Source organism: Netta rufina, assembly GCF_964035555.1.
Source record: "Netta rufina genome assembly, chromosome: 15".
In the NCBI taxonomy this organism is placed as follows: domain Eukaryota; kingdom Metazoa; phylum Chordata; class Aves; order Anseriformes; family Anatidae; genus Netta; species Netta rufina.
Window position 1 is genome coordinate 4,695,123 of NC_140138.1, and position 72,089 is coordinate 4,767,211.

Genomic DNA, 72,089 nt, shown 5'->3' on the forward strand with positions numbered 1-72,089 from the left:
CAGTATTACTGATATGCAAAGGAAATGAACGATATTTGTTTGTCTTGAAATGAATGGTAGCAAGGTTTGCTGTTTACTTCCAAATATTGGGGGGGATATTTGCATGAAACTGTCACAGACATATTTTTCCTCTCATATTTACAGTACTAGAGAATGTTTCAAAGATCCATCCTCTTAAAGAAGCATAATCCTATCAGTTAGATGAAGAAGGGTAAATTTGAAGAGACAGTTTATTTAATTTTGTTCCAATAGAATTGCAAGCATTTCATTTTGTCCTACTATTTCAAGTGTTGGGCTGCAAAATTCAGTCCAGCTTCCAGTACTGGTACTTAGAGGCTGTAAAGAGAAGAAAACGTATGTGTTCATTTCCAAACAGCAAGGAAGATGGCTTTTAAAATGGATAAAAGTTTCCTGAAAACAGCTAATTTCAGTCTTTGTTACTGGCAATCAAGCTTTAGCATGGAGAGATGTTCGTAATTCCTCTCAAAAAAGGTAGCTTGTGTTGAGATTTTCAGAATTTCTCGTTTTTCTCCTGATTCCCCCCTCCCCCATTAGATTATGCAGCTGATGGGGCTCTTTGGCTATAAAATAAGACATTAAAGCAGAGAGCCTGTGTTTGTCCTACTTTCTTCACTTTTCTACATTCAATTCCACACTTGATAGCAGGGAAGACAAAAGGAGACATTTTCAATACTCATACCCTAATAACATCCCCCTGGGATTACCTGCAGCTCAATACATCATTCAAAAGCAAAGATTAAAAGTAATAGTCACGTTAATATTATTTCACAATCCACAAACATAAATCCTCATTTGTTATTCATGAGCTTATCACACGCACCTCTTAGGAGCAAAATACTGCAGCATGTGCAGAAAATGGTAACACAAAGCAAACAGTGAAGGAGATGTAGACAACTTTATAGCTTATTTAAGGTAAAGATATTGCAGGTATGTTTGCTAACAGAGAAGTGCTCCTGCTTGGCTGTGATGATGCATCACGCAGTACTATTCATTATCTCCCTAGTCATTACTTAGCCAGATCCCAGTCCTTAAGTGCTCCCATCATAAATGTGTTGCTTTTTTTGTGATGGGTGCTTGCAGAAATTTCTTTGAAAGGAGTCTGAGGTGCTGGAGGGCACCTTGAAATCCCCCTTCATTTGGGATGACAGACCAAAATCATGCAATGAATGAGATGATAGACCTCATTTCTCAAGGAAGCGCAGAGCTACACTCTTTTTGGCCTAGCATCTATCAGGATGTTTCTGCTTTCTACGTAGAAATAAGCTGCTGACCTTGAGCAATATAGGATTCCTGGGTTCATACCATGCTGCTTTCTGCACACCAAGCTGTGCACAGAAACCTTGGAATAAGGCCAGAGAAACACCAAGAGGCCAGTGTGAATTCAGAACCACTTCTTATTTCACAAGCAATCTCCTCCAGATGCTAAGTCATCACTTTACTGCCCTAAATCTGACCACTCTGAGCTCTGAAACAAAAGCAAAGCAAGCAACACTCCATATGTGACGTCCACAGAGTGCTTTGGTGCTGCAGCCATGTGGGTTTGAACCTAAATGTGAACCCCAGCTAAGCAACTGTGTACAGCCCTCCCTATGGTGGTTACTGTAGAAACAGAAAGGAAACTTTTACCAATGTTTCTGTCTTATTTCCCAATAAATAGCAGCATCTCCCCTAGAAACTATATTGATCTGGAGTGGTCAGATAACTACTATTATAGAAGTAGATGAACTCTCCTCTGATAGACCTGTCAGACTCCCTGCTGATGAGAAGACTTCCATGCAATCCATATCCACAATTGCTTTGGAAGTAGAGGACTGGTTTTCCCTCCCTTTTCCCCCTCCAGCTATATCCCTATAGTTTTTTGCTTTCCTACGTCTATTCTTTTTTAAGCTGATACTTGTTTTCAGAAACTGCTCAAGTTGTGACAGAAACTTCTGAGCTATCCCAGTAATTGGCCTGCCTATGAGGGAGGGAGAGGTTGAGAATGACAGTGCAAGGAAGAGAGCCTTGAAAAAAATCATGTCTGGGGAAGTTTCTGTCATAAATAGCATCACATTTTGTGAGTTTTTCATGCATGTGCAGTGCTCTGCATGAGTATTTCCTCTCAACTCAAAATCTTCTCATGTACTCATAGATACAGGGTTTGATTTTATATATTAACCCTATTACATAGTTCTTTTGTGTATCTGTATCTATTGCAAACCATTTTCTCCATCTAAGTGGAGAAGGCATAAAATACACAGCTCATTTCATTGGAGTGTTAATAGTTTGCTGATGCAGACTCAGACACTGAGGAGTTAATCTAAGCAATCAGAATATCAGCACTTCACTGGAACTGCCAATGTACCTAATGTTCATCATGTACTGAAGTGTTTTATTGTATAATGATTTAAACAAAAAATGGTGTAGGCCAGATCCTCAGCTGTTACAATCCCACACGGTTGCATTGATTTCACTGGAACAACATGGCTTTATGGAGCACAGACTCCGGCCTGCAGTGTAGCTGTCCTGAGCGCAGACAATTTGACCCTTGCGTACCTCCTCAAAATCACTAATTGGAAGCTGTTTCATAACTTTCTTGACAGATGGGCAGCACAGTCCACTGCCTGATTTCCTGATGCTCAAGGAATGACCTGACTGAGCCAGCAAAGTTCTTAATATTTCACCACCTTGACATCCAGGGAGAGATGCAGGAATCTAGTTTGTACATGTGTTTTTCTTTCTTAACTGTTTAATGAACAAGATGGAAAAAGTGGTGCTTATGCTCTCCTTTTGTTGTAGTGGTAGGGATGAAGGAGCAGGCCTGATAGCACGTGGTTTGAACACTGCTTACAGAGCTGTCAGCCTTCCCAACCTCTTGTTCTGCCCACCTCCAAGTGACCTGAGGCTATGCAGGAGGACAGAGCGACCTGCCAGGCTGCACTGCAGCCGTCACCACACCAAGTGATCACCTGAACCTTCCTGCAGCAACAGCCAGAATTGGGGGGATGGGGAACAGGGATGTCACCTGTGTGTACAGGGAACAAAAGGCATACAAACCTGGATGCTGTTAGCTCTTTAGTTGTTCTCAACTGGTTTGGGAAGCTGGGTGAGTAGTGGAAATTTATTAGATTGCAAGGGAGCTAGATACACTGACCCTTCAGTTTCAAGCTTTGTAATATGGAGTTGGTCAAGGGGGAGGTTATAACCATGTTTTGACAAAAAGGCTTTGAAAGTCTTCATGTGCTAACCATCTGCTAAGCTCCCTGCTTAAACTCTTAAACTGTTAGCAGTGTTTCTGGCATTGGTGTTTCTCTATTCACCTTCTAGATAATTTCATTCCCTGCCAGAGTGAGGTGCAAAGAAGGAGCTATGTGAAGGTTTCTCATATCTAGACACATCCCAGTTTGAAGCTGAGTATTCCAGGAGTAAACCCAAGTGCTCACTTCCATCTTCTTTTCCTGCAATATAATAAACCTCCCTTTTCCACATTTGTGTCTTTCAATATAAAAAAAAAAAAATATTGGTAGCGGTCAGATATTGGAGCCCATCCCTCTCTAAGAAAGAGAATTTTTAGAATAGAAATTAGCACTTTCAGACACCAGTAAGAACCAGCAGATACCTCTCTGAGTTTTTTGGTCTTGTTTAAAGTGACATCTGCCTGAAAATTTTCAGGTGCCTGGAAAACTAAAATAGCTCTGCTGGGAATGAATTCATAGCCCACAGACATGTGAGTCAAAGCTAAATTTTAAAGCAAATACATCACCTAGCACTGCAGTTCATCATACGGGTTCCCATATGTGCAATAAACCTCTCCCATCTGCACCTGTCGATACAGCCCTTCAACTTTCTCCAAGGAGGGAACTCACAATTAAGATTGACCGTGGTGCAAACACTTTGGTATTATAAAGTACTTAATCCATTCAGAAGGAAAACTGCTGATTCTGTCTCTCAAATGTAGAATGCACAGGCTAGTATTAATCTTTTTAGGAACTAATTACTCCAGAAAGTAAGAACTTCTTAGCCTGTGGGTGGCAATGCACTTTATTTTTTCTTTCATCTGGAAGATGCTTTGTCTCTGTGTTTGGTACTTGATTGCTTTTAAGGGAAGATTGAAAGATGCAGTGTTTATACTGGATGTGCTGAAGGATGGAGGGGAGTGTTACTAATGCAGTCTGACTCGGCAGCTGTTCATGAAGTGTTGGGAGAACTGTATTTAACTTCAGAGAGATAAAGCTAGTGGTCTTGTTCACAAGCTTGGAAGGAGGGCTTGGGATCATACTTATGCCACCAGCCTAGCTGGGAATCCAGCCATCAGATTCATTCAGTCGACTCAGAGCTGAGCTGCGTGACAACACAGAGCAATAGGAGATACAGAGAAAAGACAGCATTGTTCACTTCTATTGTTAAATACATCAGTTACTGAGCTAGAATCATGCTGAGATTACATTTCTATCCCCCAGCACTCACAGCTGCCCCAGGGCTGGAGGGACCCCAGTACTGATGGAGTGAATGTTGCTTCCCCTGGAAGCGAGTGCATGGCTCCATCTGGCAGGGAGGGATGCAGTCCTGTTGGGATGCTCCCAACAGGAGCCTCACAGGTGTTACAGGGAGCAAGACGCGAAGGTGATAGGGCTCAGGAGGTGCAAAGCTAAAGAGAAAGAACATGAATAGAGATGGGGAGCAAGCTCTGAAAACAGAAGAGCTGCAGGGGATAAGAAGAGAGAAACTGCCTCTGGAAAGACCCGAATTAATAAACACTGATGGTGGCTACAACAGAATAGCTAGGCAATCATGTTATAACCTGCCCAATTCTAATTTCGTAGGGTTTTCAATATTCTGACATTCCTTTCATAATGCCAGGTCTTGTCCTAACTGTTTGAGATACCTGGATGAGCAATTTGGAAGTCTGCAGACACTGATGTCAGGGTAGTGCCCTCCACAGAAAGCACAAGGAAGCACAACTTAGCTTGCCTCGTTCAGTCTGAGCACACAGGCAGGCAAATGAAAGGTATTTTTCCTGAAGGATGCTCAGTGCACCCATCCCCAGACAAATAAAGTTCTTATGCACTCGCTCAACATTAACTCCAATGAGTCTATTCACATGCTTAAATTTAAGTCTGTACATAAGCATTTTTCTAGACTGAACACTGTAGTGCACATCCCATGTCAAATCAATTTTTACTACACAATTTGCCCCTCCATTTTGTGCATATTAAAAAAAAAAAAAAAAAAAAAAAAAAAACTTCAATTCTCATGTCTTTTTATGTTTTTCTATATCTACCCTGTAAGATGCTCTGAGATCCCCATATAAAATGTTTCGTATGAGTGAGATTTCAGCCTGGTGGTCAAATTCTTTACTCAATCCTTGCCTGTATCAGCAGTCACCCTTACCAGCCAACCATCAGCCTCCTGTGCTGCTGCTTTCTCCAGGGAGCAATGTCTTGCGGGCACGTATGGCATCTCCCCAAAGGGCAGGAGCTGCCAGCAGACACCAACAAGTCAGCGAGGAGCTTCCTGCCCACTGGCAGCGCTGGGGGCTGCTGTGTGGGCAGAATCCAGCAGAACTGTGCTGTTAGGCCAACCAGCTCTTACAATTTTTCACAGACGTTTGATGATTACACAGGAAGGCACGTTGCTATCTAGGACCATGTTTGCCTGATGTTTGATTAGATCACAGAAGGTCTGCAATTCTGTTTCATGAGCAGCAGCAATAAACCAAGGTTTGATTCCAGTCACAATTAACACCCCGAGCTTCAAGCTTCTTGACTGAAACCCCGGGTGACAGCCTAGCTGGCTGCATCAGACCTCAAACCCTAGTGTCAGGGAGCAGCAAGAGCAGGGCAGCTCTGTGAGAGAAGCAGCCAGGAAGGCGAGGCAGCGCAGCTCTGCCTGAGCGCAACTGGGAGAACCAAGGGCTGGTAGCAGGGCCCGCAAGCAGTCCCTGGCCAGGTGAGGGGCTGAGCCAGGCCTTGAGTCCATCTGGGGAGTCAGGAGCAGCAGCCCACAGGAGCTGGTGCCCTACAGCATAGCTCAGGCCCTGACTGGGCTCTAGGGCCCAAGCTTCAGCGGGTTCTGCACCCCATGGGTGTGGGTGGAGGCTGCTGCTGAGGTGCTTCAGGGCCTTTGAGGGTTGCTGGCACCCGCAGGACCTGGACATCTGGGCGTCTGAGGAGCCACAAATGGTTAAAACAAGGTCTTCAGGCTCTTACTTATCAGGCATGTTGCCATGAAGCAGAGCTGCTGAGGTGTCAGGAATCAGGGGAAGGATTTAAAAGTGTGGCCTTTATTTTGGAAAATCAGGTTATTTTTCAAGCACTGTTTAAATTTTCTTGAATTGGTAATGGCCACAGAAAATCCTTATTTTATCCCTTTTTCTCTTTCCAACCAGCTTTATCTATGGTCCAAAGGAGGCAAGTGTTACGAGAATCAATATTTATTCTTATCACTTCCCTCTTTACAGACATTGGGATAGAGACTGAATGAGGAGTAGAACCCAGGGCTCCTGTATCCTCCTGCTCATGTCACTCAGTCCCTGCTTACACCCACGTTTCCACAAGTAAGGATCGTGTAATGCTATATTTCAGGCAGCAGTTACCTACTGTTGGTTGTTTTCTGAAACTATTACTAGGCTAGAGGTAGCCTTGGATTTTGGGTAAATGTTTGTGTTATTCAGAGTATCATGTTGTCACCCAAACTGAGCTTTTGCTGACTTGTTATCTGATGTGCTCCACGGTGGGACTGACTGCTGCCTGGTAAACATCTTTGGAGGTGTGATTTTGGTAAAGGACCTATAGGCTAAAGAAAGAAATAAAAAGTTCCTGGTTTGTTTTAGTTTTCAAATGTTTTTATTAATTGATGATTCTTTGAAATAGATGAGAATTACTGAATTTTATATGGGAATTTCAGTGCAAATAAGGGACAGGTAGAGATAGTGATTTTTGGTAAATTCAGTTTGGCACCCAGCTTTGTAATTTATTTGATGATGGCCATCACATATGTTATGCATAACTGAGTGCACTTGTGTGTGCATGTGTATATAATACATAACTTTTTAGTTTGACAATATTGATTGAAATCCTTTCAGTTTGATGAATGAGTGCATTATGCAGTGAACAGTGAAACTAGCCTTGATGAGTCATTGGCAGGATTTTCCCAACTTTTTGAAGGCATCCTCTCCCATGGGCAAGAAGTCAGAAATGTCCTCCCAGCATGTCTGCTCGAGCTGAGTTTTTGACTGTGACAAGACAAGCCCAGATATTACTTCAAGCCTGTCAATTCCTCCCACCTCTTCAAATCCCTCTACACATAGCCTAATATACACATGGAGGATCAAGGGATGGAAAGTCTCTCAGGGTTCATTTGGATTTGCAATGCAGCTCTTTCATGTTAATTTTCCTTTTCCTTTTTCTTCACCTCAATTCACTCTGACGTCTTGCCACAATATTGTCAGTCTCAGAGAAAACAACAAGCCAAAGCAGATGTGCTGAACACATGGTCACCAACAGGAGCAGTTCCCAAGCAAAGTTAGCATGTGAAATCGTTCCAAAACAGGGATGTCTTATCCAAAAAATAATCTGCATCTGCTCCTGTTGTTTGGTGGATTGAAGGAAAAAAAAACTCCATGTCTAAGCTTAGAGTTTGATTTTTTTCCAGCCTTCTGAAGTTAGAAGGGTCATGACAAGCCCTCTGATACCTGTGTAATGAATTTCTCTTTTGTTGAATAACAGGGACATAACAACTTTTCTAGTGTTTTTTATAAAGAGTAGAACATTGCAAAGACCCTTTATGTTTTGGTGTTAGAGGTGTTATGATGGGCAACTCCACATTTCTGCAGGTACTCTTAAGAATAAGAAATCAGGCAAAATACTCTAAGAAAGATGTGGTTTTAGCATTTAAAAAAAAAAAATGCTACTTTGCTTGTAATGTTTTTCTGTTCATCTTCTCTGTCGTATAGAATTTAGCTGAAGCTTGTACTCAGCTGTGAACTCATCCAAAGGCTGAAGTAGGTAGAATAGCAATTAAACATTTTTGTTATTTCTGTTTCTTTTGAGAGCTGTACTTATTAAAATAGGAGAATGTGAAGGAATTCCTCTGAAGACTGAGACGCATCTGGCAAGCTCTAAAAATAACCTCAGCTTTCCAAGGAGACAGCACAAAAAGTCTTGGATCTGCTGAAGAAAGATGAGCAGGCATCTTTCTAGCTGAATCCTAGCTGAATTTTTAGCTGAAGTTTTGTATCGGATGAGACCATTAGCTGTTCTCTTTGATAGAGGCTGTCAATTCCTGCTCTTGCTGTTTCTGTAGCAGCAACTTCAGTGTTGAAGACTGTTTCTGGAGATTGTTGAGGTCTGCAATATAAATTAAGTAGGCACCGCAAAGCAAAGCCAGAACAGTTAAAGGAATGTGATAACGAAATCCATGCGTGTGCTTGGGAGCAGGAGTGGCCAGGAGGCTCAGGTACTCAAAATGTTCAGCCTCTGAATTTATGAGGACTTGTCCAACTTTAGCACCCAGAGGGACTCCCCTGTTGCTATGATTTGATTGCCCATACATTCAGATTGAGTATACACCACCTGTTAACATACAGAACAAAACACTTCCACCAAGAGCATTTGGTAAATAAATGACTTGGAAAATATTATTAAGCTCAAAACCAACATTTTACCATGTTTGATTTGCCACCAGATGCTTTGGGACCTGAAGAGATAGGAGAAAAAGAAAAAAAGAAAAAAAAAAAGTCAAACACTGGCAATGAGAACAAAATAGAGGGAAAAGGCAAATTTTGTTGTGAGATTATAGACAAACAGACGCAAGGCTTTTATTCTACCCTGGACTATGTTACATACAGTAAACCCAGCCTGTTCAATCACTGAGTTAGTGCCTCTGCCAGTCTTTGCCACGTACCTTATAAAGAATATCATGCCTCATTCAAATAGCAAAGAATATATTAAAGTGAAACTGTTCATTGTAGCGCACTGCCCCACATGCTGGGACAAGGTGATGTACAGATAAGAGGCAGTCTCTCCTTTTGAAGACAGCTAATAAGCCCTCAAAGATTGTTTCTTGCTGGGATGACGGATGCCATAAGAGCAGCTGATGTAATGAAGCAGGTGAGACTTTCATCTTTTTGCCCCATTTCTCAAGTTGAGGAGGAGGGACTGTTAGTGTAAACAAGCAGGAACATTCCTCCTAGATAGCTTGAGTTTAGCAAATGTATGGCACTTTCAGTCTTCAGACTTCCTTTATTTAACTGATGAACATTTGCAGGTTCCTTTTGATAGTAACAGGTGTGTGGGGAAAGTTGAGTAAAAAAGGTCAGTAATGTGCCAAAGACCATGGTTAGAAGTGAGCAATGACCACTGAAAAGAGACAGGAAGATATTTTTTTGAAGCCAGCTGTCTTCCCAGATCACACTGGCACATTTTCACCTCAAACTGAGTTCCCAGTGGACTTGAAAATGCCATCTCAGGCCAGAGAAGACCTTGGGGAAGGCCATCATACATGGTCCAACCGTTCTCCTGGAGGCTGGAAAGAGAGGGGGTGCTCTGTAACCTCTACACTTCTAGCACAAGGGCACTCTGCCTTCTCCTGGGAAGTGGTGTTACTTTTTAAGCTGATAGTTCTCTTACTGCTGTCCTCAGTGCTGTCACCTGGTGATACTGGACAAGTGGGCCAAAGAAGTCTGCCCAGCGGCACGTGTTTCATAGCCAGCTCAGCTGGCTGGGGACACCAGCACTAGTTAAGCTGACATTTTATTCTCTTGTGATATTTTTCTTCTCTTTTTATTACATTTGAACTGAGCTTTATTCCAAATCAAACTGGTGAGTAGATAAGACCTCCTGCAAACACATGACAGCAAAGTGAATGTGGTAAACAAACCCATGCTACACTGAAACACAGAACGTGCCTGGGGTCCCTGCTGTTTTCCAAGTCATAGTGTACCACACTCAGCGTCGTGGTCCCCAAGACAGATGATGCTAAGAAAGCCAATTTCTTCAGGTACACAAGTTTTAAAGTTATCTAGTGACTTGGGAAGGAGAGATTTTTTTTTTTTCCTTTTTGCTTTAAAGTGAGTGCACTATGAGGTTATATGACTAGTTGGAATCAATGCAGGTTCTTAATGATGCATGAAATGAAATATTGCTGTCCGGTGCACAGTGACTGTTCGGTGTTCTGCTTTATGATAGATACATCCCGCGCTGATCTGACAGGGGAGGAACGCCCCACACAGCAGCTGCAAGCTCTGCCCCGCACCCCGCTCCGCGCTTGGTGTCAGATGGGTTGCTGTCGTTGGCCGCTGCACACTCTTCTCTAGGCTAATGGAGCTGGCAGCCAGTGAAGTTGCTTTAGCCAAGAGGCAAATAGAAAGCATTTTCCATGTCATGGTTCTTGCTTTGGGGGGAAAAAAAATCATCGACCTTATGGAATTTCTTAATAGCTACATATTTTATCTGGGACCTGTGCAGCCTGGGCCTGGATTATTTGTACATGGAACTACAGCTTTTTGCCCTTTAATACCTGCAGAAACATTACTAGTTGAAGCTGAATGCAGACGGATTAAAGCACTGCTCGGTCGGGGCCAGTGCATTTGTAGTTCAAATGCTTGCTGAGTTTCTGAAAGTTTTTTCTGTCAGAAGGAAGCAGCAGCATGGAAGGGGTTGAGTTACTACTTATAGAAGATGGAAGGCACATACTTACTTATGAGAGACATATCCTGGAGCAAAGAGCAGGGAAACAGCCTCTGAGTGAATACAAGCTGTCTGTAGGTTTCTGTTGTTTTAAAAACATGTGATGCTCTGTTTGAAATAGTTCCTTCCCTTTCACAAACTGCCAAAAAGGTAACCTGCTGCAGGGCTTCTTACCCAAGCAAAATGACCAGCAAAGGTAAAGTAAAGAGGAATAGGACTGTAGAGCAATAGTGACTACATAGCTGCCTTTCCAAAGGGAAAATGTCCTTCTGGAATTGTGCCCACAAGAGGCATTACACTGAACAGTTTGTTCTGCTTTAGTTGTGCTTGTTTTCTTATGCAGACAAGTGGCATCATCTTTATCACTCTTGCGGAGGTGACATTGGTATGAGAGAGAGAAGAATTAGGGAAAAAAGGGGTATAGGCTTCCCTTCAGTAGAGCCCATCTCCAGTGTATTTTACCCCTCCTTAAAGGGGGGACACAAGGGACAGGGAGACAAGGTTTTAGAGAACCAGTACCAAAACCAGCCCTCTGTTTGATACAGGCTGCTGCCACATTTTAGGTTTGTAACCTAAGAAGCCACATGGCTCTGAAACACAGCAGGCAAATTCTAAAATGAAGGTCAGTTCAGACAGAGAAGTGATTGCCCTTTTACCTGTGGCATAATGGGGCAGACTGGGGTCACTGCAGCAGATATCTCTAGCCCGTCCGTTTTCACACTGATGTCAGAGGCACCAGCTGATTTACAACACCTGCAGCCAGGCAGGATCGGTTCAGTTCTGGAATGAGTACACGTGGGAAAAGCAGTGGTGTGGGGCACTGGCAGCTGCTGCCTTCTACATCGTCTTTCCCAGCTTGGACTGCTTCATCTTATAAACCCTTTGAACAGTACGTAATGCAGCAGCATGTATTTGTGGTGCCTTTCATATTCAATAGTATACACACATTTCCATATTTCTTCTCTTTCTGTTGATAAATAATCTGGATGCTCCTTATCCAGGTACAAAGGACAGAGTGAGTTCCATGCTGTGCCTCAGCTTTTCCCCACAACAGCTCTGTCCAAAATAAAAATTTAGCCACAGAAACGACACCAAGAGCTGCTTGTCCAGTATTCCCTCTGTGATTACGCTGAGGAGGAGAAAAGGAGGGGCAGCCAAAACAAGCAGTATGAAAACATGACTAAATAATAGGAGAGAATAAACCTTTTTACCCCAGGACAAGTGGAGAAAGTCAGAAGAGTAGCTGTTAGTGAACTGCAATTTGTTCTTTCCTATCCTTGGCCCAGGGAAGACTGTAGTTTTACCATGGTACTCTCCAATGTTTCAGCCTCTGCACTAATTCTCCATGCCTTTCTCCCTCCCCCCATCAACTTCTCCTACACACCAGACGTAAGCTTTATCTTCATCTTTTAAAGCAGCTTGAATTGCCATTTCAGACCCTCCAGATTTATGGTTAAAATTAAAGTTTTGGCAAGCTTCTGTCACCACATTGCCCATTACTGTGGTACAATATAATGTAATTAATGTTTTTATGTTTAAGGAAGAAGAGGCACATATGTTCCTCAGCTGCTGATGAACAGATTTATAGGTAACACATCTGAGTCAGTGCCCATGTTTAGACATTACTCTGACAGATCACTAATCATTTTCTAAAAGCTGTGCACCACTGCCCCGCTTCCCTAGATTTGTAAGCAGGACTGCACTGGGATACCGTAGTGAGATGATAGATTTCAGGTGACACAAGGGGAGGAAGCAAAACATCAGTAAATGTTTCAGCATATCTATCTCTTCATAAGCAGATGTTCTAGCTTAACACGTACCATTAACCCGGAGTACAGTGTGTGCTTTCTTAAAGAGAAATCCAGCCTGCTCAGGGTAGGCAGCTTGGAAAGGCTCCCTTGCCAGCCTGCGTTCTGTCCCCAGAAACTTGAGCCAGAAACTTATTCAAGCAAAACCCTCTCCATGAAAGAGTGGAAGCTGTCTTGCCCTCAGCTTCTAAGGAAGTGTCAGCTTATGGCTTACATGGCCCTGATCCATCTCTTCCTCCCAGTCCTGTTTTGATTACACAAAAGAACAGAGGACGTACCCATCCCTCCTGCTGCCTCAGGAGGTCGTTCCAGGTGTCTGCCAGAGCACTGTCCCGTATCTTTGCTATGAGACAGAGGTGTGCGTGTCTGTCACAGCTTCCCGAGCATCCCTGCACACCTGTGCTGAGTTGGCCACGATGCAGCCCGGGGCTGGGTGGCCATGGCCAGCTGCTGGCCCCCTCCCGGCTGGGCTCTCCCTTGCCTCTCAGCAGGACAGGGAAGAGAGTAAGGTGGAGATGCTGGTCAGGATAAAGGCAGGAAGGTCACTTACAAATTACCATCAGAAGCAACAAGGACTCAAGAAATTAAAAAATTAATTTATTGTCAGTTAAAAACAAAGCAGAAACAACAACTAAAACACGTTTCCTCTAACCCTCCTTCTCCCCAGGCTCAGCCTCATGCCTTCCCTCCTGACCTTACCTCCCCCTGCCCGAGCAGGGCTGGGCATGGGGCTGTGCCTGCACCTCCCGGCTGCTCCTTGCCCTGCTCCCCCATGGGCCTGCTCAGCCTGCAGGGGAATCTCTGTGCCTGGAGCCCCTCCTGCCCTGCCCTGGCTGACATCTGTGTCCCCTTGGCACCGAGGGGCTCCGCTGTGCCCTGCGGGGCCTGGAGCAGGCTGGGACCAGCAGCGGGCAGCCTCGGGCTTCTCCTCACACAGGCCCCGCCGCGGGCACTGCACCCCAGGGCACACGGTAGGACCAGTACAATGCTGCATTGCTAATGTGAAACAGGCTTGCAACTAAATCCCGATGGATGATTGCAACTGCAGAGTGCAGCTAAGAAATAAGCTCTGGGTACCATTGAAGCTATGGCTTGTGTGCACCTTCTGCTGTCTTACCAGGTCATAGTCTGTGAGGAACTTACTAGAAATATACTGATGGCTTTCCTGGTCAGTGAACTAAATATGTAAGATAAATGTTTCAGGAAAATAAATAAATAATAATTATATATATATATATATATATATATATAAAGACATTTAAGTGAGAGAAGCAAAGCTCTTGCAGCACAGAAAGATCCGGGGCTTGTCTCCTTTGTACCTCAGTCAAGTTTCCCTTTGTTGCCTTTTATTATTGTGGTTTTTATGTGTGGTGTTGTTTCTGTGGACTCCAAAAAGGGAAATCAGTGACGTGGGAACTTTCTTTCCTTTGCAACACTCTCTTCAGGTCTTTTAGCCTAAAGCCTTTAGCTCTCTCACCATTCCATGATTCTATGGTGGGGAAGCATGCTGTGGTAAAAGGGCATCAGCCCGCTGTCTTTCAGAGCACACCACACCTCTTCATTCAAGAGGTGCAAGTCCTAGGTCTGTTTGAGGGATTTAAGTAGCTTAAAAACATCAGTAAGTCTTCTACACATACAGCTAGGGGCTGCTTATGCATTTTGGTGAGTCAGCCTCTACTTCCAAACACAGGCTGCCTTTCAGAGCCCAATGCATTCAATCTTCTGACTACTGACTTAATGGCATTAAGGAAAAATAACACAGTTCAAGAAAATCTTTGCACAGAGCAGATTTGTTAACCTATACTAAAGCCCATTCTGGGCACTCTCATTCAGAACTAAAGTGGCTTTAATTCAAGTTGGTGTTTGAGTTAAATCTAAATTAAATTTGAATTTAAATCATTAAATCTGTGCAGGGATTTAGTGTGGTTTACATAATCAATTTTAAGTTCATACCCTTCATTAATTTGGATGACTATCATTCAGTCTTTGCTTACTTAAAAATAGTTCTAATGCATTTATTAATATTATAATAGTCAAACTGGGTTATTCGTGAAGGAACAAGGAGTTTGAGCTTTCTTTGAAGTTTCACAAAATGAGAGCATATTGCTTAAGAAATTAATTTTGTTCTCATGTATGTTAAGGGCAGAGAGGGCTTTTAATTCCACTTAAGGAGCTTCTGTGTCATGGCAGCCAGTGAAGCCCGAGGAGCACCCACATGGCCACACAGTCGCCCTTCCTGAAGAGGGGCAGCATCTGCTCTGGTTCAGGGCTATGTCCTGCCTGCACTCTGTTCACTCTTGCCCTCTCCCTGCTTTAGTCCTGGAAGTGTCCCCAAGCTGGCGTTGTGTCATGAAGACTGTGTTCAGTAGGCGGTGGTAGGTCTGCAAAGCCTCCTCAGCAAATGTGCTCCCTCAGCCCTACGCAGGCAGGCATAAGCACGGCTCCAGCCCATCTGCTAACCCACCTCTGTGTTATCCCCTTCTGGAGGCAGGGACCAAACTCAGTGGTGTACAGCAAGGCTGGGGCAAGCGACACAACTCCTACCTCCTGAAGCGAAGTGCTAGACTCCAGGAAGGGGACTATGTGGGCCCTTTGGATCCCTCTCTGCCTCGGAGATGGAAGAGCTTTTGAAAAACACAGCCTTTGGTGTAGAAGTCCCTACTTTCTTCCCTTCTCCATGAAATGCCAAACATGTTTGATTTAAATCCCACCTGTCACTAGATTTGAGAGGAATGCGTAGTGGATTCATTTTACAATATCAGAACCAGCTGCTCACAAAAAATAGCTTTCACTCTCCCAAGGTCTACTAATCATTTCAGGAGACAAGCATAGAAGAGGATATCTCAGCTGACACTGGAGAGCACAAATGTTGACACAAATATGAATCTGAATTTTCTGACAGTAGTTGATTGTGTTGCTTTAGAAGGTTTAACAGACATGCCACTCAGCCGACAAGACCCTGTTTAATGCTTCACTTTAAGTATTTGTATGATCTTTGGGGTTGTCAGTTCTGGGAATTACAGTTCTTTGAGAGCAGTTTCAGCAATCTCCGTGTATGTTACACAGGGAAGAGTACAATATCTGTTTCTTTTTCAGGCTGGCCTGCTGGTAATCTGCAATCCCATGGCATCTGCTTTCAAGGGCAGTCAGTAAATCTTTTTAATTCTTTTCCCTGCTTTATAATAATGGCTAGTTTTTGTTGGTACCAAGTGCTCATTACACCAACCAGGTGTGTGCAAAAGCAGCAGTTGTGTTACATGTGGATGTGTCCCATCTGTGTGCTCTGGAACTGCATCTCTGATTGCTCGCTCTTACTTCAGAGCCTCAGACCGAAAATCCCATATTAACCTGTTTTGTACATATTTTAATTTTTAGTGGATCAGGGAAATCCAGTTTCAAACAGTTCAAACAACATTTGAATATTTTTCAATATAGTCTTTTCTCTTTTGTTCAACAAAAGATATTTGGCATGAATTCATAGTCATAGGACTCCTGGAAGCATATTTTGGGGCAAACAATATTCAGATGAAGGACTAGCTTGTTTCTAACAGAAGTAAACTGCTATGTTACACTTGTTAGGATGCATTTGTATGCTGTTTGCTTCTGGGGATCTCAAATTTCATGGGAATGCAGTGAGAATGATTAAAAATTAAACTTTGTAACTGCTTTATATGTTTGGCATTAATATCATCTTTCATTGTTTTCTAATAGTGATAATTAGGTGTTGCATTACTCTAGGGTAAGCCTTGTAGCACCCCTGGGAAGGCTTTTATGCACAATATAAATACTACTGTACACATAAAACTAAATTTTGTTGAGATACATCCTCCGTTGGCTTTGCTTTTTTAATGTTTGCTTTCACCCTTTTCCTCCAGACCCAGAAGATTCTTTTAGAATTTCCCTTCATCAGCTTCTTTTTATTCCTTCTCCACCTGAGCTGCCATTTATCTCAGACCTTTCATTCTGCACCAGTGTCATCCTCACCACATGGGTGGACTTAACCAAGCAGTTAATGCTATTACAGTGCTGGATCCTCCTGTACTGGGCTGTTAGTGCACATCAGCATCAGCAGGGACGGGAGTCTGACAAGCACGTGGGAACTGTCACATAGGGACCGATGTCTGTTGGTCTGTAACTGATATGCTCTCAGTGTCCTGTTAGAATAAATGACTGTAGAGGCAATCTCTCCCCACAGTAAATCTAACGGCAGACATTTGAAGTGCCTAATGGTAAGAACTACGAAAACTGCATTCAGCCTGATTCAGGGGCAGGCTGGGCCATCTCTGCATTGACCAGCACCTTCCTCCCTGAGGAGTCCTCATGGTCACTGGTGCTCTTTAGCGGGGACAAAGAAATAGCAGTCTGGCTGTATGTAATAATAATAAAAGTAATCATAATAAAAGTAGTCATAATAATATAACAATAATAAAAGGTAGGCCGGTATTAATGGAGGTAGGCACATTTTCAGCATTTCTGGGCATCAAGATTTTCTCAACCTAACTTCCAGTTTCCAGTTTAAAATTCCTGGCTGCTCCGTGATAATCTGATTTCTTCACAGGTATCTACACAGAGACAGTCTATAAAATGTCCCAAAGTAAGTGAATATTCAGTTCTTCCCCTGACTAGAGTTATAGACATCGGAAAGTTAAATAGATAAGTTAAATACTTAGTGAAGCTGGGAGAAATTCAGTAAGAATAGTGCTGTCATATATGCCTATTTTAGCAATTCTTAGTCATGATTCCTGAATGTTTTAAAGTAGGCCGTGCCTTCCTACTTTCAGGGCTTACAAGACTAAAAAATTCTCTCTAGACAAAACTTGGTGCAGTAGTGATGTACAATAAAGAGGCACCCTGGAGCTCCAGGTATGTAGCTGATCTAAAGGCCTTGACAACAGGGATACTAATTCTAACTTTCTACAATAGGAAAATAGAGAAAGTGATAATAAATTTAAAGCTACAGGTAGTAACTGTCTGAAAATGGATTGTAAAAGTGAGTCCTCAGTATTAAAAACCCTCTTAAAAAAAAAAAAAAAAAAAGGAAAGAAAAGAAAAAAAATAGATTGCTGAATGTTATTTGTTTAGTATTATTATTGTAGCTGTTATTGTGGTGATCGGCATGAAAGCCTGGAGATGAGTGACCACCTGCTGCTTGTGTTGCTGTTCAATTTGCAAACAGTCAAGTACCATTTGGTTTGTGCCAGCTTGCTGCATTACTTAGCCATAAAAGATATTGTGTAACCTAACAGCAGCTTTTTAACTAAAAATAGGTGTTCTGCTTACATCCAGTAGAAAAGTGGTATTTAGTGATTACAATACAAGGTATTCAGATTCTTTCAGCTGCTTCAAGCTGAAAGAACAGCTTCCTCAGCTACAACAACTGGAGCAAAGCTCCTTAGAGAAAAATTTAGTAACACTAGCAAGCTTGGAGACAAGACAATCGGAGAGATTTACTGCTGCCGTAACACTGAAGGTGGCCTGTGTGACTGTGGGCAAGCCTTTGGATGGGGTTTTGGAAAGGCTGAGCACTTAAAACTCCCCCTGAAGTTCCTGCAGGCCCAGGGTCTGTGTGCTTAGGAAAATCTGGCCCTTAATCTTCAGCATTTCTCTTTGAAACCAGATGAGGGTAAAAGAATCTTTTGTATTGACCTCAGAGAGTCAGACCAGGCCCTCACTTACAGGGTCCAGTATGAATTCATAGGATTTTATTTCTTCTGTCATGACAGGTCACCTGTCATTGAGAGAGGACTGTGAGTGCACCTACCTGTACAAGGAAGAGTTGTCTTGTGTTTAGAGAAACTGAGTCAGAGTTCTTGGGAGCTGCTGTTGTATCACACTGTGACTTCTGGCAGGAAAATTCACCTTAGTTTTTCAGTTAACCTGCCTGTAATACTTCTACCACACAAGCATGGTGATAGTTAATTGTTATTTATAAAGTGCTTAGGGATTGCTGGAGATAAAACCCTCCAGAAATTAAAACCACAATCATTTGCAGCAGCCAGATAGCAGAAAAAATCAGTAGCTGGGCAGACAGACTAGCTGTTCAGATCCCTGTTGCCGCTGCTTGGGCACGGAATGTGTTAAACTGCAGCATGCAGAGATGTTTCTTATTCATTAACACCCTTATTGCATGATGAAAGGGAAGGCAAACTCTGCGACCATTTTGCTGATGTTAAGGATTTCATACACATAATAAATTATACGTGAACATCGTTGCCATGCATCCATCCCAGAATTCAGCCCCTCAGGGACTCAATCATGCTGTTCTCCTGTAGCTAGGAATATCAATGCACCGAAACAATGAGCTAAATCTACATGTATCTCATCAGTGGATGTTATGAAGATAACATAAAAGGGGAGTGAAGGAATGTGGACCTCGCTCCCTACCTGATCGGGGGAGAAGGTTACTGACCTCATCATCTAATGTAATAAACACCATCCAGGTAGGGAGCTATCACAGAGCCCCGAGCAATATGAAGCCCCACGGAATGAGATACAGCACAGTACATGCAACTTTCATAAAGATTTCTGTGTGGGTAGCTTTTGTTTTTGATAGGAAGAAAGGAGGAGGCTGTGTGCCCACTGATGAAATATAGGCCAGCGGCACCGAGCCTTTTCTCACAGCACCCTCGTGTGCTCTCAGCAGAAAATGCTCCATGTCACTGGGGGAATGCTGTGTCTTTCTGCAACACTGTAACTTGTTGAAAGAACTCATTTAAATTAAATAGGACAGCCAGTACATATTAATTAAGTATCAATTGATTCTTTAAAGAGTACTTATTGAGGGTTCTCAAGTTGGGAAGGGATAAATCTGGCTGTCATGTAATTAATTCAGAATGACACAGGCAGCAAATGCATATTACATGTTTTTCCTCCGAATATTAACTTGTAAAGAATGTTTACATATCCAATTAACATTTAACAAGATAACCTTATATTACGTTAATTAGCTATCTGCTAATTAAAAACGTACCAAAATTAATATAGACATTAGGCAAGTCAGCTGTATAACTGCTTACGCACAAGGGAAAATCAACACAAAATATTTGGAAAAGCTCTTTGAGGCAAAATATGGGAGGGTCTCTCCCCGTTATCTCCCTGACACTGTTTCAGGGTACCGGTATCTAGCCAAAGTAAACAAGAATCAGTGGGGTTTACTTTTTCTTACATACACGTATAATGATTTGCTCTCTGGGGCCACATCTCATCCCAGTATTGTTGGTCTCCACGGTTTGGGAGCCTTACAGAATTAGATTGGATGCTTTTCTTTGGTTTTGGTCTTAAATGTGGTGGATCAGAAAAGAAAAAAAAAAAAAAAAAAAGCGGGGGGGGGAGGGGACAGAGGGATTTAGAGAGCTATCTGACCATGTGAAAGATACCCTCCTTGCAGACTAATAAAATTACCGCTTGGTGCACAGTGAGAGGAGATTTTGGGTGGTTGTCTCTGTCCCTGTGTTTTAAAAGGACAGAAACATTATTGCCTATTCAAATAAGACATTAAACAGCACAAGTGCAGTTTCCAGCCAGCACGTGGATGTGAATATTTGTCTTTGTGGACAATTCAATGTACTGTAAACATCTAGGAAAGCGTCTTGCTCCCATGAGTTTAACAGTTCACTCAATTATGTCTGCCTCATGTGTTTTATTTCTGAGTGTATGTGCATATGGATCTGTGTGTATGTACATATATACACACATGCACCTGTGAGTCTTGTTAAATGATTACTCTTCTTCCCAACTGTAGTACTGATTAAAGTACTTTAAGATAAAGTTGATCTTTTTGATACCATTGCCAAGGCATTTACATTGAAGCATTACAATATTCAGTTTTCATATGAGTTTAATCATAATACACAAAATATGGATATAATTTAATCACTTTAAGATTTTTAAGACCTATGTAGTTCAAAACCTGATAAGCAATAATAAAAGTAAAGAAGAGCTAAAGTGAAACACAGTGAGCATTAAAATTATAGAAGGAAAAAAATAAGAAAGATAAAATAAACAGCGAGATGTAACAGTGAAGGGGAGTGGAGGAGGATGCCACAGAAAGTGCGTAGGAAAGAGACTGGTGTGGGAACAGGGAAGGAGGTGGAAGGTATGTGCTAAATTACTGGAAAAAGCTGAAAATAGGAAGTGATTTTGTGGGGGTTAGGAGCAATCAGCAGGAAGGCAAGGAGGGCATGGGAGGGAAAGACACGTCATGTTCTTGTAGTGGAACTGACTGTGCTAATACCCCTTCTAAGCCTTGCAGCCCACCCCTTGTAAATGAGATGTTTTCAGAAGCCTGAGAAGAATCAGGCTGAGATGACAGCCTATGTGGTCAAAAAAAAAGGCTGGATATAGTCTGTGTCCCCTCTCTGCCTCCTGTGGCTCTCTGAATCTCCCAAGAAGGCACAGTCCTCTCAAGCTTTTTCAGTGTACCTAGATATAGGAACTATGAAAAACTTCAAGAGAGGAGAAGAAAATGCAGAAGGGAAGTCTCTGAAAGAAGCACAGGCTGGCCTGTGTGCACATGGTGACCTTTGAGCAAATAGTTCTCTTAATAGCAAGACAGTTTGCTCTGAAAAACACGGGACCCTCTCCACTATGTGGAATGCAGTACATGGAAATAAAACTGACAGAAACTGTCTAATCTCAGCTACAGCAGCGATATAGTGAGCTTAAGAGGAAGCAAATGTCTGGAGAGAACAAGAGGACTACAGACTGGGGGGGGAGGAGGGCATAAGAAGCACTGAGTTTCCAGAGAAATAAAACAATGCAAGCATGGAAGCAGTTGAAGCAAGTATTGATTCTGTGTGCACAGCTGAACATGACATATACAGATAAAAAAGCAAATATATATTTACAGGGACAAGACGGAAGATGCTGATGTCAGGAGTTCTTCCTGAAAAACTGTGGAAGCTGTTCCAACCAGCTGTGAGTCAGCAAAGAAAGGGACCGTCATGATAAGGTGTTTGGTGTGTGGTTGTTAACTTCTGGTGGGACTTCTTTGGAGTGAAGAAGGGGAAAGTCAAGCTGGGCACCAAGCATCATCAACTAGCTGTTTCCTATCAGTAGAGCAGGTTTTCTAGAAATTTGAAGCAGAGCCCCCACGAAACCGTAAGAAATGCAGTAAATGATCCTCATCGGGTTATGGTGAGTGGTGACCTGAGTCTGCAGAGAGGCAATACTACAGCTCGCTTCTGGTTAAGTACAGTGTGGTTGGAGGTGCGGTATGATGTATCTCAGGGCAGACAAGGAGTCACAGTGATTCGGATCCAGAGCCAAAAGCATTTGCTCCAAATGCCTTGACAGAAACAGAAAGGGGACAGATAGAAGAGGAGGTTTTGGCTGTGGTGTCTGGAACAGAACAGTTCTGTGACTGGCTTTTGGCACCAAGTGGGTGTGCTGGCTGATCACAAGCTGTTAGAAAGTGTGATGAAGAAACAAATGCTCAGTGCTTCCATACAACTACAGTCAGAAGCACTTTAATGTAAGGTAAAGGCATAATTTGGGAGATCCATTCCTGAAGGCAGACTTGAGTGGAAAGGATATCCTCATCCCATGGAAAGGAAGGAGTTACTGTTTGTTTGGATGTCTGAGACGAGCATGACAGTGGACACGAGAGACTTCTAGCCAGAAGGAAACCATTTTTCACTTCTCTTACAGAGGCACAGGAAAAGACACCGAGTAGGCCTTCATGTTTCTAATGACAAGCTGCTAAACGCTGATTTTGGAACTGTAAGGACCGAATGCATTACATCAATGAAGTGCACAGGAATTCTAAGTTACACTCCACACAATTTGTGATTGTTATCTAGGACTGTTACCTAGTTTGTGATTCTAGAATACAAGGCTCTTAAGAGGAAAAACATTTTTTTGGAAGAAGGGTTTAAATGAGTAACTTAATCTGAGGCCTCTTCAGTAACCTTAGAAGGCTTTTACCAGCTTCTGCGAAGACTAGTTTTGTCCTTCACCAGATGTCCTGCAAAATTCAGCTTTTAACTGTGTGTGTGACATGCTTCTTGAGGACCTTTGGTAGTACACCATTGCTCAGTGATCAGTAAGACATTCTTTACTAGCAACACATCTAATAGGTTTTGTGTCTCTAAAAGACTGCTTCAAAACCATGGAAACCATTGTACATTACCATTCAGATTCTAAATCCCTGCAACCTTTGGAGAGTTCGAACACCTAATCGGGAAACAGCAATCAAGTAACAGGCATCTACGTTTCTGAATTCTGTTCCCAGATCTGGGATAGAAATACTGGTTTACATGTGAAAGAAACTGTCAGATAACTGGGAATGGGGGACAATGTGAGATTTTGGAGAGCTTCTGATTCTTTTATTCTGGCTTGAGACTGGTTTGAGACTTGTGACCAGCTTAGAAAACCTCAGTACAGCCTCTGAACTACTGGTATCTTTCTTAGGGGTGTTCTGCCTCTCTGTTTTGGGGTGAAGGGTGGTCTGGGGTTTTTGGGGGCGATGTTAGTATTCAGATAATTTCAGGCAGTGAGCTGAAGTAATAATTGTCATTTATTAGGCCTTTTTTTTTTTTTTTTTTTTTTTTTTTTACTTTAATTCTGCCAGTCTGTTACCGTATGTTACTTATTTGAGTTTTGCAGTCTCTCTGGGTACCATTTTCCACATCTGAACAAGAGACATAATGATAGCTACCTTACAGGTGAATCATGAAGAATAGTTATGTTCATGGTTGTAAAATACTTTCAAGACACTGAGTATCTTGGCTTAGCTTATAAAACCGTTTGCTATTATTAGATGTTCTCATTTCCAGAGATATGCACGAATATTTTAAAACAAAGTAGGTGAGCTGCTGTTCACCCTTAAAAGATTATGTATGTACATAAACTGCTTGATTCCTCAGTTCTTAGCTCTATCCATGGTCTTATATTCCTACCAATCACAAAAATTGCACACTGAAGGATTTTAAATTGTATTTCTGCTTGGGGGGGGGGGGGATTAAAGGACCCTGGAAACAAGAGGGCAGGAAGGCAAATGGAAGGAGACAAATAATAACACCATTCACTTCTAACACAAAAGCATTTCTTACCTCTCAGGTGTTTAAAACTTAGAGCAATTGGGAGGAGTCCGTTGTATGGGATTTTTAAGTGTGTATTTTAAACAAAATTGTGTAAACAGAAGCAATCTAAGATTGCAGGTTAAATTATGTGCATTTTTCCTTAGAACTTACGGTAAATATATGATCTCTTACACCTCCACACAGAGCAGGATGACTCCTATTTGGAAGCATGATAGCTATAGTCCCAGAGGAGACAATAGTTATTTGCTATTTATTGTTACAGACGGCTGCATTACCAGAGGGATTTAAGGACATTTAGCACAACACATGCACTCTGTAACTGAGTGAACATGCCCTTTTGCAGACACATCTTCCCCTCTCAGTGCCGCCTGGAGCACTGAAACTTTCAGGCATTGCCTTCTCTGCGATTGCCGACACCTGTTCTATGGGAGCAGATAATTCTAGAGGCCTGTCATTTCCTTCTCCAGCTGCCATCTCACCTTCCAGTCTCCGAAGGGCCCTGTCACCCTTAATCACAGTTTTCCTTGTGATGGAAACCACAGGTGAAGAACCAGACAGGTTCCAGACTTGCCCACAGCAGAATTGTTTTCAATTTATTCATTGGGAAAAAGATGGGGGGAAAACAGGAAGACAGGGTAAAAATGCAGACACAGTAAAATAGACAGCTACAGCAAAAGCAAATGAGCATGAATGATGCTCCTGTTGGATTTTCTTCCTCTTAAATTCCTTTCCCCGTGTGGAGAAAGCACACATGTACTAGTACTCCAGGCAAAGATCAAGGTGTCATAAGGTTTGGGCTGGATCAGGTTCGTGCTGTAAAACTGAAGAATGGATTTTCATGCAAAGCTCTCTAAACCTACCTGCATACATGTAGGTCCACTCAGGTCAACAACATCAAAACTCCGATTTCCCTTTCCTTTTTATTCTTTAGGAACTTCTTCAGCCAGACTTTAAGGCAGTGGCCATAACTAAAACCTTTTCTCCTACTTAGGTATCTACATTTAAAAAAAAAAAATAAAGAGCAGTGGACAGTGCTAGGCTGTGCTGGACAGCCTTTTCCAAATGCATCCAATACATTAAATCCTTAGAAATTCTGGCTGGGCTGTGGTGAAACCTTTTGTGAAATCTTGCCCTTCAGAAGTGAGCCTTGGAATCTAAATTAGGATTTAATCTAAGGTACAGATATTGGGACAGTTACATGTCACTGAGAAGACGTAATAAGAACAGATTTTGTAGAGACTAGTGCCAACGTGATAAAGAATTCCTTCAAATTTCAGCGTGAGGGCTAGACTTGGGCAGAAGTTACATTAATCATTTTTCAGGTTCACTGTTTTGGCATCACAGCTCAAATGCTTTACTGATTGAATCCAGCATTCAGTGAAGGACTCTGCACAAAGAGACTCACCCGATTGCTGCTCAGTCATACTCAGTCCAAGTCTGCTCAGGATTCAGACCTCAGTCACCGTGTCCCATGCTACGCTTTGTAATGGGAGATGAATACCATTTTCAGTGTCTAACCATACATGAAAGGCTGGGCAGGTAGGGTATGGAGCGATACTCTTTTTTGAATGTAGTCACTCCATACAATTTTTCTCTGCTGGCACTAAATAAAAATGAACGGCATGTTCTGGAGTGCTGTATGCTTAATGTCATGAAAACTGTAAGAAACATCCTGCACCCCTACCACAAGATTATGTCCATATTCTGAATCTACAGCAAGCTGGAAGAGGACTTGGTAAAAACTCCTGTTACCTTCAGTGGTCTTTGGGTCTGAGGTAACTAAGTGATGTAGCGTAAATAGATCAGGATTTGGAGGAAGGTTTAACTATGCACCATCTATTTTATAGCGCCTTTAAACCAATATTTACAATAGCTAGCATCAAGTGATTCACTACTTAAAATGCTTCCAAACACACTATTGACAAAGCTACAATTTGCTTTCAATCTCCAAACTCTGGATGGGTATTTTTGGCCCTGTCTTTTTTTATATATATATTGACATTTAACTTTTTCAGTGCAGAATGTATATTGACGGAGCCATCAAGAGAGCAAACACATTAAACCTAAAACAACAAGCAAAAGCTCTAAATAATACAAAGCTGGACCTACAAGCATGTATGCTGAAGAGCTTTAGATAGCTGGATCTGCAAATAGATCCTCAGGCTTCCATTTGGGCTCATGTGGTAAATAAAATAAAAGCAAATCTTGCAATTAATGAGACAACAGTTGATGGTGGCGGGTCAGAGCCAGGCTTGGCTTCCCTGGTTCCAGTCCTTCTGCAGTGTGGTATTCGCAAGGAAACGGGATCTGCTCAGAGCTGCCTGTTTAAAAAGTGCACTCGCAGAGCATCCACTACATCTTTTTGTCTGGTAAAAATGGGTGTTTCTGGTTTAGATGGTAATTCCCTGCTTGGGGCAGGGACCTGCAGACAATCAGGCTCAGGGGCCTACGGGCACCAGGACACCACTACACAGCCGTGCTGACTCCCCAGGGCCCCACCTGCTCTGCCAAGGCTTCTGCCTGAGAGGAGAACCCAGCCTGTTGTTTTGGTTAGATTTCTTTCATCTGTTATTTGTAGGAGAGAAAACAGCCGCAGGTCAAGTATACTTAGGGCAGTACAGCAGCAGGCAGTGTCTTGACCAACGCGTGCTACCACAAAGCAGAGACCCAGGTACCTGAAACAACACATCCCTTAGCAGCCCAGGATGCTGCTACACAAACCTGAGAACAAAAGTTGCAGGCAAAGGTAACATTATTTTCTCTCAAGGTCTGAAGAAGGATGGATATTTGCAGTCTTCTGCCTTCATTTCTGGACTTTGATTCACTTCTATGTCCCTTCACTTCTTCACTCAGCTCAGCAATCTTGAGGCAACTATTTTGATCGCCAAGCTGTGTATATTTTCTCTTTTATAAATCATCCCTGTCTCTGTAGGATGCAGTGTTACAGCCCAGTCATTTGCTTCAGGAAAGGGTTTCCTTCCCTCTGGCAGTATGATCTCTTCTCCTCTCATGTTTGTGGATCTGGGCTTATGAAATAAACATTGCTTTAGCAACCTCAGAAACAAAACCTCCTTGTTCTTTTGCTGCATGAAGAATTCTGGCCTGATTTTAGGCTTCTCAAAGGATTAAGATCATGGCTGGAGGCCTCGGGATAATTTCTTTTTGGAATTTTCTTCCTTTCTGTGGCAGAGGATCAACGGCAGCACCCCAGTCCAGCACGTAGAGGATTAGCCATTTAACACTGCCAGAGAGATGCAGGAATTTGGGTGTCCGTGCACGTGGTCCCAGCGCAGGGAATGCCAGGCCTTAACCTTACAAAGTAAGCACCTGATTCCTGCCATCCTTAGCAGGGCACTAGGGAAGACGACAGGAATGCTTTTCTCAGGTTGTACCTCTTCTGTAGACTGAAGGTGTGGGAAAGCCTTTGTGAAGCACCTGTAATCGTGCTAACTCAGGGGAGTTGCATCAGGAAAAACCCAGCACCATGGGACTCGCCGTGGGCCGCAGCAGCACGGCTCCTCCACGCTGAAGCTGGAGCGAGACGAGTAAACCTGGCAGGAGCCTGCTGACGGGGCACCTCAGTGTCACCTCCACTCGAAGGGCAGCCCCCTCCTCACAACCCTGCAGGGACTGCCTGCCGTGAGGCGAGCTCGTGGGCCAGGGGCAACCAGGCTGGCTGCAGCAGCAGGTTCAGTAAGCACAGCTGCCACTGGCGGGTTGCAAGCACAATATGAAAGCCCATGGATAGGGAACTATTTGCTTTTAATGGGCTGAGTGCTACAGAAGATCCCACACGGGCCCTACTTGCTAAATCGTTTTCTGTTCAGTTTATATCTCTCTTCTAATGTTAATTCCCCTTAAAGTCTTCTCATGTTTTATTTTCAGTTTTATCCTTTAGCCTTTTCCTTTCTGCCTTCTAAAGGAATTGTCTTTGTTGTCTGTTTCATTTCTCTTCCAAATGATTTTGTATGAAACTTTATTGAAAAAAGAATTAAGACTCCCCGTTGCAACCTGACGATGTGGCAATTGCTGAAAGGTTGGGAAAAAGTTGGGAAAAGCTGGGAATATTTCTGCATTTTCTGTGGCTAGGACTAGAAGGAGGAGCTTAGTCTTAGTCTGCTGATGTGGCTTGACAGAGGTGTTCACACAGCTTCTTTGGGAACGTCATGCTTCTAAAACATCATTCAGCTTCCTGGTTGCAGCTGCTTTTTTATACCTGAAAATCATGCCAAGTTCTCAAGCTCTTTATTTCTAAAGTTGCTATGCAATGGTCCAGAATTTCCCCTCCACTTGAACGAAAGAAATCTAAATGGGTATACATGCTGTGGCTTTTACAGTGCCATCTGAGCATCTCGTATCTTTTACTTTCTGTCTTCATGGTGCAGAACTCAGGTACCGGGGGTTTTGTTGTTTGTGGCAATTCACCCTCAGAGCCTACAGAGAGCAAGCAGTTCCATGTCCCTAGCTGACAGCCAGTCTCTTTTTACACCTCTAAAGAGCAGAGATGGAGAAAGTCTATTTGCACATGCAAACGAGAAAGCAAAACAGCAACAGGTATGGCCTCCTTTCAGTCCTGGGGGGAAAATAAAAATAAAAATTAAAAAATTGCTCTTGATTTCAGTCAGCTCCATCCCTTGGTTTGTAGGATATTTTCTTCCCTTGATTGAAAATGCAGAGAGACTCCCTGAGTCCTGCAAGCTGCTCTTATTAACGAGGCTCTTTTCAGTCTTCTCAATGGAACAACAGTGACGTGCAGTGGCTGCTCAGAGAAAGCACAGCACTAGAGAAGTTAACAGGGCAAAATTACATGTGGGCATATAGCTGTTGGGTGGCCATATCGTGATAGCAGTTAATCAATGAGTTTGGTGAAATTCCCAGTTATGATGATGTGCACTTCAGAATGCTTTTCAAGCATTAATTTATATCTTATCTTCATTTCTCATGTAGCAGTGCTATTTACAGGGTAATCACATTTTAACCTAATTTCCAAATTAGTTGAAAATATTTGTATTGACTTGCAGTGCTTGTGCAGGTTGTAGCTGACAGTGCAGGCTGAAATCTCTGCATATAATGAAAGAAAATGTGATGAAAATTATTCAATCTCTAAATGAGCTATTGAGGAGGTTTAGTTAAATCATTTATTCAACCTGAGGCAGTTGAATAGGAACGCTGCCATTAGAGGTGGTGAAGTACAGAAATGGCTATCAGTTAGTCTGAGGTCACAGAATTAATTAGTGGCTAAGTAAGATTTTGGGGGTGGCATTTGTCATTTTGGGGGTACATGCTGCTTTCCACAAGCCTCCATTGTTATATTATTGCCATGTTGTCTAAATTCCATAGGAACTAGGAGTTACAAGGGGATTTGCTGTGTGAGCAGCTTGCTCTCCGTGGGATTATTTTCTGAACTCTTTGGGGCAGCCGTTCCCACAGGCAAACCCAAGACACTGGGGTTAATCACAGGGTTAGCTGGTCTTTGAAAAGACGAAGGCTTACCTGTATTGAATTCAATTCTTTTCCCAAATGGGCGAGTACACGGTTCATCAGGCTTCTTGGAAATAAAATGGCAGAGAGGCAGCTTCAGAAAGAGCGGGTGTGGGAGTTACTGCTCCAATAAAGAATGGAGAATTGCTGGGGGAAGGATTGATGAGCTCTAGACTGTGTGTAGGAAGAGGCCCTTGAAGTTAGAGAGGGACGTTTGAATTATAAGACAGCCATCCAGTTGTTATGGTGACAGAGCTGTACCGCCAGGGTCCTGCTGCCAAGGAGAGGAAAGGACTTCAGTGAAGAGCAGAGCAGGACAGGGAACCCCGGGCAGACTCTGAAGGGCAGGTTTGTGCTCAGGAGAGGCTTGGGAGCCGGTGCTTGATTTTTCTTTTGGTTAGTTGTTCTGGAAGGAGACTTTGTTCACACAGTAACTGGTGTAACAGCCACCTGGCTAACTACCCCAAACAAATCCTAGTTTCACGAAGCAATCATGTCTTTGTACACTCATGTGGCAAGCAAGTGTTCAAACAGTAGGACAATAAAGACATCATGCTGTGCTTTTTTTGTTAATCAGACCATTCAGAAAAGCTGTTGCTCCTCAGCTGCTTTATTGACACCAAGTGCTGCTAACAGGATCATCTGTGGCAAGCCACAGAAGTCAGGCAGAGCAGTTCCCTGTAAGACATGGGCAGTGGTGGTGGTTCTCCTACTCATTACCTCAGTGACAGCCAGTTCAACCCCTCTGCTACTGCATGCCTCCAGACCAGCGTGTGACTGCGGGCTGACTGATGTGAGTTGTTTTTTTTATATTGTGCCTTGTTCAGCAAAAATCAACTCACAGTTATGAGTCCTGCCACCTGGGTTTTTGCATAAATTCCAGTGGCAACCTAAGCAATGAATGCCGGGACGTGAGGTGATCCTGTAAGTGCGGTTTGAATCTAGAAGAAAGGCTTGTGAACGTCTTAATTTGTGTTGGCTGAGAGCACCCTGAGGCGCTTTCTTCCTTCCTTTGTTTTCATGAAATACTGCATTATTTGTGAGTTTGAGAAGGAAAAATTTTATGCTGCACGCTGTATTGAAACAATTTCTTTTTTGCCTCTTCATTGAATGAAACAGGCCTAGTCCTCTCAGTTCTATCTTACAGAGAAATATTCCATTTTATTAGAAGTACTGAGGACCAAATCAAGGCCCTGTCACATGGGATGTCATGGACAGGAAGCTTCCAAGTCTGCTGGCTCCAGCTGTTGCCTCATTTGCAATGTATTGCCTTTCTAAACAGAAAGGCAGGTAGCTCAGAAGACTTGTTATTGCAAGTCCAGCAAAGTTTGTTGTTTCTGTGGATTCTTGCCTGACAGTTATAAAATTATTTTTGTGTGTTTTCTTGCATAATTAAATGCTTCACTGCATAATACTAGTCAAGTGGGAGCTGTGGCAATAAAAGGTTTATGATGCCAAAGGGCTTTCACAGCGGTGATGCAGCCAACTCCAACAGGCTGTAGAAAAGAGACTCCTCCACAGTGCAGTTCGGTTCAGTCTCTCTGTATGCTGCAGGCATTACAGGCAACGTTAGCTTATAAATATTTGAGGAGCCCAGGTTGGATGGAGAAATATGCCAGCTCCTCCAGCAGCCAGATGCGTTGTCCAGAAGCATCAGCCATTAGCAAGTGCTGTTCGGCTATTGGCAGACAAATCCATTTCGACACCTAGGGAGCACTACACTGGGAGAGTACCAGCCTTCCATGACAAGTGTTTGCCTTGTCCCTGGCAAAAATGAAAACAGTAAAATAATGAGCCAAAAGCTCTTCGGGGAGCTGCCTGCCATCCTTCCAACCCCAAGCAAGGAGTCTTCGAGCTAGCTTTGAAATGAGTGGTAGAAGCAAATTCCCTCAAGGACTAAGACGCTGCTTTTTAACACTTCACTGTTCATCAGCTCTGGTCAGCTCCAGATTAAACCCATTAACTTAAACCACCAGGGGAATAGGATCAGGCTGTAGAGGTGGTGTGCTGAAATAAATGCATTTTAATTCTCAAGACTGTTGTGAGATGACTTGAGAATATAAATACAGCTGTGACAGCTTGGCTGATACACAGAGATACACAGATACTCATTAACTGATGAAAACTTGTGTGTTTACAGTCTCATATTCCCTCTTCTCTGATGGTTTTACAAGTAGCAGCTTCAGCACCTTGTCCTCACTGGTGATGGCACCTGAAAGCTTCCTGTAAGATCAGATAGATGTTTTTTCTTAGGTGATAGATTGGGAAACTAGGTTGCATGTCACAGGAGATTTCAATCTGTCAATGCTGCTTCAGTTTCAGTGTGGTGTGACATTGCATTTCTCTTCCTTTCCATTGAGTACCTGAGTCCATATAACCTGCAGACTGCTAGCTAACTGCTTTCCATGGAGGAGCCATCCCAAAATAGTGTTCATCCCACATATAAGTCTACCAACCTGATCCTGCACCACTGTTAAGAACAGGAGATGTTCTGCCTTTGTACTTTGGCCTGGAAAAATTACAGATGTTTCCAAGTAGTCTACAAGGAAATATGTTCATAGATCAGGAGTGGACAATGCCACCACAGTCCCCAAGAAAGGAAGATCTGATCTAATCTAATAGAGGTGGGAAGTTAGAGTTCATCTCTTCTACTTTGTTATTGCACAAAGTTCGATGCTTTCGTGAATTTCACTGAAGTTGCTCATCTTGTGCTCAGAATAGAATTGACTGATTTTTGGTGGGGGAAAAAAAAAAAAAAAAAAACTGTTGTCATTGAGAGAGGGTTAAGAACTGAAGAGCTACAGAAAACCATAGCATTCTGTTTCCTGAACAACCTCATTTACATTTCCTATACCAGTCCTGAAATCTGTCTGGTTCAGTTGTTCAATCCTTAGTCAGTCCGTCATATTCAGGAAATGAGCCATGATATAAAGGTATTTATTTTTCTCTTATAATTTATATTCCCAGGTATTCATTTTGATTGAGTTTAATAATTTCAACATTTGTGACAAATAAACTAAACCCAATACCATTGCTCTATTTCCTAAGAGTAAAAACAGTTAAAATTGTTTGCTTTTTATTTTTTATTAAAAAAAAAAAAAAAAAGTTAACAGTACATTTTCCATCCCCTGACATTTTAACTTTAGGTGGCCAGCAGCTGGGATATGTGTCCAGATGCAGTGAGTTACTGTCTTGGATACAGCAGTTCCTAGGTGGGATTCTGTAGGCTTTAAAATAGAGCAGCTACAGCCTCGTGAATGTGGCAGTCTCCTCTTCTCTTCAAACCATACCAAAAGTAGCATGTATGGAAATGAACCATTTCTTTCCAAATACAGCCAACTGCTCAGTGTTGTCACAAGATGTCAGCAGAGACTGCTGCTTCTGTGCAAATCCGTGTAAAACACTAAAAGGTCTCAACTCAGCATTCAAAGTCTGCTTGCTAGCATTACATACGTGTCACCAACTTGGGATGTGACCCAGTGGTGGATACTGCCACTGCTGATGTCCATCCAGAGACTGAATGTGACAGTAGCGTTACTGCTGAAAGTGCTGGCAAAAGGGGGGAAACATTTGAAGGCCCAGTTAGGGTTAAAACTGACTTGTAAAAAGTACAAGAAAGTTACTACAGTAAGACAGCTCTATAATGTTTCAGTAAAAGTAAAAAGATGATGTTTTGTTTTTGTTTATGTTTTGTTTTGTTTTTAACCTAACTATAACGTATTTTAGTAGCTTAAGACCTATAACCTAAAAGAGGGATGGCTAAAGCCTGTGGGTTGAACTGGCCTTCGGGGTGGTGTTGCCTGGCCTCCAAGAACATCTGCCCGGCGCCTGCGGTTGCAGAGCTAATGACTGTGCCTGCTGAGCAAACAAACGGGGAGCACTGGGGCACAGGGGAGACTCTGGAGCACGGCTATGCCAGTTCCAGGGAGAGTTGAGGCAACTTCATCTGTTAATAGGAGACATGTTTTTTACTGGTATATACTGGGACACTGTTTCACTCAGAGAAATTTGTAAACTGAAGCAGAGAAAAGGGAAATCAAGACTTCTGAAGTAGAAATGCTGCTCTATGGCACCCAGCTCAGGAACAGACCCAGACTCCCTGTGGTTGCATGTCTGCATTATATTCACCGGCCTTTCCTCTAAAGCTCTTACAAGTCTTAAGTTTTTCTACCCCCATGGATTTCTGTGACCTTTCCTATCCTAATCTGCCATCTTTTGAGGGAGCCCGTGCATGGCTAGCATTGGCCAGTAGCTCTGTGCACTCTATCAGTTCAAATTACTGCTCTGCTCTGCTCAGTATAATGTTTATTTTTCTTCACTTTATATGTGGCCAATTACCTATGAGTTTGCAGTTCACCAGGAGGTACTGGGAGCAGTCAAGTCTCTTTGTTTCACTAGTGCATTTTGGAAAAATACAGCAAAGAACTGGGTATCATGTAAATATTAGTTTCATTATAAGTAGGAGGCTGATAAGATCACTTGGATTGAATTACATAAAGTCTTTTCAAGGATGTTTTCTCTTTCTAGTATAATATTTCAAATTGTTTAAAGCTATTGTTTTCTGTTATTTCTATCTAGTTTTGTTGACTGTTCAAAACAATCTTTGTATTCAGAAGAACTTTCAAAAAAAAATCAGGGGCTATACAAGTATAGGAGCCAAAATTACTCTTTATTACCATTGTGCCAGATATTGCAGGAAGTCAGAATGAGAAATTCAGGAAAGCCATGGAAATGTGAATTGCTCTAATTGAATAACAGATTCATTGGCTTTCTAATTAGGTTTGATCACTTGAGTACTGTATATCGTAGCTGCGTAAGTATCTTATAAATACCTACCACATGTGACACAGGTACTTCAAAAGCATCACATAAACTGTAGAATAGATCTGCAGAAAAAGATAAAGAAAAATATATGTACATCTTAGTTATTCCATGTCTTCATAAATAATTCCCAGCTCTGGGTTGTCATTTTATTTAATTTTACACCATTCAAAACCACTGTTATATAACATCTGCAATAAACACTGAAAAATAACTCAGATGGTATGTTACTATTACAGCTTACTGTAATGTCTGACTAACATCATATAATTGTACTGTGTTAGATAACTTCACCAGCACCAAAATATAGAAGTGTTACACTTTACATAATTCACTTAAAGAGCAATTCAGGTGGAATTTTGGCTACAAAGGATTTTTTCTTATCCTCCTTATAGCGTTGATTTGGTATGCTTTAACTTGTCAAATGACTCCACTACACTGCCCCAACGCAAGGCAACATGGAAAATACGTGAAAACCCATGTGGGAGCAACCGAGAATTACAAATTGTACTGGCTGTTAACAGGACTTCTACGTCTTGCTCCATTCAGGACTTCTAATCTCACTTCATTCTGATGGCACGTCTGCCACCCAAGGTCTTAGGCTGGGATTTGGAAACCTCTGGTTCTGCTTGAGCATGGGCAGTGTTTGTGCCTCAGTTCCCCATTCACAGCAGCGTTGTAATGTTTTCCTTTCCTTTTACCTGCAAAGCTCACTGCTGTTTTTCGTGAAGTGCTTGGTACTGTGGGACTAAGCTCAGTAAATGTGCAATCTTTAAAAAAAGACAACTATCAAATCGTTCTGATGTTTAACAGAGGTAGGTAGATGATGCCCTTTGCGCTGCTGGAGGAAGCACAAGGGACTTGCCCAATGGCAGCGTGCCTTCCTGTGTCACGGTCTGGAGCTGCTGTAATATGCTGAAGTTGTCCGTAACAGAACAGAAAGGTAGCAGGGCAGTTTTACACTTTCAGGTCTTTATGTCAGGCCACAGTAGTCAGGAAAAATTTCCTGAATAACTTCAGAGGGCATGAAAGTAAATTTTCACTTAAGTGCAATTGCCCAGAGGTAAAATAAATGAAAACTAAATTGCTTGGCCCTTCAGATAAAATTCAGGCATCCTGTGTGCTCAGTTTTACTCAGCAGTTTTGGGCACAGGTTAAACATACTGTAGCACAAAGCAGCATGTTAGTGTTTTCATGAGAAAGAAGCATCAAATTTGCGAAGTAACAATTGGGAAATCTATTAGATATGTCTTCTGAGTTACCAGATTGGAAAAGCAGCTTGTAATGAGCTGAAGGGGGTAAGTACGTAGCCCAAAGCATATGATAGATTGGGGCTGGCTGCAGTGGTTAATTAAAACATCCAGAAAAGCAGCTGTAGCTTCTCTGAGAGTAGTACACACCCCGTTATATTGCCCTTGAGAACTTCACTGCCATAGTCAGGGCTGTCTGGAGGGTAACGAGTATTGAGTCATTCACAGTATCAAGGCCTTACATCCTTTCATTTCTTCACAGCACCAAAACTCATTTCTAGAAAATCATAGAATAATTTCAGTTGGAAAAGACCTTCAAGATCATCAAGTCCAACTGTCAACCTGACTTACAGAGTCCCATCATTAAGCCATTTCTACAACAATTATTCTCATGTATTATTCCTATACTAACCCTAATCAATCTTTTCCACACTTCAAAGAATGTGAGGATGGCATGGAGCTTTCTGCCTGGCAAGTGTCAAAGCCTGAATGTCCGCCCAGCATCACTTTTATACTGCTGTCCTCCATTTAACTATTTATTAAAGGCTGGAGTTGTTAGGACTTTCTGTTCCTGTGGCCCCTTTCCCCCAGGGTTATCCAGTGGCATTATGCCACAAGCATTGGGGGATTTTTACCATAAGAGTAATGATTCTTAAAAAGATGGCATGATGATGTGTTTCTCCTTAGTCACTAGACATAGCTGACATAGAGTAGGCTTCTGGGGTTCTCTGATCTCTCAAATGATCATTTTTGCGTGTTGTCACAGCAGTAGTGTGGTTGTGGTAGAGGAGCCAGGAGGGCCTCTTTGGGGAGATGCTATGGAAAAGAAAGATCCTATAAATGTGGGAAGTGGACACTAGACTAGATATCCTAGCCATGCCATGGTGTTGGAGATTATCACTGAATTTCTCCAGATTCTCTGAAGTTCTTATTCTGGACATTTACATTTGATTTTGCTTTGTGCAACAAAGCCGTATGGAGTGTGCAGTATGAATGGAGGATTCTTAGCCCCCACACTCTCTGCCTGGCTTCAGGTATACAGACATCATATTTCGTATATGGTAGAGGCTGCCAATGTGCCTGGAATTCTGGGCATACCCATTAGGAGTCTCAGAGGAGAAATCAGAAGCTAAGTGGACCGTGCAGCCTGGCCTGCAGGGTACTCTGAGGGACAACAGATGGGGAAGCAGAAAGACAACAGAAAGCCAGAAATTTGTCTTGTTCTAAGCAATGAATGTTGATGTCGTATGAGCTACCAGCTGAAATTATTTTAAAAACACTAACAATGAAGCATACTTTCTTCTAAAGCTACAAAGCTTTCCTTATTGACAACACTAAAAATGTTTTACTGATTTATCAGAATTTTTGTATTTTGTAGATAATTTTGAGGAGAGTTTATGGCAGCTGGCAAGATACTTAGTCACAGCCTTGCCATTTTTATTACCCCCAGTGACCACACAGACCAAGCAATCCACATTTCTGTGCTCTGCCAGGTTCTGTTGTTGCAATGATACCTGCTGTTCATAGCGCCTGTTCACGCCGCCGTTTCAGGCCCACGACTCTCGCTGCCAGGAGGAATACAGCCCCAGTGAGCACTTCTGCGACAAACGAGATCCATACTAGGGCCAGAGACCAGCCAAACCTGATGTCAATTTCTACCAGGACATCCTTACTCCTCAGGAGGCAGACAGCTTCTTCAAAGGCAGCAGCTGAATATGCGATGTAGACACAAATCCCTGTAAGCGTAACAAGAGCTGGGAAAGAAAAACACATTCAGTTAATCAGGATCCACTGCAGAAAGTAAAAATACCTGCACTTTGGGCTTCCTTGCCATTCCTTTCTATCTACCTAGGCCAGATTACCATTTAGCCTCTGATTACTTCCCCAGTTGTGTCAAAGCTGTTTTTTAGGGAAGGGTGAGAGAAAAAGTATTATTTTTCTATATATTGAGTTTCTCGTGTTCAATACTGAATCAAAATGTGTAGCAACAAGCCTTCTGCAATAGAAATCTAGTCATGTCTTTTACGGGTACCTCATGCATCTCCGACTTCATTGTACGTTATAACACATCCTAATTTCTCATTGCTGTGCATCATGTACAGTTGTTTACGCAAGAAAGCCCATGGCAAGAGGTTCTTGCATTTCAGGTCAGTGACCTGAATTTAGGCTGGTTTTGAATGTTGACTCTCAAGCAAGAAGCCAGATGTTTCCAGAATGAAAGGATTGTACTGAATCTAGCAAACTTGGGGAACTGTACATCTAGCACAAGCATGTGCTAAATCCTGGGATTATCATCTGTTCACTCAAAGGACATGTACAAACTTCAGACTTCATTCAGTGGCAAGAAAGAAGACAGAGGAAGGCCCATAATTTGAGGACTGTGGTCTAGGAGAAGTGGGAGTCACTGGAACATTTGTTGGAAAAGACGGTGTCTTATCTGATTCTGAGGGATACAAAAATCAGTTGGGCTTTTATCACAGTGTAAGTCTAGATGTGATTATGGTTTTGCCAGAAAGACAAGTTTTAGTAGAGGCAGACTAAGACAGAAGATAATTGGGTTATCCAACAGTCAAAATTCATACTCATGTTCTTGATTTTAGCCATACTTTTATGTCTGTGCCTTGTTCTAGGCCTCTGCAAGGGGAAAAAAACAAACAAACAAACAAACAAACAAAAAACTTTTCTATACTTCTTGTGAGCTGAAATGGAAATAGTGACTGCTTCATTGAAGTTTGAGGGTTTGTTGAGTTGCGTTCCTCCTCAAATGTAACTGCATTTAAAAAAAAAAAAAAAGTGGAACCAAATACTATGTCTTGGGATGTGGAACATATCAGTTCTGCTATTTTCCCAAATAATCACATTTCTAGAATTACAACCTAAAATACTTCCTTCTGGCAGGACAGAACTATCTAATCAATATCAAGCTTCATGAACTGGAATATCGTATAGACCTGTTACATACATCAAGCCTCAGTGCAGCTGAAACAGCCAAACAGTACTGCCTGAGTAGGAGGCTCTGGTCTCGTGTCAGTCTGTACACGCTGACCTCAGAAACAACACTAGCTGCAGGTTCAGAACGAATTGTAGCCACCCTTCCCCAGTAATGTCTTTGTGTTTCCTTTCCCTCTCTGCAACCCTGTGTGTCTTAGAAAGGCAGAGTACTCCACTCCTCAATAGGATAATCGTGCTTTGCACTTCACAGCTTTTCATCTTTCACTTACTATTTAGGGTAGTTTTCAAATAGCCTAAGCCTTTTTAGTGAGTTCAGCTTTCTGATGTTCTAAGGAAATAGGACATACAGGGTTGTTGGGGTTTTTTTGTTTGTTTGTTTGTTTTTCAGAATAAAAGCATAATGGGTGGTGGCTGGTCTTTGTAAGAACTTCAGACTGAAAGGTTCAGTCAAGACTTTGAGACAGCAGCACATTTATTTCCAGGAATCTCTTCTCACTCTCTTCTTAAAAACAGGATTATAGGAGCAGGTGATGTGGACCAATACTGATGATCCCCTTTTCTGTGGGAGAAAATTTCTATTGCAAGTACCTCACAAAACACTACTGAATATATCTTTGGGGGAGAAAAATGGAGATGAATTTAAACCCAGTTATCCTACTTCGACATAATGTTTTTTGTTTTAATTCATAAATGACTTTTTAAAATGCAGAGGTTGTGGTTACAGCAAAAATAATGATGAAATGAACCCCACAAAACTTAAAAGAATCTGATGAGCTTCAAATTGAAATGTTACACCAACTAAAACAGCTCTTTGGGGGCTCCTTCCATAAGAATTTCAAAACATGGGATTTCAGTTTAGTAATCTGAACGGGGGCAATAAAAACAATGGAGCTTTCATCCCCTGCAAAAGTCTGGTTGTAAAGAAGTTGGTAACCAGGCCACTACCACATGAAGACATGGGCAGAAGGGCCAGGAACAGGTGAGTAACAAACAGGTGGTTCAGGTGGCAGCAGTGTTTGGGTGCATTTCACTGGATTTTGGGTGAACTGCAGTAATTGCACTTATCTTCCATGTGAACAGTGCTGCTGTTCTCAGTCCAGCTACCAACAGGAAAGGAGGAAGGGGTTTATTTAGGGGTAACTTCAATGAGCAGCGCTGTTCGGGATCCTTGTCGGCCCAATGCGGGCTGAGGGAGACTCTGGTCTCACTCACATTTGGACTGGGGATCAGAACCCAGCTCTGCACTGGTGCAGACACAGCCCTGGTCCACGAGGATTAAAGAGGAACTCTGGTGTTACCATAGAGCAAAAATAATGAAATATATATAAAATCATCATATTTTTCAAACAATATGCTGTACAACTGGCGATTGTGACGAATCGGAAAATTCTTCTGTGACATGCTCCCTACAGCACCTTCCTTGAGGAGCACAAACCTCTTCAGTCAGTGTTGCACTGTAAGCATGTGACTGATGGGCAAATAACCCTCAGCGTCTTCCCTGTACGGTGTTTGGCCTTCTCACAAGCCACTGAAGTCCTAGAACCTGCTGCTGTGACCTGAAGCTGCCTGTGGCAAGCTGTGCTGGGGTGGTGCAACGAGCTGAAGGCTTTGTGCCCCAACAGTTAGGAGACAACACTCCAGCTCAGAACTAGCAGTAAAGCCAACCCAGGAATACCAAGCAAAACCCTCTTCAGGAACTCTATTCAAACTCCTTTGAAAATACATCATTTAATTTGTAGGTATAAGGTGTGTGCCAGCCTATCAAACCCTGTGCTCTACTAATACCAAAATCACATCTCCATAACTTCAGATTTCAGACCTCACCTGTGAAGACTCCAAGCACTGTGCTGTGAAGGTATTTAATCTTTTTTGTCAATGGACAGAGCAGTCATATGTTCAGGGTGTGACTTGCTCCATGTGGATGTATGGTTGTGTGTGCTCACAGCCACTCCTGGCTCTGTGGGGCAGCTTTTCTACTCCAGAGCCCTGTCAGGAGCTGCACAGACACCAAGTGAATGAGCAGCAGCATTATTCTGAAAGCGAAGTCTTGCTTCACCTTTTCCTCTGGAAGGTAAAGTGATGTTTCCCAGATATAATCTCTTATTATCTAAAAGCATTAAGCCAGGAGTTTGATATAGTACCTCCAAAAAGAAAAAGCAGACCCGTCATTAGAAGCAGTAGGTAGGCCCTGGCAAGAATACTGATGAATCCAGTCATTCCTCCAAAAATCATCAATATCAGGCTGAGGGGCATCAGGATGACAAATGTCCCATGCATGTCTGAAGAAAAATGGAGAATGTTAGTATCATAATGTTTTACTGTGGTGTCACTGGATAATTAATAATTAATAACTTGTAATCAATCATTATTGAGAGCAGGGCCCCTAATCAGGATGAAAGCCTTTTTCTGTGCAGCACGAACAAGGAGCTGACCTATCTCTGGGGTTCTCGGTTTAAGTAGGCAGGACAAATACACGATATGGAGAAAAAGGCATCACTCAGAGGGAGCCCTTTACAGACTGTGCTTCAGAGACTGTGACGATAAAGGATACGTCTACGTGGACATGTTTAAGCAATAAATCTGTTTCCAGGTATTAAACCTAGCTGGCTAGCAGGTGATGCATTGCATCTGGTAGTCACTAGCAACCTTAATAAAAAGCAGTCAGGTTATCTAAATCATACCTATCATAGTGAGTGGCATTGTTCTGTTTGGCTGGTGAAGTCTAGCAGATGCTTTGCTTAAACGCTTTCTTTTCTGTCACACCCTCTGCTGATCTACCAAACTGTTGACCTTTTCCTCTGTTGCAGCAGAACAAGAAGTAGAGGCAAATTTCCCTACCCAGCTCTCATTCTGTGTCTGTCATTGTTTTCTACAGCAGCTTCACTAAGGACATTAGCCTCTGCTGGTTTATTTCCTCCTATGCTAAATGTTTTACATTAGTCCTTATTGATCCCTATAACGTTTGAATAGCTGTGTAAACAGAGGGTTGCTATGTATTTTTCATATCATGCTGTTTTTCCATTATAAACCATCTTTGTCTCATTCTCTCTCATGCAATCTATTCACAGTGTTCAACCCTACCTTTCCTAGAATAATAACAAAAAATCAAGTAAATGCAATTTCCAGCATCCTCTTACTTTATACCTGAATAGAGAAAATTTACTGAGAAAGGAAACCTACATTCCATTTTCTGAGGGGTTCTGGGCTTCAGTGACTTACTTAATTTCACAGATAAATAACAATACAACATTAGCTAGTTCCCAAGGAAAATGAGTCAGAAGATCAGAGTTTGTGTGTAATCAGATCATTTTTTTAAGTGTCCGTAATTCCTGCTTAAGTGGAGGTACACCACTTGTCACTGGGTAAGAAGCCAGCTTATCCTCTTCAGTATAATTGTAATGATTGCACACAGTCAGGGATCAACTTGTGTTGCTTCTGTGCTTGTTCTTTCAATTAGTTAGTTCAGTCTGTGTCTTTGGAGCTGTGACTTGTGAGTGATGCTCAGAACTGCAACACCCACTTGACTTTGATAATTAGGTAAAGATTTGTTATTACCTCATTAATATAGGTATTTGTTCCTCCTTACCTTCTGTATAAAGAAGAATCTGCAAATTGCCCTTCAGCTTTACTCGGAGAAAATTTATGAATGGGAGTAACTTATTCATCTTATTCCTCATTTGTACTACTGTAAAGTCACTGAAGCGAGTTGGAGAATGTCTGTGTAAACAAAACTGAATCTGCTCTAAGGCTAATTAAAAAATGTAACTTGGTTCAGTTCTAGAACAAAGCTGCTCTTTCAGTCATCTTGATGGTGCCTTGTAATGTGTCAAGGACTTAGCTGTTTAGCTCTTAATGGTTGAAGCATCCTCTCAAATATTCCCAGTGAGTTAACGAAACATATTGAGGCAAAGTACTAGATTACTCTGATCAAACATAGCAAGGTGTTTTTTTTTTGTTGTTGGTTGATTGGTGGTGGTTGTTGTTTTATGTAAGAAAGTCCTGGTAGTTTTGGTCATTATTTGTTGTAGCTTGGACTTTCCTTGGACCTGATGAGTGGAGAAAAGGAAAAATCTCAAGCAAATGTGATGAAAAAAGAGCAAACTGCCTCAGCTAGAAGATGCACCAAGCAATAGAGATAAATGAAAAGATGACTCAAGGGAAGCCAGAAATAAAACTATAACAAAAGCAAGAAAGATAGCATTCAGTTTTACAATGAACTGGCAATGAAATATTGTGACCTACTAGAAAGCTTGGATTCTCTTTGGAAAGCATGATGTGAGTTCTAGTTACTCTGGTGTTCTGGAGACCCCGAGTTATGCTCAGGGAGACATTGGAAGGCTCGGAAGAGCCAGCATGGGAACAGGGCAGACACCTCATTTCTTGAGTGGAATGTGGTCTTAAGACATAACTAGTCGTTTTGTGTCATACATGACATGCTCCCAAGGAAAAATGTTGCACATGACAGTTTTGGGAGGTCACCCTTTTGTTCCTCCATTTCCTTTCATTTATGCTGGAATTAGTTTCTGGTATTAAATGAGCCCGACGTAGCCCTCCATTGGTATCAGTTGATGTCCAGGAAGCAGGAATTCAGCATTCTGTGCAGAAGGGAGCTCTTTCTCTCTTTGCTTCTAAGTCTGGGGATAGTGCCTGGCCTTTCCTTCAGCAAAACTGGCCCATGGCTGATGTTGATGACTGGGAAACACAAACCTGCAGGAGTTCTCAGGTGCTAAGTTTCAAATCAGCATTCAGCTCACTGCGTATAAATCAGAATGTCAAAGCTGTTGGCAAAAGGAGGAATAGGCACAGAACTTGGCCCAGGAGTTTTACATAGTAAGAGTGGTTGTCAGGCACACGATGCAATGTGACATGACAGAACAGAGGTTTGGTACACAACTGAGTTCTCATTTTCTACAGAGGCAGCAGGAACAGGCTCATCTTCTGCCCTGGTTGTGCTTCCTGAGGGTATTAGGCCTGATTTTGATCTTCCACCTTCCTGATATCTATGTGTCCTCTTGGCTTTAGTAATACTAGTCTTGTGGGTAAGAGGTGAGAAGGGGTTGGAGGAAGGAAAGCTGATGCAATTAACATTAAAAAGTATGAATAGTGCAACTGTCCCTAGGCCTGGCTTTGGTGGGAGGGTAGCTACGTCAACACGCTCACCACAGGGCCTGTGCTTTGTCACATCCCTCACCAGTCCCTCACCGCTACCAAACCACTCCTCAGGACAGAAGTGCTGACAGCTGCTCGTTCTTTGACTTTCCTTTCCACCGTGTGATTTCAGCTTCTGCAGCTGGGACTGTAACCTTAGCTAGGACAAGTGCAGACAATCAGGCCCTGAGTGTCTTTTCTTTTGAACCAAAGGGAGAACAAACCCATACCCCAGACTGTTATCCTGGGGAGTGTCATAAACTGCATTACTGATCTGTGACAACTGCATGCAACATCAGAATAAAGATTTTTAGGCCCTCTGCAGTGAAGGTATGTATGTTTTAGGGATATATCAGGTGAAACCCCACACATCCCACTTAACAGCCTTTTCCTAAATACAGCTGGGATCATTGTTTCTCATGAATCACCTGTGGCTGTTTTAAAATCAAATATTTAATGGGCTGCATTTGGCTAAACAGGACTTCTATCACCTTGAGTGTTCTAGTTCAATACCTAATACCCATTTGTGCTTCTTCTGTGTAATCTGCAACTGCCTGGAAAACTTATTCTAAGATGCTGCCATGGAAACCACTCAGGAATTTGAATTCATGCCATCTGGCATATGATATTACGCCATTATATGCCTTGATTAGAGGGACAGAATTAGTTTATAGAAGGACATGACTTAAAATATCTTTACTGTATTTCTGCCTTCAATAATTACCTGGAAGAGAAGTTCAAACACAAACTTTGCAAACTTTTCTGTTTAGGTTGTGTTGAAATACACATTTCTGTTATGTATTATGCATATAACTCTTTATTTTGATAAGATCAGTATTGAAAAAACAATTATTTTGCACAACAGGTACGTGTACTTCCCATAAAGTAGATCTGTTTTCCACATTGATTTCTCAATAATGCCCGAGTTCCCTGTCAGTCTAGCCCAGAAGATTCAATCCTGAAACAAACTAACATATAAAAAGTACTTCGCTTGCTGTGTCTTCATGTGGTTTTACATCAGCTAGCCAAAGCTGCTTTACTCGAGCTGTGACCAAATGCCTCTAAGAGTGCTGTCCACACGCAGCATGCATCTAGATCTGTGCTTGGCAGACATTTCTAAATTACCATCTGACACCGTTGGTGATGAGCAGTTTGTAACAGATACCTCTGGGACGAGGTACAGGAATTGAACGGTATCGGAGCTAACCAACAGCAGGTCTAGCAGCTTTGTTAATCGTCTCCTGTTAACCTGATGGAGCTTTGTTGCTGCAAACTAACTTTGGATTTGTTTGCACAGCTTATAATATAGCAAGGAGCCTCTAGAAATCTGCAACAGTCATCTCATCAGAAATAATCCAAATGGCAGCAGCTCAGAAGAGCCTTATTAGGGACCTGTTTGCCTTCCCCAGCAGTAACTAACCAGCCCCTCAGAAGGAGCTGCGCAGAAGCCTGCAGCTCCAGCAGAACGCTGGCAGGAGCAACAGCCAGCAGGGCTGCCTTGGAAAGGTTTGGCAGGGGGGATGAAGTGGTGCACTCAGAAAGCCTGACCTGGTCAAAAGGAAGGAAGGAAACAACCTGAAGAAACAAGCAATAGAAAAGAACTGCTGTCTGTGGCTGGATGTAAGGCTTCTGGGCTAGAACCCCAGGGACTCAAGGGCCTGGATTCCCTCCTGTTCAGCAGAGAAAAGGTGGTGGTGGAGGAGAGCTGACAGCTTAGGGTGGCCCAGGATAATTGGCTAGGCTCTGGACTTTGGGTTGGCGGTGTCTGCTCTGTGCTCTTCTCTGCTAACAAATCTTTGAGCTGAACTGGAAGACAAAGTGAAGACAGTAGAAATATAATGATGCTGACCTGATGGGAAGCTTCAATGCCAGGAATGGATGGAATGGTAAGCATAAGCAGTGCAACACGGTTCAAATTCTATTGCTATGATAGCAATGATATAGGAAAATGAGAACATTCATCTGAAATTGTCACTCTCTGTTATTTCAGATTTCTGTACATATTTACTATAATATCTACTGTGAGGACTGGAGCCCCTCTGAAGAACCACTGCACTGGTGCTCAGAAACAACGATCTGTTTGGGTATACATCTGCCATATCAGTGAAGACAGAAATTCTGTGTACTGCACTTGGGGCTTATTTCACATGGCCCCTACACTGGCTTTTGATGGGTAGTCCAACCATAGCTGTTCTTTTTGATAAGTTGAAACCAAAAAGAAAAATTGCAGAGAACTGTAAATTCCCCAGGTAATATGCAATGGCAGCCAAACAAATGGTCATTCCATTGCACTATGAGTACAATCATTTAACTCAGTACAAATGAAGCAGGACTATTAAGAGGGGGGAGAAGAGTGAAAGCAGTTGGTTAGTGACTGTTACAGGGTCTGCATGCTGGGAGGAAATCCAGTCTTATTAAAGTAATTCTGTTGAGGAAGAAACTGAGGCAACTGTTACATTAAAACGGAGGTCTTTAGGAACTGACTCTACTGCGGAGCTTGTTTCTCTCCAGGAAGCGCCAGTTCCCTGCAGGAAGCACTAACTTGTCTGCAGCCTCATGGGTCCAAGTAAATTAATGACTTTAAAAAATAATAATAATACACTGGGGAGAATAATTTCAGCAGTTGTGGATGGGCAGCTGCACACTCCCATCTTGGTTTTACAAGCATTTTCTTTCAGTTGCGTATAAGTGGAAGCCACAGACATTACCTGACCATCCCAGGACAGCTCAGGAAGAAAATAGTACTAAATAAAGGGGAAAACCAGGTAGCCATCAGTAACTAACAGTTCCTGTAGCGTTATTTTTGTACCACTGGCTCTAGCTCTGCAGTGTAAATGGGCCCCAACACCAGCTATTGGTGCAAAGTTAAGAGATTTTAAGAGGAATTAAGCATTTGGTAATTTTGCATCTGCTTCCATCTTTGGACCAAAATGGCCTCTTTTAAGTTTTGGCCAAGTAACACATTATGGATATTGCTTTGATGTGCCAAAAGAGAAAAAAAAAAAAAAAAAAAAGGAAGGAAAGAAAGAAAGAAAGGTTCTGTGGTTCTGTGACACTTTGGTTTTCAACAAGGCAGGGGGAGTCAACACACATAAATCACCATGATTTAACAAATTCCACCATGCTCTGGAAAAACATTTGCGACAGCTTTCTGGGATCAGCAAATCATATTGCATGTGGTTCAGAATGTAGCTGGAAGTAATTGGTATGCTACCAGGCAGGGGTCACTCTCCAACCACAACTGAGACACATAGGAACAGGTTTTCTGAGCTTCCAAAAAGTCAAGTTCACAGAAGGGTCTTGCCAAGACACTTCAGTACCTAGCTGACACATTACTGATTTTCTTTTGACAGCTTAACTGTCCTACAAGAAGTACTCAAACCCAGCCTGGAGTACTGATTAATTCTGATTTAAAAAATATATATATATTTACAAAATTGTCCATTTTGCTCAGATTACACTGGTGCACCTTTATTTAAATTTATACTGGCAATTACTACTTAAATGACAATACCGAGTTTGGTAAGTTAAAAATATTTGTATTACAAAAACTCCCAAGAGTAACCTTTTCCCACTGAAAGCTTTTTTTTTTCCCTTTTTTTTTTTGATAAAATCATTTTACAGCAACTCTTGGGGAAAACTTTTCAGTTGATTAAATCCTGCCACTCCTTCCCTCTCTCTGTATGTGATCCTCAACATCTTAGATGTGATTTTGAATGTTACCTGCTGGTAACAGTGGAAGCTTTGGCTTCTGTCAGGTTTTGCTGAAAGGATTACCTCTGACATCTGGGATGGGGTAACAGTCATCCTGGCTCAGCATCATTTGGAGAGGGAAAGCACTAGGAAGATTCGAGCAGTTCTGCTAAACACAGGCATGGTTCAGGTCTTTCAGACATGCAGAACCTGCTGCAGCCTGAGCTGCTGTTGTGAAAATCCATGTTAGAAAGTGCCCAGAAATGCAATAAAGAGGTTTTTCAGTTTCTGTACAAAATTGATGGGCTTCCATTACACCAATTAGCAGAGCAGATCCAGAAAAAAGAAATCATGTTAATTTTATGTTATGAAAGCATAGAGGAATTTCCCTCAGAAAGATACCTTTTTGTGGTATTTCATAAAGTCCCGTATGGAGCAGAGGAAAATAAACACCTCTGGCAAAAATGCATTTTATAAATGCAGAAAATTCAGAAAAGCTCCTGGCAGGTAGTCAAGTCATATCTTTCTTTGGATGGTGGCTGATGTTTTAAACAAATAGACTCATCCCATAATGTAATCTGTAGTGGGAAAACATTTTATACATTGTAGGTTTGGGGAGGGGGGGTGTATGTCATATGTTCAGCTGGAGGGAGTGGTAGGAAAAGCAGTGGAAGGTTAATGTCCAGGGGAAGGCATGCTTGTGGCTAATCTGTTAGAGAAATTGCTCGGGGGTGCTCTAGTGATGTGAAAATCCATCATACTCTCGGGGTTAACAAGACTGAGGCTGACTGCCTGAGCGATGCTGCTGGTAGCACAGAACTTTAATTTGTACGCCCAATTGTTCTAATTTGTCAGGAGCTCCCTCTGAAGCATGCAGTAAGCCTCAAAGGAAACTGCTGGGAATGAATAGGGGAGGGATTGGAAATGTGGAGGGAGGCAATGTGCAGGCTTTTCATTCCCTAACAAAGGGTTCATCTTCAGGCAGTGACCAGCACATCGGCTGCCACTTAGACTCAGCTCTATGCACACGGGCACAGACCTTCCCTCATCTTTTTGGCTCTTGTGTCTAGTTAAGATGTGCCAGGAAGAGCACGGGAACACTGAAGAAAGCAGAATGGGATTCCTGATGTGTGACTTAAGTGCCCGCACTAAGAGACAGCCCTTTACAGATTTTTGAGGAATAAAAGGCAAGAAATGTGCCTGATGTTACCAGAGCTGCTGAAAGGCAGTCTGCCAATCAAACAGGGAGAGATAGGGGTGTACAGCAAGACAGGATGAGACTAATTCTGTGTGAATGTGACTCGTGCTGACACCGGTACAGGCACACAAAGGAAAAAAATGCATTTAAAGCTGTGTAGTTAGCCTGTTTGCCCCTTGTAGCAACACATGAAGAAATTACCTTAACTACACTGGAATCAAGAACGTGGGAATTGTCCTCTGAAATTCTAGTTAAAATTTACTCTAGGTCAAGGTTAGCTGAAATATGATTCAGTGACCACCGGCAGAAAATACCTAAGGAAGAAATACGAAGCTCAGTACTTAACAAATCTAGATGACCCTTAGAAATACCTGTTGTTCCTAGAAGTACAGCTGCTATTGCTGTGGTCTGTAGCCTAACTGCATTGAAACTGCCCATCTAAAATATCAAAAACTTCACTCTGTAACACGTTCTAATCAAACCTCATAGGTTCTTCTAACTAAAGTGTCCTTAATTCCTTACCTCCTGATTTTTAGGCATATTACACCTGCTTATAAGAAAATACACGAGTGTCTTTGCAGCCTGTGGTCTTTGCCCAAGAACCTAAGAATAGTATTTAATGTGAGAGACAAAATTTCTCTGAGGCTTTGAAGAGTCTGTAAACACAGTTATGAATCCATTCTTTTCCCATTCATTATTTTTTTACACTTTATGACTACCAAAGATGTCCTTTGTTTCCAAGCCAACATCATTTTTGTATCAAAAAGAGCTCCATAATAGTCTTTGATTCTGTTTTGGCAGAATTCAGCTTCCATCAAAGAGCTGTAATCTAAAATTTCCTTGTCTGAGAAGAATTACAGATGTAGCATTTGCAAATATGAACACAATTTTTGAAGTGCCAATAATTTTGTCCTAAAATTTTAGACAACCTCCAACTTGCTAGTTGAGGTACCCACACTTAAAATGAGATCAGTGTGGTTAGGTTCAGTGAACTATTAAATAATAGTAAAAATTATATTACTTTGGGGTAAATTAGCCGGAGAGGATTACATGATCCAGCAGACAGTCATTCTCAGTTACCTGCACAGTTTTCACCAACATCAAGCAGCGGAGGTCCTGCGTCTTCCTATGCAAGGAAGATGACAGCAATGGGACTTTTACACTGGGAAGCACAGATAACAACCTGTGCTGGTAGGCTTGAGCCTGTTGATCCGCCAGTCCCACAGTTTCAGTAGCCCACGGGGGTCGTGCTGCTGCTTTAACTTCGCAGCCACTGCTGCAGCACAGATGCGATAGCACCGTAGCCTTTCTTTGCCATGTTTAGCTCTGTCTGGAGATGCTGCTCCGAGAGACTAAAGACACTCTGAGCCTCTCGGAAGGGCTGCTCGGGGAGATGGATGGATTTGGGGGAGAGAATACAGCTTTAAGGCACAGGACAAAAGCATATATTCTGCTTGTATGGGGAAAACAAACAGGGTCAGAGAGGAGAGGTAAATAAAATAAAAGGGCCCACATACAAACTCTTGTATGAACAGTATCATGCTAAAGATGATGCAAATAAGCTAATTCGTCTTTTATGAGAAGCCCAAAAGCATTTGAAAGTGTTTAGTATGGACTGTCGGAAAACATGCTGATACTGACAAGTGAATCTAAAGGCAAGGAATACCAGCGTGTGTAATTAGAAACTTCAGGCAAGCTTTTTGAACACGATGTTCTTCATTGAGTTTGAACACTTTTAGTTACCGGTTTGTTTTACTAAGTTCCTGCATACTCATTATTTTTTCAGTGCAAAGGATCCCAATGACAGGGTAGATAAGTATCTGTCTTAAACAGCAATTTAACTGTCTGCTTAAGGGATTAAACTATTTGGGAGGGGTATTTTGAACACTCTCACTGTTTAGCTTAAGCAATCAGGTACCTTCCTGAGCCATGCCAGGCAGAAACATCTTGCTTCCCTGGAAAAAACTAGCGGAACTTGACCTGAAATAAATGCTTCCATCAACAGAAGTCACACTAAAGGATGCCACGCAGTGACAGCTCTGGCACTGAAGCAGCCAAAGCACCTGCCTGAAGAGTTCCCCTCCAAATCAGAACCAGGACCGTGTAAGTGGCTCAGAAGGGAGGGAAGGGTGGATGGCAGGACAGAAATAACACGGCGTTACTCACATAAAAGCTGTCTGTGCGAGGCGGTGATGTTTGCATTCCCATGCCAGAAGGGGTTGATCAAAGGGTAGCATTTGTTCCTAACTGATAAAGAAGGGGAAAAAGAAAAAAGCAAAGGACAAAAATGAAATATAGCAATATATTCTCTTCCTTTTGTGTGTGTGTGTGTGCATACAATAAATATGCTATCTTCTCCTTTGCAAACAGTTGTTCCTAGCAGGGAAGCAGAGGAGGGGATTTTCAGCGCTCCACCAAAGTAACGTCCTTCTCGTCTACGATGCCCATCGGTTACTCCACGCTCCTAACGGTGGAGTCAAACCCCAGATTAACCCCAGTGCTACAGCAACACGCCCCACATGCAGTTAAGCTAAATGGGAAAAACCCTGCAACATCCACGCGTGGCTGTGGGGTCCTTCGTAACAGCGCCAACCATCGGGGTCCCATCCCGGGCAGTCACCTGCCCTTCTGCTGCACGGGGCTGCAGCAATGGGGTTGGGGCTGGGGTTGGGGTTATTGCAGCGCGCACCAAGCGCTGCGGTACCCGGGACACCCAGGGCAGCGCCCGGAGCCCCCGCAGCCGGCACCCCCTGGCGATGCTGGGGGAGAGGGGCGGGGCCTCCGGGTGCCACGCCCCCCCCTCAAACCCCGCCCCCTTTGTTCAAGCCCCGCCCCCTCCCGCCGGCCCCGCCCCACTCACGCCGGCAGGTCCGCCAGAGCCCCGAGTGTGAGCTGAGCGCCGCCGTGCCGTTGGCGGCCGCCTCCAGGCGCGAGGCGTCGATGATGTACCAGAAGTCGGTGGCCATGGCCACGGCCAGCAGCACGAAGCTCGAGGCCCCCGCCAGCGCCAGCACCAGCGGCAGCGCGCCCAGCCCGCCCCGCATCGCGCCACGGCGCGCGGGCAGCCCGGCACGCCCCGCCCACCGCCCCGCCGGAGACACGCCCCCTCCGCGAGGCCACGCCCACCGCCCAGGCCACGCCCCCGCCGTGCCGGCCGTTCCCGCGCGGGGCCGCGCACGTGGTGGCGCGGGGCAGCGGCCGTCGGCGCAGGGAGCGGCGGTGCTGCCGCTCGGCGGGGCGCTGCGAACAGACACAGCTTTGTTCTGCGCCTTCGCTGTCTCCTACGTGCCCGGGATGTGTTCGTGATACGGGTAAGAGCCCGCCGAGATCTGCAAACCGAGCAGCTGTTGCCACCAAGTAACATTGAGAAGGGCGGAGGACAGAAGCCGTACAGGGTTTGCGGAGGAGGGTAAAATAAGTTTTGTTAGACCAATTGATCCAGTAAAGAGAAACAAATGAGTTTTGTGATGTCTTAGTTGGGACCTCAAGCTCATCTGTTTCCTCTAACTCTATCTGCAGTTTACTTGAAAGATTTACTTGGCCCCGCAAGCATCGTGTGTTGAGCGGGTGTTTTATCAGCGCTCTTCTCATAAACCTGCATCAGAGGCATTCGTATCTGAACCGTCACGCCGTTGTGATGATCAGCCATTTGTACAAATGTTAAAAAGCCCTCATGTTAAAATCAAGGGGAGGCAAAGGGTGTTACAGAGCAAAGCGGCAGGAACGTGCAATCCGCTTAGGTCCAAGCTGCAAATTGAGGATTTTATAAAGTGATCATCTGTGTCCTGGGCAGTTCTTTTACTAATTTTGGTGCCACGAAGTTCTAGCTATATGCTTATTTGTAGAAACAAGTAAGTTGTTTTAGTCATCAAAATATGCGGAAGCCCTTGTCGAATCTGTCTAGATTCACTTTACAGTAAACAAAAGCCAAAGCCTGCTAACTCCTGATCCTTTTGTGCCCAGACTGTGATAATAGAAAAGCTTATGTCCAGAATAAGTCAACTCTATGCGGAGATTTAATTTCCACGTCAGCATAATCAGATTAGGCAGTCATCCTTGTGCTGAGGAAAAATGAAGAAAGTCAGAAAAGTAAAAAAAGTACAGTTCATCAAAATAATCTTCTTGGATTTGCCAGGAAAGGTTCATAATGAAAGGAAAAAAACAGTAGTACAGATTGGCTTCACCAGAGATACAATTTCCAATTTACTGAGATCTCTAAAAATAACACAAATTCCTGAAGTTATGCTAGGATTTTCAATATAGGGTAAGAGCTCAGATTTTAATATAGACTTATCTTTGTGGAAGAGGAGGGACACGCTTTGCGTACACAGACTAGCTGTTGATTAGATCTGCTGACATCAACCTGCTATGCAGAATACCAGAGATCGTTCAGAAAATGCTGCCAAATTTGCAGTCAATTAATAGCCCATGGAGTGCAGTGTACCAAAATTAGCAGTCCTCTGGCCTGAATATACCAGAGCTTCTCTAAGTAACTTCTACCTCACCCTTTCTGCTTGCAAGATGACACTGCTGAAGGATTCAGGGTGTGTTCTGCTCTGAAACCCTCAGCATGGCTTCCCAGGGCCCTTATTGGGCAAAATGCATCTAGATTGCAGTTCCTTCTCAGATGCTCTGATTCTATATTGTACTGGTGCAGCAGAGGCCCCAACCCAGTTATTTTCATAGATTAACAGCTAAATCCAAAAAGTTATTTGAGGTAAAGCTGCTGAGGAAGTGCTGTGCTAACTCACTGTGTTACTGCTGGAAACGAGTGATGAAAGAAAGGCAGAGACATTGATTTGGCACCCTGTGGCCAGTCATTCTGGAACTTTTAAATGGTTTACTGAGTATGAGCATTTTGAGTCGGAAGCAGCATGTTACTAATTCCATTATAAACATGTTTGCTGTCGGCAAAACATCTACCTCGTGTCTGGACTTAAATTCTATCTGGTCTTAAAAGAGCCATTCCTCTCATAGGGTCAGTGTTTATCTTTTCAAACCATATAAACTATCCATGTAAGTTCAATAATGGCTTTTTAGGACATTTATAAAAACCTTTATTTTTTTAAAAAGGCTCTTAGACAATAAATTTCTCAGTTTTCCCTAATGTTTATTGTATTTTCTCTACTCTGTATTTGTGAAAGAGATGTTTGATATACTTACAGTAAATTATATGAAAATCTGTTTCTCACAATGTTTACCCATATGACTGCAAAAAAGGTAAAAGCCAGACACCATAAATGTGCACCAATGAATTTAAGTAATTCCACCAAAACGAGTAATGCCAACTCATCCAGCATCATTCAGAATCATTGCCCCCAGTAATGAGCTGCAGGGTTCCCTGCCCTGCAGGTATACGGAGATCACAGCTGTGAGCTCACATGAGAGGGAGCAGAAAGGCAATCAGAGGTTGTAAAAACAAGTAGTGTATAGCAGCAAATCTGGATTGATACTCAGGTTCAACAAACATCAGTAACACTATGGCAGTGAATAGACTTAAAGATTATGAACTTACCAATTCTGTAGCAGCGAATATGCTTGTGGTGGGTCATAATTATCAAGACTACGCGTGCAGTAGGTCATGCTTCTCAGTACTGTACTTATGACAGGCTACGTACATGTATATACGTATTCACCTACATATTCACCGGACCCAAATGCAGCAGGCTGACCCCAGAAGCGGGGGCAAGGTCATACTGACCTCAAAGGGTGTGATTTAAAAAACACTCTCAGAGGAGACTGACCACCCCCAGAAATGGGCCCAGACATGGGACCACAGTAGCATTCACAGTCTCACTTCGAAGCTGAACCATGCCACGTTGCGTAGAGCATCAAAGAGCTGGGAATCAGTCTCAGGCTCTTTTTATTTCATTGAGACTTGAGAGGATGCAGCACACCACCACTTCTGATGACTAACAGATCTTGTTACTTTCCATCTTCCTCCTGAGACAGCTAGTAGATGATGATATTTCTTATTTTAGAATCATAGAATCATAGAATATCCTGAGTTGGAAGGGACCCTTAAGGATCATCAAGTCCAACTCTTGACACTGCACAGGTCTACCCAAAAGTTCAGACCATGTGCCTAAGTGCACAGTCCAATCTCTTCTTAAATTCAGACAGGCTCGGTGCAGTGACCACTTCCCTGGGGAGCCTGTTCCAGTGTGCATCCACCCTCTCCGTGAAGAACCCATTTTCTTTCATTTTCTTAAGCAAAAATTATATTTTCCCAAACTGATCCATCCTTTCTCAGACAATAAGCTGTTGCTCAGTTTCTTGCTTTGCCCTTATCGATGGTATCTGTAGGATGTCTCCAGTTCTCAGGATGTCCCAGCTTCCCAAGCCGAAGGCTGAGTTCCTAGGCCTGGTTCCCAGCCTGGCAGACGTTTCTCCTGTCAGTGTTCAGCAGCTGTTTTAAGTCACTATTTCCTCATGGTTGGGTTGTCTTCATAACTGCTGCCATCACCAGGAAATGTCCTATTTTGTCTGCTATTTTTTTTTCTTGGCTGAGGAATTTAATAGAAAAAGTGTTTATTATTCAGCATTCCAGTAAAGCTAATTGGATTCTGAAATTTATTATTGTTTTAAGCTATTAAAAGGTTACTGCAATTACTTCTCTGTGATTAAAAAGAGAAAAGCTAAAAGGCAATGTATGGTATTACAATTTTTAGAGTTAGTGTCCTTTGAAATTACTAGCTTTTGTCTGATTGATCTGAGGTTTGACCATTACTTCTCAGATTTAATCTTTTTCATGCAGTTGTACACATTCATTTTTTTGAACAGCCTCAGCCTGCAGTGAATTTAGAGGGCAGGCCAGTCAGAATTGTATCTTTGACAAGAGAATACAGGGAATACATCCCTGAGAATACATCACAATGTCCTCACGCCTACTCAGTATTACCTGGTCTGCCAAAGAACCCATAGTGTAGTTATGTGGTATTGAATTAAAAGGGTAATTACATGAGGGACGTGGCTGAAGTACCCAGCACAGATTATTGCAACCAATTAATTTTTTTTCAAGTCTTGCTGCAAATTGTTCTGTTGAAAAACTAGTTACTGAGGTTACAGTAGGAAGGGTAGGTAACTCATTCTGAGCCAGCTGACCGTGGCATCCTCATCTGCTTGAAAATTCTGTAGTGCTGCACAGATTGTATCCCGTGATCTCATCTGCAACAGATTCTAGCAATTTTATTCTGAAAATTGCAGCAACAAAAAATTCTGTAGCATCACCTATCATTTTGCTTACTGTCTGCTAGGGAAGAATCTTCTGTCTGTGCAGAGACAGCATCATCCATGTCTAAATGGAGGTAGACTAATAGTATCTCTACAGAGATCTCTTACCAAGCAAGAATATAGGTTTCTAAACTTTTTTTCTTTTTTTTTTTTTTTTTGGGGGGGTGGGGGGGAACATCATCTTTCTAGTTACTGATTCACATATCCCATAGGCTCTGGGTCAATAAAACATTCCAAAAAAAAGCATATAACTTCAAATGTGTGTACATCAATAGTAATTCCATGATCAAAACCTAAATGAGACTAAAGTCTTCCAGAAGCGTGACTGTGGAATTATTTGTTGGAAGTACACTGTGAAGGTAGAAGTCAAGTTATGCTGTTCAAGGCTTCCCATTGCAGGGAGCAGCACTTCGATCCCAACAGGATATATGCTTTTATTTGCACAATGCCCTAAGAGGATAGGTCTGCCAGGACCTTGAAGAAGTGTGCCATGTTAGTTTACATCACAGTGCTTTCCCAAAGGAGAAACCTGTGTGCTTCTGAATTTAGTCACATCATGCTTAGGCATCTTCCTTTGGACTGGGGTGAACTTGAGTCTCAAGCCTTCCTGCTTTCACTGTGTGAGAATGGAATGTGGGAAGGCTTTGGTTATCCATGCTTATGCTTGGTGATGCCATGAAAAAGACTGAACTAAAGAATCTCAAGAGGCTGGTTTAGGTAAGCTTTGTAGTTAAGATTTTCCAAATACTTCTCTGTTTTCAGGCAGTACAAAACGCTCAATAAAGAGATTAGTCACATCTCATCCTTTTTGAAGTCCTTAAAGCCCCCCAAAAATACCTTTTTTATCTAGCCTTTCTTTGAATAGACAGATGGTAACTGTAAGCATGCCGGACAGTTAATCCATTGCTCTGAACGTACAAAGTGTTAGCTCAAGTATGTGAAAGAAAAGCTCCTGGTTTAGGCACTCTACTTCTAATCCTGCCTAACAATATCTGAAAATGATCTCCTTGTTGTTGTATTGAATATAAATTTTTCCAACATTTTCTTCTTTCATTTTTGATCTCCAGCACTGTAAATGACCCAAACCTCAATGCTGTTTTTATATGTCACTTCTCCCAGTTTGTAGTAAGGCCTCCAACTCACCTCAGTCCCCAGAGATAGCAGCACTGTTGCCCCATGGTGCATCCCAGCTTAAATGCTGTATTTAAACATATTAAAAAAAAAAAAAAAAAAGTAGTCTTGAGCCTCAAATCACTCAGTTACTCATGAAAGATGCCAGACATAAAAGATACGAGTATTGATAATAAAAAACAACAGCCTTCCTCATTTCTCTCCTCTTGCAAATTGTGTGCTCTGGAGATGAATTTGTGCAGCACTGGGTTGAATGCTGATGTGACCACACACAAAGTGCTGCATAAAACCCTGAGAAACACAATTTGATCTACTGGAAATTGTAGAAAACACAAAGTAAAAACGGAAGTTTGTGTTACTTAATCAATCAGGGATTTATTTAGCATGCGAAGCAGAAGTTGTGTAGCTTTTAAGCTGGTACAACAGGTGCTGATAACCTGAAACACTGAACAGGGACAGGCCTGGCATGGACAAGTAAGTTCAGGAAGACTGGGTATCAGGGCACAACACAAAGGCATGGCACGCTAAACAGAAAGAGCCCATCTGTCCCAACAGAAGGAGTTTAGATTGCAGTCTCTGTGTGGGCAGCCTGTGCCAGGGCTCTATCATCTGCCTGGTACAGAAGTGCCTCCTGGTGCTCAGAGGGAGCCTCCTGTGCTCCAGTCTGTGCCCACTGCCTCTGGGCCTGGCCCTGGGCACCGCTGAGCAGAGCCTGGCTCTGTGCACCCTGCGAGAGATCCCCGAGCCTCCAGTCCTCCAGGCTGAGCAGGCCCAGCTCAGTCAGCCTCTCCTCACAGGAGAGGTTCCCGTCCCTCCATCGTCTGTGTGGCCCTTCACTGGACTCTGTCCAGTGTGCCCAGGTCTCTCTCATACTGGGGTCCCAGCACGGGGTGCAGCACTCACTGAGCTGAGGGAAGGATCGCTTCTCTATCTTCTGGCTCTGCTTCAGCTCCATAACAACAGCATTCACAAACAGTGTATTAGCTGAAGTTTCACTTTCCCTGAATCCGCAGAACTTGGAATTTTCTATTATTCCTCCCATTGCAGGCTTTTCTACTAGCCATAGTCGCGGTACTGCAAAATCACAGTGTGTCACTTCAGCTATTCTTCATCTGACAGGCACGCTAGCAAAATCCTTTCTTTTGGTGTGATGGTATTTCAAGAATCTTTTCAACCAGGAATATCAAAGTAAGAATCTTGCTTTTACATTTCTAATGAAGAAGTACTGTTTTGCTTTGTAAATTGATGTGGTTCAGTTGAATTTGTTTTTAAATATTTTTCATGCGTGATTAACTTAAATTGAGAAAGCAGCTGGAAGATGACTTTTTATTTCTGAAAGCATAAATGCCTCTGTTTCCTTTTATGATGTCTTTAGGCTTAGAATCAAGTCCATTAGACAGGCCATTAGCAGGTTCATAGTTGTCCTTGAGCTCCACATCGGGCCAAACTAGACTGAATTAATTTGATTCTTCTTTGTTCTGATTTTATTTTTGGTGTTGGGATAGTTTTGTTTTGTGCAAATGCTTTATCATAGGCATATTGTTAAGTTTATGGACAGCTTCACTTATTTATTGCTTTGGCTTTGTTATTCCTTCAGCTTCCCCAGTAAAAAATACAAATGCATTTTCCATTCATTTGCACTGTAATTTGTATTTAAAATGAAATATGCCTTTGCACTTGTTTATACTACTAGTTCAAACAGATAAGCTAACAGCTGCTAGAAAGAGATGGACGTGAAATGTTCATAAAGAGAAAGTTCAGAATTGATAAATCTGGTAGAATGAAATAGGTATCAAGGTGACATTATCTTATGATGAAAAAATTCATATAGGCTAAACTGAGAGTCTTGGCTGCACTGCAGCGGGAACAATGGGGCAGATAGAGAGCAGGTGGTATGTGCTGTGACACGCAGCGTTACCTGCTTCGGGGCTAGGCCTGGAGACATCTGAATTAAATTGATTAATACATACAAGATTATGGAAACCAAACACTAAGCCTTCAGTCAGGGAAGGTTTGCATCTCAGGTGGATGCATAGTGGGTAGGAGGCAGAGACAATAAAGACCACACACGATGAGCATCACACTATTCTCTGACCCATTTGTTACTCCTTTTCTCTTTCCACTGGACTGATGATTTTTCAAGCCATGTTTGTCTAAGCAGATATTTGTTAGGGATCTAGTAAAAGCTTAGGCACAGATAAGATACAGCTACTTTGAGTGCTTTTTTTGTGTATAGCTCTTACATGCTGAATAATTTATCCTCTCTTTGCTGTGCATTCTACGGTGCACGTTTAAGTTGGCTGTGTTTGATGTAAACAAGTAGTGAAAACTAATTCCACGTATCTCCTTTCAACAGCACTGGTATAGTAGGATTGAAAGGATGGGGGCCGATGTATTTCTTCTTCCTGACAGCCTTCAGTTTGGTTTTGGTTTTATTTTTTGTTTTTACTGACCCGATGAAAGCACTGAATGTGTTTCTGTCTGCTAAGCATGTAATGAAAGAAAAGAAGACAAGCAAAGAGACAGTACAGTAAGTACTGGAAAGATACCATCAGCCATCAGGGATAAACTACTGAACAGTACAAGATCAGATAGATTTATTTGTAATGATAATTCGTCTGGTTATTTCTGTCTTAGAATCAGCTCTGTTCTCTTACACATTGCTAAGCAATTAGATTTGTCCCGTGATACATATTTTTCAGGGCTGTCTCTGGTTTTCCTCTTCTCTGAACCTCATGCAGCAGTGCTGGTGTTTCAAAAGGCATCCTGCAAGGACATTGTCCTATCAGTCCTACGGGCCATGAAAGGTTTGGGCGAAAATGGGATGCTCTGGGGTTGCCTTCTGTAAGCAAACTCCTAGTTCATGGGGCTGCGAGGAAGACATAAAATTGAAGTGCAATTGAAGTGCAAAGTTGTAGCAACTGAAAATTGAAGAGATTCCTTGTTAGACACTGCCATGAAAATGGTGAGGGAAGATGCAAACAATGTTACTAAAGAGAGAAGATTTTTATTTTTAAGACACAGGAAAAACAAGTATAATCCCTATGAAAGGGACAGTGCATCTTTGGCCTGTGAGCTTCATGCACTGTCTTCACCAGCGTTTCATTGTCACTCATGCTGCTGTTCCACACCAGCAGTTCATGACTAAGAACAGAGAATGGCAATTGAAATTAAAGGCAGCTAGTTTTCATTTTGCTTCTGGCAGGAGTAGCCTGGTCAGGGGCAAAGTACAGCACTGGGAGGAAGCGGGAGCCAGAAGTTTTGAGTGGATGCAGATGAGGTCATTTTGGTTGGGCCATTCTGAGTGATGACTGTAGTGAGTTCAGCGACTGTAGCTGTCCTGCTGGGAGTAGAAATTACAAGCCAGAGCTGGGAAAATGTAAGAAGAAACATGACTTTAATTTTTCTGTCACCAGATGTGGCCAGCCCAGACTTTGCTTTCCCTCCCACACCTCTCAGAAAAGGTAAAGTTTTTATAAACTAAATACCTTTACCAACTTCAAGGAGTTGTTGAGGTCACTAAGTTATTACTACACATCTGCATTGCTTCCAGAAGTGCACACAGCCAAAATCTCACTTCTCGGCGTGTCCTCATAACCTTTATGCTGCAGTGGAGAGGGAGGATGAGTGTTGAACCCATCTGCCTTCTGCTGTGAGGCATCCCTTCAGAGCTTCACAGGCATTTCTTGGTCTGAAGCTTTCCTCTTTTTAGGTGTATCCCTGCAGCTGTTACCAGCCCACAGCTCCTACTCATCCATGGACTGCCTTGTTGCTAAAGCCCTCTTGTGTGTAGTCCAGAAACTGCATCTGCACAGCTAGATTGTCAGCTAGCTGTCAACTGCATTAGAATGTCTGCAACCACACTGGCTCCTTTAAGATCTTCTACAGCCATTAGCTATTCCTGCTTTGCCTAATGATATTATCTATGTGAAACAAGGTAATTGCATTTTTTAGAAAATAAATTATAACAGCTCCATTTGTCATACAATATGCTCTTGTGTTTAAAACACCTGTGTAATGGAGTGAATTGCCTAACTTTTTAACTGCAAACTACAAACTTTGTCTGCACACCAGTAAAGCATCTCTTACTACAAACTGGTAAGATTTTGTGACAAATATCTGCTTTGTCTGCATGTTGTTAGTGCTTTATAGCAGTGGAGAATATGCCAGCAGAGAGAGACTGCAGTAATAACTTAACTGGCAGAGTATCACCACAGGAAGCAAATAATATTCTGGTCTTTCACAGGAGCCAGACAAAAGGAAAACAAATCTCCGAAGCATTTTGTCAGATATTCACCCACAGACACTCCAAGGAGAGATCTGAATGGCTCACTGTGTTTTCCATTTCATTACCACTTAGACTGTAAATACAGGGAAAGATTGCTACACTCTCTTAATAATTCTTAGTCTTTATAAATAGATGCAAATAACAAGAAACAGAAAGACGTCTAAAAATACAGACTTTGCATTACATTCCAAGTTTTTTCTAAGAGTATTGATTTAAAATCTTTCTTCGCTACGAGCATCCACTCAAGAAAAATACAAGGATCATGCGTAGCAACTCTATCATAGTATATAGTATCATATAGCAAGTAATTGATATGTAAATGTCTGCTTTTGAGACACGTCCTCCAGCAGTTAAGATAGGAACAGCTTGACTAGCCCTTGAAGAGGAACTGAGCTAGAATCCAGATAGGAGTTAGAGCATAGCTATGCCTGATGCTGCACAGAGACCGGGAACCAGAGGGGTGGTCAGCCCGGCCACCACAGCACATGGCACCCACAGGCTGCCAGGTGAGAGCAGCCTGTCCCGGGCCCTGCTGTGCCTGCCCCGGACCCTTAGACCCGAGGTGTGGGTAATAGAAGCTGCTAGTCAGCGGGTGCCTAACGCTACAAGTTGCCTACATCTCTTACTAGTTTCCCCAAGTGCTCTGGCACAGTGTTCCTGCTCAACACCAGACTCGGGCTTCTTTATTTTACCTGGCTCATTACACCTGGTGAAAACTTTGGGATTAAGCAAAGCTCCTGCCCCCAGTCAGTGCACGGCTGCCGCTGTTGCTCCATCTAACTCCACTGCGGCAGCAGCAGCTCTGACACTCTCCAGCTACAAAGCGCTCTGCCCGCTTGCCCCTTTGGTTTTGTTCTGTGCTGGCGTGTTTTGAAGTTTTGCATGGAACTGGGTATGAAGCGAGGCAGCGTAGCTCTGAGCCAAGTAACTAGCGGCAGTGGGGAGCGTGGGTTCACTGCCTAAGCGCTGGGGCTGCTTTAGGGACTGACAGAACTTAGCCGCTGGCGTCTCCTTTTGCCAGCGTGCCGCACCTCACCTCGGGCTTAGCGCTAATTACAGAACCTCAGCGCGAAGCCACCTCAGCGTTTGCTGTGAGGAGCTGCGCAGGGCTCGGGAGCGGGCACGAACGGCCCCGGCGTTTCCTCAGCGCCGCGGCGGCCTCGCGTCAGCTGCGCGCCGGAAGGGGCCGGCGGCTCCGCCATGGCGGCGGGGCCCGGGCTGCGGGAGGTAGCGGGGGGCGCGTGAGGGCCGAGCCTGCGGCCTCCGGGCGTGGGACGCGGTTCTGGGTTGGCGTCTGCGGCTCGGCGGCGCTTCGCGAGCCCCCCGCAAAACGCCCGGTTTGGGGCGTGTGGGGAATAAACGGCGCCTCTCGCCCCGTGTTCCCGGGGGGTCAGTCACCCGCTCGTGCCCCAGCGGAGCTGTGGGTGTGAGGGAACGAGGGCGGCTTCGGTCGTTTGTTTTCTGGGGGGAAATACAGAGCGGGGATGGCAGGCAGGGTGCCTTACCTGCTGAGTGGCAAGCTATGCGCTCAAATCATTTCAGTGAAGACTTGGCTTTGTCAAACTGTACATTTGCAATAACACTTCCTTTTTCACGGGTTTGTTAGTATTTAAGACTAGCTAATTAGCAGCTCTACTACCTAAAGTACGTGGTATCTGCCAGCAGGCTGCAGGTGACAGTTGGTACAGTGGAACATTGCTAACGAGAACATTGAAGCATTGCAACTTTATAGTCCAGTGAAACCATATTTTAACCTTCTAAAATGCTGCTGGAACAACACTATATAACTAAAAGCTGTCTGTATTTGGTTTTAGGTTGAATATCCAGATTCACAACTTGGTGTCGTATTGGAGCATGGGGGAGCTTGCACAACTGCAGCTTGCATGAGCTCTTCTCAGCACCTGCGTCGTGAGGTTGTCTCACCGAGCAGAGCTGCTGCCTGATGCCTGCTGACAGAAACTATTGGGTCTCTTCGTGACAGCACAGCACAGGAAACTGGTTACTGTAAATGTGCCTCTCACCAGCGTATCATGGGAGATGTGACAGAGAAGGAGATGGATAGCCTCACGTTCAAAAGTGACACTGTGCTTTCTGACGTTCACATACACTGTCCGAACAAGAGACATCTCATGGTACGGTTGAATGCAGTTGGACAACCAGGTAATGTGTATTTAGACTGATGGAACTGTATTTTAAGTATATTTGAATATCTTTGTAATGGCTGAATCCTCTTTTGAATGGTTGATAGTAATCAGTACATATTTTGCTCCGGCTAGAAGCAGAATTGCTTCCTGCTCAGTCTTTAGGAAGAGGGCTAACTGGATTGTCCTTGTGAAATTAAATACATAAATTAAAACTATTAATGTGGAATTTGTAGACAACCCATCTTAAAAAAAAAACACAAGTTACTTTCTGAGAAGAAGTAACCACATTAACCTTCACGACGGCTTAATTTTATTTATCTGTAATCTCAGGACAGCACCTTGGGAATCATGTTAAAAAGTTAGGATGTTTCTTACATGTAGACCAAAGCTGAGAAGCTATTGGTTTTAAATATTATCACTTAAAATAAAAAGATAATTATTCATGATTTCTATAAAATTTTTAAGTGATGATTTACCATTTGTTCCAGAGGAACCTAACAGCTTATTTATTTATTTGTTTGTTTGCTTATTTGCTTGTTTGTTTTTTTAAAAAAAAGCATTGACAAAGCTCAGTATAGCAATGGACTCACATTAGCAATGGCTTGTATAATTTGAAGAGTCAAGGCCGTAGTGAAAATGAATTGACAAATGAATGGCTCTGCCAGTTTGTGGGCTTCTGTAAGGTTGTCAGGGAAAATGACTTTGAAGCTGTTACTAAAATGTTCTGCAGAAAAGTATCTCTTGTGCTGTGACAAAAGTGTTAACCTAGTTGAGACTTTACAAATAAAAAAATCTTGCAGTTATTCTAGTGCATGCTAATGTAAAAAAAAAAAAAAAAAAAAGTATAAGAGACAAGAGGGTCAAAAGGCTTTCCAAGGAAGTAGAAACTAATTATGACCTTGATCAGGTCAAAATCAGGTAGTTAATGCTGTGATGTGTTGTCACAATGACTAGCATTCATTTGCTGTGATTCTTCTTGATGTGAAGATCCTTTCAACACAACAAAATGAGAGTCAGTGCTGTGTACTCTGAAATAAAGGAATTTTCCAGGTCAGAACTGGATAGCAGTGTGACAGCTTTAGCTTAACAAATGTGACAATAGAACTTCATACACTGTCGAGCTGTTGAAAGCAATAGTGGCAATTGGTTTCCCTTTGATAAGAATAAACACAATTGTAAGAAATTCTTAGAATCCTGCTGGTATTGACCTTTTTCACTGGTCATGTTCTTGCTTAAAAAAAAAAAAAAGTGATAGCATGTCAGTATGTTCAGCCTGAGCTGATACAAGACAGGTTGCCTATTTGTGCTGTCTCATTCTGCTTTAAGCTGATTTCAAGGTAGGAAGTTAGGTGAATCTCAAAAGATTTTTTAAATAGTAAAAGAAATTCTGTTTACTTTTTACTAGAACATGTTAGTTTCTTTTAAAACAGGAATTAAATCAACATAAAGATACAAATTGTAATTTATGATATTAATTTTTCTTTCAACTTGGTTTAAGCTTGTCTCAGCAGAAGTTCTCTTGAAGGATGTAAAAAAAGCATTCCTTTTCCCAGTTGCTAAAAGAGGTGTTATTATATCAGGTGAAAACATAAACTTGACTGAGTAGATGTTGAGTCAACCAGCAGACTGTGGAAGTGCTTCATTTATTCCTACTGTGACAGAAATTAGTAGCAGACATATTTCTTCCTAGCAAATAGAACTGTATTTCAATATACCTGTATGATTTGCAATCTTCTATATTTTTATAATATGTGAAATGCACATCAAAATGTCATGCATCTGGAAATTGGCCTACAGATTCTGTTCTTACCTAGTGCTAATCTTCAAATTCTTCCTCCTCCTGCTCCATGTTCTTGCAGTATTCCTGTCGTATTTCAAACTCCTTTGGAACACAGATGATTCAGCATCTGAGAAATCTGGAAGAGAAGCTACAGCTGAAAGGGAACACCAGTACAGCAGTGGAGATGAACAGTGTGACAAGGACAGGAATAATCTAAAAAATGAAAGGGAATCGAATACTGAAGGACTAGAAGCTCTGCTGGATGATGATGGAGACTTGGAAGTGGTCAGAAGACCTCGAAGCACTTCTGATTTAGAGGCGGAGGATCTTTCAAGGGATAGGGTATATCCTGTAATTCTGATGAAAGGGAAAGAAGATGCTTTTGAAGACGAAGAACAAGAATGCACTTGCACTGATGTTGTTAAAATAGGTAAATAGTAAGCTTATGTTCAAGGAGAAATGGGATAAGTATCTGTTTGGGTAAAACAAAAGAAAAATAGCTCTTATAAATTAAACAAAAGTAGTTACGTGAAAGGAGATAATAAACCAAATGTAATACTGTGATATTGTAAGTATTTTAAAAACAAACTGCTTTTCTCCAGAAGTGATTTGGGCAGTAGTATACCATAGGGGAATGTTTCTACTTGACTAGAGTGGGGTCTTCAGCATTATCTAGCATTACTATTTAAAATGAACAGTGGTTAGTTCTAGATTTAAAAGGGAAGCATGAACTGACTTTTCAAATTTGCTACTTCCTATGGAGCTTGATTTGAAAAATGTTTTAAAACAATTATTTCTGCTCCTCCTCCATTTTCACAGAGCATACTATGGCAACCCCCTTAGAAGATGTTGGAAAACAAGTAGGTATTGTACCTTGTATTATCTTGCTGTTCATGGATTGTGCTTCAGAATGTGCTCAGTGTAACTGCATCTCTTATCTGAAGGTCTGGCGTGCAGCTTTTCTTCTTGCTGACTACATTCTGTTTAAACGGGACATGTTCAGGTGTTGCACAGTACTAGAGCTTGGAGCTGGCACTGGAGTTACAAGCATTATCATGGGAACAGTTGCCAGCAGAGTTTATTGCACAGGTAAGGCACTTGCTTTTAATGAAATATTTTCATGAAACTCCACAAAGCAGTATTTTCATCCTGGGATTTTCATCCTCATCTATTCTTTTTTTAATTAATAATTTGTTATCAATGTGTATAAAATTGTGTTTATTGAAAAGTAGCAATAACTTTCACAACAGGATGAAAAAGCAGTAATATTTCTAGGTGCAAGCGTTTTAAAAAACAATATGTTGCTGTGAGTTAAGGATAGATTGCCTGTTAAAGTACAGCAACCTAATGTCGTTATTCAAGGATGACTCAGAGCTTAGTACTGAAAGACACAAGCAAGAAGAATGCTAGGGAAGCAGTTATCAAGGGAGAGAGTTGCTCTGAATTTTCCGTAATCTCATGAGCTTGACAGAAATTTAGAGAGTTAGTCTGAGAAGTTAGGGACACACGCAGCACATGTAAAATAATCTTATTTTGAATATTGTCACTGCTTCTTTCCAGATGTTGGTGACGATCTTCTGGCCATGTGTGAACAAAATGTTGCATTAAACAAACATTTGATGGAGCCAGGAGGTAAGTGCTGTGCAGTCAATACTTGTACTATTGCCTACCTGTGGAATTCCTTTGGGATTAATCAATTTAAGTCATTGGCAATGTGGCGTGTTTACATGTAAAATTAAACTTCTGTCTTGGTTAAAAGTCACTCATTTAGAAAGATAGAAGAAATCTATATGTGGTCCATAATGGGACAACTTCCTTTGGAAAAGAGCAAAATACTTGATCTTTCTTTGGTCAGCAGTTAAGACAAGCTGTGGTTCTAGTCATTGTGTTAGTTTCACTGAGGTACTTGGTGGATCACAGATGTCTAGGTGCCAAGGGTCATGTAAACAGAGTGTAAATGACAGAGGTGGAACTCTGAGAAGTATTTAGCAGCTGAGATATGTAGAAGAGAAAGTGGGGTGTTTCTGATCTTTAAGTTCATCTTACATTCCTTTTGTAAGGGGTAACTGGTTTTGTAAAGTAAATGATTTGATGTTCAACCTTATTTGTTTCATGTGTCCTCATAATACGTCTTTATCACTTGTTGCAGCACTGGCTGAAGGGCTGTTTGTGACTGTTGTGGTCTTTCTTCACCCACAGGAGGAGAAATTAAAGTAAAGGAACTTGACTGGCTGAAAGATGAATTCTGCACTGGTAGGTAGTTGTAACGGGTCCTTTGTGATGATTTTTTTTCCTCTCAAATCCATCAAGAAAAGTTCACTGTTTATGTAGTCAGCTAGCTAATGAGTAAGAAAAGGATTACTGATAGGTTGAGGATAGGTGAATAGTGGTTGTCCTTTGCTTAGTGAGATCAAAATTCAGAAGTGCAAATACAGTGTGTCATTATGTGGTGGTAACAAAATCCAAATACAATGACGTGGATTTGTATAATCCAGATTGTGATGTGATGGTATTGTGTTGCTTATGATGGCTTGCATACAAAACGATGCAAGGTGGGGGGGAGGACAGAAGATCTCTTGAAGGTGTGTAAATCTTTTTTCCAAATGTAGGGATGAATGTTTTATATTTTACATATTTGGAAAGAGAATACGGTTTGCTACTTTTAGTAAAAAAAGGCAGTTAATATGAGTAATTTTAAAAGTGCAATTAAAAGTAGTAAAGCAGATCAGTAAAGCTGTCTAGTAGTTACAAATATAGACCTTTTGTAAAAGAAATTTAAGGTCAACACAAAATTATAGCACTTGGGTGTATGAATCCTGCTTTGCTTTTTAGGTTTTGGTATCACTTAACTGTAGTAGTTCGATGTAATGATTCGAAAAATAGAACATCTAAGTAGGGAAGTAAAATCATCCTTTACACTTTCAAAAGCCTCTCTAGGACCTTAGAAATTTTCATGAAATGATAGCATTTAATACCGCTAGTTTAAAAGGCTGTGTGATCTTTAGACCATCAAAGAGAACATCTAAATTTTAACCAAGTCTAAATTTTAGAAAGCATAACTAAGCAGGAATCCTAATCAAATTTTGCATGAAAATGCATTTTTCTAGTTAAATCTGTGATCTTCCTACAGGGTAGTAATTGGTTGTAAATTTTTATGTCAAGGAAAACTTACTCGTGCCAATTGATCCTGAGAGGACTGGACATATGGCACAGAAAGCAAAGGACTGCAGGGAACTTAGGGAACAAATGGAGGCTGTGATTTCCCTGTAGTGGGATGCTCTGCTTGCTGAGTAGCAGATGAGCAGAGGAGTTAAAATGTTTGTTTGTTTGTTTTTAAGTCTATCAAACACTTGAGCCAGTTAACCCTGTACACCAAAGCCATCTTTGTTGTTACAGATCCGGAAGCTCTTTTTAGCTGGTCTGAAGAAGAGATTGCTGATCTGCATGACCACTGCACTGTGATAATGGCAGCTGATGGTATGAAAATGTAAACAGTAAGCTTTTTACATCAAACACGAGTAAATAACATAACCATGCCTATTTTGCTTTTTAAATCTAACAGATCAGATCCCTACGTAATTTGTCAAACCTCTGCCACATGTTCTTGTCTTTATTTTTTTTTAAACAATTATATTTACAATCTGAATTAGCAATGGGAGAAGAGACACTGAAAACATCCACTAACCTTTTCTTTCGTTTTATGTGGTAATTTTTTGTAACTAAATAAATTACTCAGAGAACATAATCACATATAAGTGATGAAATTGACTTTCAGAAAAAAAAGAGTTAAGTGTTGTTGTCCTACCTTTGTCTTTCATCAAATAACCTCTATACAAATAAAGATTGATGGTCAAAATCACGTGTACTGTAATGTGGAAAAGAAGTCTCAAGCATTGCACTTACCCTTAGAGTGTGTCCCTTCGGACATTTTTCACTTATTTTCCATTCTTGCTTAATGGAAAGAAAAAAGACGAGCTAGCTTATCTGTATAGAAAAACTTCTTTTAATATTTAAGTAAAGGAGGATTATTTTTAGTTATGATATTGAAAGATACTGGAAAACTGCCTTCCAAAGAGATACGCTCATAGTGGTATAATTTACTGCTTTTTTTATTCTTATTATTAAATAAAGGTGGCCCTATACACTGTGATATCATGCCTTTTTTAGCTTTGTGGTAAGATATTTCCAGGATGAGGGAGTTTTTGTTAAAGTTTTGTAAGTTGCCTGACGGAAGGGATTGCCATAGACAGAAGAGAAATCTTTAAGAACGTCTGACATAAAGAGCAGCAGTGGATATTGATATAGGGTCAGTTGTTGCCATTAAAAATATAATACTTCGGGATTTAGCTAAAATAATGACTTATAAAAAGCTCAAATGATGACTTATTTGATTAGAATGATTTAATTAAGGTTTGTTGTTGTTTCATGCCTGAGATTTAAGTAAGTACTACTCTTAAATGTACATACTCTGTGCTCTTTTTCCTGTAGTGTTCTATGATGATGACCTGACAGATGCCTTGTTCAGAACACTGTATAGAATCACACACAACTTGAAAAAATCTTGCACAGTTTTCCTAGCAATAGAAAAGAGGCAAGTATTGCCAAGAAGCACTAAAATTTTACATGCTTACCTTTATTTGGAAAAAAACCCTGATTTACTTGAAGGTTGTTTTATGATTATTGAATTGGTTGATCCAAGGCTGCAGTAAATGCATTTGGTTTTATACTTATTTAATTTTTATCAGTTCAGAATTTTACTTCCAGAAGAGTTTGGCTTTTGTGATCTTACTTGTGTCTTGCATCAGATAGATAACCTCTGTGCAAATAAAGGTGCAAATATGTGCAAATAGTTGGCTAGTCTGATCTGCAGTACTTGGTGTGTACTGTGTGTAAAGTGTGCTGTGTATTTAGGAGGTCATGGACTAAAGTGTCGAGTAGAGTGAAGGAGCTTAGAATGAGGACATAATCTCCCAGCCTGCATCCCTCCATAACAATTTCTCTTGTGTTTTCTTTTAAGGAATCTTTGTATGTTTTTGAGTACTCACATGTTGTAGTCCGTTCATGAAGTGATGTATACATAGTCCTTGTGTAAAGATGTGTAAGCAGTAGCTATTCATATGATTTGTTGCAAAGCGTTTCTCTAAGAAGCTAAATTAGTGATTTTGTTGAGGCAAAATGTGCTAAAATCAATGGAGAGCTTCATCCAAAACTTCCTGACTTATTGATAGCATGTCTCATCAGCTTTTTGGGGACAGCAGGGGTTACTTCTTTGACTGTGAGAGTTAATTACACTGAGAAGACCCACATTTGCCATTAGCTGAGGAAAGTCACATAGCTCTTTAAGAAACCAGTATAGGAGAAAGGTTTTAAATTAAATATTTTGTTGCCAGACTGAACTTCACTTTAAGACATATGGATATTACATGCGAAGCCTACAGCCACTTTAGAAATACTCTAAATGATCTGGAGAATCTCCAGGATGGAAAAATGAAATATATTGTGGAGCCCATTAAGCCTGATTTCTGCCAGTTTCTCAGTTATGAACGGATCGAGCAGTTGGTAAGTGGCATTCATTAAAATAAATGTAATGTGTTGGGCTAATAATCTCAAATTAGATTTTAGCTGTTTACTTAATATGAAGTAAGAACAGCAGAATAAATATTACCTTCTTATTTCCATTTAGCTGTTTATTATTTTAAAATAATTCTTGTCCGTGCTTACATAATCTATACTAAATTGACATAACGTGCCCTTTGCTATTATGGAGCAATACAATGGCTTAGATTGTTTCTTAACTTCTGAGGAAATGAGTGCAATTTCCGTTACTTTGTAAAATACATGTGTTGCGATTGACTAGAAAATGGACCAATATCTCTTTTCATTTATTTGCTTGTAAAAGAGCTTTCATTTTATAGTTTTTATAATTCCTTTCTCAGCTCAGGGTTAAGGTAATAATATTCTAATACCTGTGAAGAAGTTGATTAGTAGTAAACTTCTGGTATTCAGAAATGTATCACATACATTATTTCTGGTTTTCTAATTACATTCCAAGCATTCATGGTTCTCTCTCTCTATTTTTTTTTTCCTCAGTTGTCTTCTCTTATGAATATTGTGCAGGCTAGCTAGTAGCTTGCTAGCTTCTATAGTGATACAAATTAACTGACCTTTTGGGAGAATTTGCAAGTCCTATAGTGGATTGCAAATCTATTACCATGTAGTCAACGTGCTATTGCTTTGTCTACTACAGTACGTGTGCATAGTAAGATTCTGGGGACCACAGTTGTTTTGTGAGATTGATTTATTTTTCTAGTTAGTGCTTACACCTTCAGGTACCAAGTTTTGCACGTATGATTTATAACAACTTTTACAAGTGTAAAAATATAATACAGGTTATATCTAAATGTGTAAACTCGTTCCCTGCATACTTTCTATGGAAGGTTGCTACTGGTCTTTGAAATAGATGCATTTTTTAAAACACACATGTGTTTTTTTATTGTGAAGTACACTGCCACAATTCAAGATGTCATGGTGATGAGTATATGATAGTCTGATTGCTAATCTTTATTTGACAGGCAAAGCTTATACTGATTTATTCTACAAAAATGAAGTGCTCTGTTTTTCATCTTTGTTGTACAGTGGATTGAGAAGTGTGTGTGTGTGTGTATAAAACATGCACTTGTGGGACCTTGATTCCTCGGTACATCAAGTACTTTTTCAGTTGTATCTTTATTGGCATTATTGGAAGCATTTGTCAACACAGGCTAAGATAAGAGCAAGATTCTCAGTCAAAATACTGCAGAAAATTATGTAGACCAATGAAATAATTTTAAGAAACTACCTGAATTATACTACTTATTATTATAAAATATAATAATAATAAAATCCATGCTGCAGGAATAAAGGACTCAGTTCTGTTGCTCTGTCTCAAGGACAATTTGGTGGTCATTGTAAGAGACTAGAGAGCTGGATTGACTATAAAGCATAGAGTGTGTCTTAAAAGTTGTGTTAAAGTGTGCATGTTTAACATTATCAAATAACAGTCTGCTGGCCTGAGAAATTAACTATAAATATTTTTTCTCGTATAGGAATTGTGGAAGATTATTGCTGATCAGCTAACGTGACAGGGACATGAGAAAATAGAAGATACTTATCTAAGGACAATGACCTTTTTTTTCCAGTGTTTATTAAAGAAAAAATCCTGCTGGAACTGAGTTCTCAGAAAGTAATTCCACGCAGATTTGCCTTACCTCAATAAGTTTTTGTTTTGGCACTTAGGACATAGCTTCTTTGCTTCTGTTATGAAACTGGTTAATGTTGATCTTCTGAGTACATGAGAAGCTGGCTGTGGCACGGTACTGTCAGCTCTCCGGGACTGATGGCTTAGGTTTTAGATTCTGACAAAGAGGTATTTAACCTTGTTTTGTGTGGCTGA

At 41.9% G+C, this 72,089-nt stretch overlaps 2 protein-coding genes across 3 annotated transcripts in view; one reads left to right on the forward strand and one right to left on the reverse strand.

Moving 5' to 3' along the window:
• Positions 1-36,611: 36,611 nt before the first annotated feature.
• TMEM114 (transmembrane protein 114) lies at positions 36,612-51,125 on the reverse strand (the record flags this gene model as incomplete). The annotated part of the gene is made up of 4 exons (XM_084296297.1): positions 36,612-36,844; positions 40,184-40,321; positions 50,248-50,328; positions 50,942-51,125. 4 exons carry the CDS (start codon positions 51,123-51,125, stop codon positions 36,612-36,614), a joined length of 636 nt encoding a protein of 211 aa, XP_084152423.1.
• Positions 51,126-61,911: 10,786 nt separating this feature from the next.
• Positions 61,912-72,089, forward strand: part of METTL22 (methyltransferase 22, Kin17 lysine) — a 13,403-nt gene continuing 3,225 nt past the window's right edge. Inside the window, exons 1-11 of one of the 2 annotated variants that reach the window (XM_084296104.1) lie at positions 61,912-61,960; positions 62,548-62,893; positions 64,737-65,087; positions 65,477-65,517; positions 65,602-65,746; positions 66,218-66,289; positions 66,857-66,910; positions 68,054-68,134; positions 69,146-69,248; positions 70,048-70,216; positions 71,743-72,089. The exon at positions 71,743-72,089 is cut by the window's right edge and continues 3,225 nt beyond it. In XM_084296104.1, coding sequence (XP_084152230.1) covers positions 62,764-62,893; positions 64,737-65,087; positions 65,477-65,517; positions 65,602-65,746; positions 66,218-66,289; positions 66,857-66,910; positions 68,054-68,134; positions 69,146-69,248; positions 70,048-70,216; positions 71,743-71,778 — 1,182 coding nt within the window. In that variant the 5' untranslated portion in view covers positions 61,912-61,960; positions 62,548-62,763 and the 3' untranslated portion in view covers positions 71,779-72,089. Of the gene's footprint in view, positions 61,961-61,981; positions 62,123-62,547; positions 62,894-64,736; positions 65,088-65,476; positions 65,518-65,601; positions 65,747-66,217; positions 66,290-66,856; positions 66,911-68,053; positions 68,135-69,145; positions 69,249-70,047; positions 70,217-71,742 lie in introns of those variants that run through there. The other variant, XM_084296105.1, reaches the window with a different exon arrangement.